Here is a 60,948-nt window from a genome sequence, read left to right as displayed (position 1 = left end):
TATTCCTGGTGATACCAAGGCAACATACTGTAGCTGTGGTATTAACTGAGAACAATCCCATGAGCTGGGGGAAAAGGGGAATATTGACTGTTGTCTTCTGATAATTGCTAATATTTCGCCCTTTTCATACCAATAACTTCAGATATTGCTATTGATACAATAATTTAAATTAATAAGCAATATTTCCCTTTTTCATGGTGTAATACAGGCCTTAGATTGATGAAGAATCTTATGTCTATATATGAAATCTATGCAAGCTTTCTCCATTGTAACATCATAGCATACAGAAGCTTGTGATGTTATGCAGATTTGTGTGGATTTCTAAGTCTTTGCAGTGACTGCAGCTTCTATGAATTGTCACTGGCTATATCCCCATTGCATGTGTCTGCAATTCTAAGAGTATTAGCTGACCTAAAAGTGGGAGGGTGAGATTGTAGAGACGTCTCATTGATCATTTTCTACGCCTGTTTTTGGCATAGAAAATGATCTAAATCTACACCAGCAAGGGTTCTGGAGTATATTTAAAGGTGTTGGGCGCATCAAGCGTCAGCACAAGGTTATTAATACCGGCGTCTAAAACGCCGGTCATAATAAATTACCCCATTTATTTCCTCTGACATCACAACCAGGCCTCCCATGATCCATCTGTCAGAATTTTAGCCTGAATGGTCGTGATGTCAGACCCATGGGATCTTGGAATGGGTTGGTCAATGTCCTCAATCCATAAGCAGGGTTGTCATTTTGAAGCTGTGTAGGAAGAAACATTAGAAGGACTCAGAAAGGGGATGATGGGGGGTGTAGTGGGTAACGCTTTTGACCCAGGGAAGGTGTAGTAGGTGTTTACATTTCTAGGTGCTTTGCAGCACACAGCACTATGAGAAGTGTTGTGGCTGCTGCTCATTTACGCTCACAACCTGGTAGTTCAGGTTGTGAACAATGTAGTGCGGCAGTAGCATGGAGATGGAAGTTGGAAGGTATACTATTATGTTCTGTAGGAGACAAGACAAGGTTTACATGAAATTAATTTTTTTAGGATCGAACAAAACCACTTTAAATTAAAAAAAAGCTAATTAACTGAAAATCTGGAATTTATTTAAAATTTCAGGTTCAACTCTTATTTCCATATTATGAAACGTTTACCTTTTAATTATGCATGTATATGTACTGTATATATTTCATATAAAACCCATTATATACTAACATAATGTTTTCTTTCTTATACTAAATGTATACTGTAGATGCATCAAAGTAATAACCAGTGAGAAAAGCTGGCACTGCAGTCAGCACAATGATTAACAAATCTAAATCTGAACATGCTGCAGCACGACATCGCCTTCAATTTGCAGGGTGTCTATTTGTTGGAGATGTGGCACACGGTGATTGAAGTTGCACACATGGATCCCGTTCACATTCACTCTGAAATGGTTGTGCTCACAAAATATTTCAATCTGTGGAAAAAAATAAAATAAATTCTGATATGCCTGTTGAAAGTATATTCACATTCTACAGAGACCATTTATACAGTATTTTAAAGGTTTTCACATAGCTGGACTATAGAGGGTGGAATTTATTAAAGGGCATCTGTCAGCAGATTTGTACCTATGAGACTGGCTGCCCTGTTGCATGTGCACTTGGCAGCTGACGGCATCGGTATTGCTCCAATGTTCACATTGCTGAGAAAATTAGGTTTTGCATGCCTCTTGATAAATCTGCCTGTCTGTGCATCAGAAAAAGCATATCTACACTGGCTATTACCTGGCCTAGATTTGTGCTATAATTTACACCGGTTTCTGGCCTATATTGCAGTAAATATGTCAGGCCACAGGAGGACAAGTCCCTCTTGATAAGCCTGCTCGCAAAATAAATAAATATAATAAGTAGTGAGAGCGAAATATTTGCACAAATTATATGGGTGCAAAGGCCATGATAAGTCCCCCCATAATAAAAATTCTACAAGATTTATACAAAATAAAGAGGCTCTCCCTTTCCTATTGATTGACAGAGCCAGACATTTCGCCTGGCCTTGTCAATCTTGTGCCTGCACCATTGCTCTCAGTAGTGGTGCAAGCACAGAGGATCTCCTGCTGCTAATCAAGTACTGCATATGACAAATGTGCATGTGCCGCTTATATCTCAGTACAAGTGGAGCGGCACATGTACAGTCGGCATCTGCGCAGATCGGGTAGCAGCAGTAGATCTTCTAGAATTCATGTCTATTGCGTATCTATCAGATCCAATTATTATCTCATAAAAACGTTACAATAACAGAATTTAAGTCAGCCACTGGAAGGGAGATGGGATTAGGCTACATTTACAAACTGCGGCTTTGAAGGACTAAAGTAAATGGTGTAGAAAAACACAATACTGATTTCAAAATTTAGAGGGGACAAGGAGATTATAAGATGTAGTTGTGGATTCATTCATAAATAATAAGGAAGAATAATAGAGGAATGCCCCAATGCAGAGTTCTAAGAAAAGATGCTCCAGAACTGTTATTTCATGGGGAATACAAAACAGATATATCTGACGGCAGTAAAATGTTCAAATCCAAACAAAATAACTCGCTGATCTTGCCAATAAATATTTTGCAGCCATTATGATTCAACATTAATGCTGAGGCAAATATCTCTACATGTTAAGCGATTTTCATACTTTATAGGTGGGAATTTACCATTTCCCCCACACTACATTTTTATTTTATTTTTTTAAGTTGCAAACCTCGTTTTTGCAAGCTTTTAAACACCATCACTCCCAAATCTAGGCACAAGTGGTGTTCCCACACCGCCCTCAACACTTTCTTGAAAAGCAGGTGCGGTGAGGGAACAGGTCAGCAGCCCCTGTGAATTTGTCTTTTACGCTAGTTCTATAGCATAAAAGAAGGAAATCTACGGCAGCTTTGAGCTGCTGTAGATTTCACTCTAGGTGCACAAACTGCCAAAGGATATGCCTAATTTATGACGAGGCGTGCGTCTCGTCATAAATTAGGGGCGCCCTCTGGCAGCGCAGGGTATATCATATCATATCATATATATATATATATATATATCATAGACCGGCATAACACACCTTTGATAAATTTCCCCCATGTCTTTTCTGGCTATACTTACCACAAAGCTTTGACCAGGTGCAAAACCCATGCCACAGCTTGGTATTTGTCGTTCTTCCTTTCCCCAGGAGCTATTCAGACAGCTGTTTCGGACTATAGTCTGTTCATCAAATCTTGGATTGAAATGAAAGGCAGTTCCCCCACTAAATTTCAGGTTGATATGAAATCTGTAGACAGATTTAGAAAAAAGTGGGTTAATACAAATATTTCATTATATTTCTTTGATTTCATGCATCTCCTTTGGGTCCTCCAACAACCACCCCCCTCCTACACCATAAATTGTAACATGTGTAACGTGGCTCAGCTCAATGTAACAATGCAGGTTCCATGCAGCCACTCTGAACAAAAATGTGGCCACACATGTACCCCACTTCATTCCTGTTTATGGTCCGTAAATAGCTGAGCAAGGTTAACCCCCTTTAACACATGGGGTGGTAGGTTCTAATCTGACCAATGGAATTTGTATGTTCTCAGCATGTTTGTGTAGGTTTTCTCTAAGTTTTACAGTTTGCTGCCACAATCCAAAAACATACTGATAAGTTAACTGGATTTCTATGACATTTGTCCAAGGACTGTTAGATTGTTAGTTCCAAAGGGACAGACTGATGTGAGTGAGGACAACGCTATAAGATATGTTGGTGCTATATATGGTGCAGGAAATAAATACCTTTTTGGGTGGTGTGCATTAACAGTTCCTCTGACGACAATCACCTTGGAAGGAAACAGGCCTCCATAGATGTTAGTTTGGTATGGGACTGCCTGCAGGAACAATAAAGTGTAGTGGTAAGCTCAGGACATCCTTCACAGCCCAGTACTGTATGACACCAGTTTACTGTAACAAACAGGCATACAGAATTTTTTAAAAACATGATGTATTATGACACTGTACATCATTTGCATGTAAGGGAAGTATGGAGTGGCCTCACGAGCCCAGTCTGCTCCATACGCAGCAGGTGTCGGCTGTCTAACACAGCTGACACACACTGGCAGTGACCATCCTGGTTATTTATCCCCTCAGATGCCATGGTTATAAGCAACAGTGGCATGTGAGGTGTTAGACAGAGTGATGGAACTCCCCCTGTCCTCCATAGAGAAATAACGGGCTTCCCGATTGGTTACTATGGCAGCCTGGGGCCTTGTGAATGCTCTGCGATAGTAAGCTACCTTTTAAGCCCTACCATAGGAGGCCCGTCAAAATCCTTTAGACTGCAGTAGTATTTTATTGCAGTCTATAGTACAAGTGATCAGAAGACTGCATACTCATTACCCCTAAGGGGACTAAAAATGACAATAAAAAAATGACAAAAAAAAAAACCATAATGATTCTATATATGATGTTATATATGTTTTTTTTTTTTCCTTAATTGTCATTTTTAGTCCCCTTAGGGGTAATGGACCATTTGCTGTTTTTTGGTCACAAAAAGTTGTATGAAATGTGATCAAAAACAAGCCCTCAAAACAGTTCTGTAGACAGAAATTAAAAATAAATTAGTTATGGGTGTCAGAATACGGTGATGCAAATACGTTTTTTGCTAAAGCTTTTTTTTTTTTAAGTGTTAAAAACAAACCCCCCAAAAACATTGTGCCAGTGTTTTTTTTTTTCAGTTTCAATATTTTTCCTGTATTTCAATGCAAGATCTGGTGAATTAAATGGTTCCATTAACAATACACCATGTATTGCAAAAAAAAAAAAAAAAAAAAAAAAAGGGAGCCATTCATTAAGACCGGCATTTTAGACCGCCGAAGTTATGATGAGGCTTCCTAGCTGGCTTACATTTAGATCATTTTCTACTCCCAAAACATGCGTATAAAATGACGAATGAGACGGGACTGCCGGTCCAGATCGTTGTGCCACAATCTGCGCCTGAAATACGTCTAATATAGGCGGACTAAGGATAATAAATGACCCCCTAAATTCTCATAAGTTATGGTTCTTAAAAGCATGAAGGAAAGAAGTCTTTAAGGGTTTAAAGACAAACCTATTCGGACCCTTAAAGTGAACTTGTCAGTTGATTCTGCTGTCCTATCAGAGAGTTGGATATGATAAAGAGAGAGAACCTGAGCTATGCGATATAAATATATTCCCACCAACATACAGTAATTGACAGCATTCACCTGTAAAACGATCTGTACACATGAGGCTGTCAATCACGTTGTCTGGCGGGATTAGGACTCTCACTATCTGTCCTAGGAGTCCTGTCAGGATTTACTCTACTTTTAGCTAGTAATCCTTCCCCAAATCACATAAATGTATACATATGGTATATATCACAGTTTTTTCCCTCTATTATATCCCACTATCAGAAAGGACGAAAGAAATCACCTGACAGATTTGCTTTAAAAAAGACTTACTTTTTTTAAATTACCGCATACAAAAAGCTATAACTGTATTTTTCCTATGGATGAGTCCATGTTTTTTGTGAGAGAACAGTTTGAGGTACAAATAATTTACAGTATTTTTCAGCATTCATAAGATGAGAGCGGTGTCTGTCAAATTTCTTGAGTGCTGCAGTGGCTATTGACCACAGCATCTAATTGGGTAAAAACCCAGGATCAGAGCTTTCTCAGATGCCTGCTGCTACCACTGAAGCATTTGGACATGCCAACATGGTAAAGAAATCAAGCAGACGGAGGTTTACAATGCTTTTCAAGTTATCCTCTGTCAATCTAAGGCGATAATGAATGGGAGATGACCAATTTTTTGTCAGAGTAAATAAGACCTAAAATAAAAAGTAGCTCACATAAACACCACAGGCCCCTTCATTGTTAAACAGGCACGGTGGCTATCCCTATTGTCATCTTTTTCAGGCAAGCACCTTGGCACCATCATGGTGCTAATTTGCAGGGGTCCCAGAGGCTAGACCCCACAGATCAAACAGTATTGACCCATCCTAAGACATGCTCGTCGATATTTAACACATTTAGTGGTGGCATAAATGTGACTTTACCGAATGGTTATACATAATAGAAAAATCAACTCCATACATCAAGGAATAGTATTTACAGCAATATGGGCTGACTATTGGGGCGATTATTAGGAAGAAGCGTTCCTAGGTCCGTGTGTTTCCAATAATTACCCTGTGTAAAGGTGCCACTGATCACCTGATGAACGGGCAAACGCTCATTTATTGGGTGAAAGCTTTGTTGATGTGGACAGGATTTCTCATAATTTCTCTGCAGCAGTTTGTCTTCTGTAAACAGGCATCTGCTGCCCAGAAGAAAAAAAAAAAAAAGAATCTGTATGGGAAGGAACACTCTCTCATCCCCATACAGAAATGATTGCCAGATGTAAATGCAGATTTCACCTCCTCTAATGAGCAGGCAATTATCAAGAATGGACAGTTTTGTTCCCAATAATTCAGCCCATGTATAGGGGACTTTAGATTATAGTTATCTGTCAAAGTTTTCAAAGAACGGGTTATGTTGTACTTTATAGGGACAATTACTAGAAACATTTACTTCTTAGAGACCATGACAAAAGATGAGCATATGGATAAAATAATGCTGTGCTTTAAAAAGGGACCTCTCACACCCCTGGCATGTTGGGTTTTATGAATACTTGAAGCAACGTGCAGCTAATCTTTTATTCCTTCAAAGAAAAGACAATTCCAATTTTTTTCATAGGGAGTAGTCTGGCCAGGAGAGATGACAGATGCCCTCTAGTTATAGGCATAATGCACAGAACAACTCTACATTGGGTACTTACATAATTTTCATGTGGATTAAATGGACCAGGCTGTGAAGAAAACAGAGGGGAATTTATCATGAGGGTAATATTCGAAGTCCACACTGGATTGTTTTGCACTAGATTTATGAAATGTCACACATTGTTTGAGAACTATGGCATACCTTCAAACCTAACACTTGTCTACAAAATGCTACTCCAGTTTTCCTACACCACCCCCTACCAGAGAAAGTTAGTGACTTTTTAAAAAAGTGACAGTGATAATTCTTGAGTGAAACTTAAAAGGGGTTCTCCAGGATTTACATATTGATGACCAATCCTTAAGATAGTTCATTAATATGAGACTGGCAGGGGTCCAAATCCTGGGACCTCCGCCAATCAGTTGTTTGAGAAAGCTACGGCACTTTCTGAAGCTACGGTGACCTGCAGCTTACCAAGCCCAGCGCCAGTCCATTTCATCCTCATTCACCTGAATAGAGATAAGCTGCACCTAGTCCATGTGACCAATGAATGTGTACAGCTGCTTGGTGGGGGTCCCTGGAGTCAGACCTCTGGCAATCTGATATTGGTGACTAGGGATGAGCGAGTGGTACCTTGGAACTGGACCTGAGTTTGGTAAAAGTTTTTTTTACAGTAGAAATTAAATTTCTGAAGTTATTACCCAAAGTCCCGCAAGACTTCACAAAGTAATAAACTTCAACTCACAGGAGCCAATACATTCTAACACCGTATGGAGCGCTTGCTCCGTACAGTATTCTAACGAAGTTTTATGCGAATCGACTTCAGATGTTTCAACCGCAGTCAATTCGCTCATCCCTATTGGTGACCTATCCTGAGAAGAGGTCATTAATATGTAAATACCAGAAAACTCCTTTTAACATAGCTAACACCCACTTCTCAAAACTGAAGTATTTGATTTAAAAATGCAAAAAAGTTACAAAAGTTTTGCTCAGCTGACCTCAAAAAGTCACAAAGCTCCTATTCTGCGACTTTTTGAAGCTATAATTTTGGAGTGCAGGGCTTAATACATTCCCCGAAATAAAAAAAATAAAAATAAAAAAGTCATAATCATGTTTTAGGTAAATGTGTAACTTCTATTGCTCTTTAATTAAAGGCAAGAGACTTTTTGTCTCTGAAAAACAAACTATTTTATCCTCAGTGGGATAATTGATAAAAGCTCTAAACAGGTTTGTATTCATCATAAAAAGTCATGGCATATTGCTAGGATGAGCCATAACTTTTTGTGATGACATTTTTTGGGATCTTCAGATCTTTATAGGTTGTACATTCAACATTATACAAGAAAAACAGATAAGGCCAGTAGTTAGTCTTAGGCCTCTTGCACACGACCGTATGTATTTTGCAGTCTGCAAAGAACGGATACAGCAGAAAAAATACAGATGACATCCGTGTGCATTCCCTATTTTGCGGAACGGAACAGCTGGCCCCTAATAGAACAGTACTATCCTTGTCCGTAATGCGGGCAAAAACAGGACATCTTCTATTTTTTTGCGGAATGGAAATACGGAAAAGGAATGCAGGACGGAGAACCTTCCGTTTTTCGCAAAAAAAAAAAAAAAAAACGGGACGACACCGAATGAAAATACGTTCGTGTGCAAGAGGCCTTATAAAAAGGTAAAAAAGTGTGCTGCATTCAAAGCTTACGTGGAATCCAGCACTCGTCGGAAATCCTAGTTGCGGTGGGAATACTGGCTGAAAAGAAAGATGGCAGAAATAAATATCTTGGCTTAATTAAAGTGGAATTCAAGTTTTGTAAGATTATCCCCCATCAGTGGGTGTCCGATTATGAAAAACAGGGACCCTGTACCCTGTGGAGGCCCAACGAAATGAACGGAGTGGCCAGTTGGGCATGTGCGTGGCCACTCCATTCATTTATAGGGGAGTTCCACCAGATTGCTGACCGCTGTACTCTGCAATCTCTGCAACTCCACTAGAAATAAATAGGGCAGCCGACACGCAAGCCTAACAGGCCACTTGTTTCATTTCTGGGGGCTCTACGGGGTAGGGGTCCTTGTTCTCATGACTGGCTGGGGTCCCAGTGGAAGGACTCCCACCGATAGTTATCCCTAGCCTGTGTATAGAGAATAACTTTACATAACTGGAAAACCCTTCTAATAAGCAACTCCTTAAGTTCATAATTAGGGATGAGCAAATCGACTTTGGATGGAACATTCGAAGTTGATTCGCATAAAACTTTGTTCCAATACTGTACGGAGCAGGAGCTCCGTATAGTATTAGAATGTATTGGCTCGGATTAGCCGAAGTTATTGCGAGACTTCGGGTAATAACTTCATAAATTCATTTGTACTGTAAAAAAACATTTCCCTGAACTCTGGCTCGGTTCTAAGATACCACTTGGAACTGAACCCGAGTTCGGGAAATGTTTTTTTACAGTAGAAATTAAATTTATGAAGTTAGTACTCGAAGTCTCGCGAGACTACGCAAAGCAATACATTTGGCTCATCGGAGCCAATACATTCTAATACTGTACGGAGCTCCTGCTCTGTACAGTATTGGAACAAGGTTTTATGCGAATCGACTTCGGATGTTTCATCCAAGGTTGATTCGCTCATCCCTAGTCATAACTGAGGGATGGGGTTTACACATGTGTATTATTGTTTGTTATACATAAATTTCTGTCAGATTTTAGGATGGATATTTCAATGTGTTCATTGTTATCATTTTGAGAGGTGTCACTGAATTAGGACTTTGCTACGTGGCATCTTTGTATGGAAATATGCTCTAATTATTTCACTAGATTTTTAACATATGCCTTTCTTTTGTCTTCCGCTCCAGCCTGCTAGGATTAGAATGTGTGACTGCTCTGCTGTTGTCTTGGGATCTAGTGATTTTTATAGGTACTTACATACAGGGATATCAGGACTTTTCTGAAGACAATTACATAGGTCATTTTATGATATATATTTAAAAAAAATGTTTTTTTCTCTTACTTTGATTTCACAATATCATATTTCAGTTATATATGTTACTATATACAGTCAGGTCCATAAATATTGGGACATCAACACAATTCTAACATTTTTGGCTCTATACACCACCACAATGGATTTGAAATGAAACAAACAAGATGTGCTTTAACTGCAGACTGTCAGCTTTAATTTGAGGGTATTTACATCCAAATCAGGTGAACGGTGTAGGAATCACAACAGTTTGCATATGTGCCTCCCACTTGTTAAGGGACCGAAAGTAATGGGACAGAATAATAGTCATAAATCAAATTTTCACTTTTTAATACTTGGTTGCAAATCCTTTGCAGTCAATTACAGCCTGAAGTCTGGAACGCATAGACATCACCAGATGCTGGGTTTCATCCCTGGTGATGCTCTGCCAGGCCTCTACTGCAACTGTCTTCAGTTCCTCCTTGTTCTTGGGGCATTTTCCTTTCAGTTTTGTCTTCAGCAAGTGAAATGCATGCTCAATCGGATTCAGGTCAGGTGATTGACTTGGCCATTGCATAACATTCCACTTCTTTCCTTTGGTTGTGTTTGCAGTATGCTTTGGGTCATTGTCTATCTGCACTATGAAGCGCCGTCCAATGAGTTCTGAAGCATTTGGCTGAATATGAGCAGATAATATTGCCCGAAACACTTCAGAATTCATCCTGCAGCTTTTGCCAGCAGTCATATCATCAATACATACAAGAGAACCAGTTCCATTGGCAGCCATACATGCCCACTCCATGACACTACTATCCACCATGCTTCACTGATGAGGTGGTATGCTTAGGATCATGAGCAGTTCCTTTCCTTCTCCATACTCTTCTCTTCCCATCACTCTGGTACAAGTTGATATTGGTCTCATCTGTCCATAGGATGTTGTTCCAGAACTGTGAAGGCTTTTTTAGATGTCATTTGGCAGACTCTAATCTGGCCTTCCTGCTTTTGAGGCTCACCAATGGTTTACATCTTGTGGTGAACCCTCTGTATTCACTCTGGTTTAGTCTTGTCTTGATTGTTGACTTTGACACACATACACCTACCTCCTGCAGAGTGTTCTTGATCTGGCTAACTGTTGTGAAGGGTGTTTTCTTCACCAGGGAAAGAATTCTTCAGTCATCCACCACAGTTGTTTTCCGTGGTCTTTTGGTGTTGCTCAGCTCACCGGTGTGCTCCTTCTTCTTAAGGATGTTACAAACAGTTGTTTTGGCCACGCCTAATGTTTTTGCCATCTCTCTGATGGGTTTTTATTTATTTTTTTCAGCCTAATGATGGCTTGCTTCACTGATAGTGACAGCTCTTTGGATCTCATCTTGAAAGTTGACAGCAACAGATTCGAAATGCAAATTGCACACTTGAAATGAACTCTGGACCTTTTATTTGCTCATTGTAATTGGGATAATGAGAGAATAACACAGACCTGGCCATGGAACAGCTGAGAAGCCAATTGTCCCATTACTTTCGGCCCCTTAACAAGTGGGGGGCACATATGCAAACTGATGTCATTCCTAACACTGTTCACCTGATTTGGATGTAAATACCCTCAAAATTAAATATATACACTCACCTAAAGAATTATTAGGAACACCATACTAATACGGTGTTGGACCCCTTTTTGCCTTCAGAACTGCCTTAATTCTACGTGGCATTGATTCAACAAGGTGCTGATAGCATTCTTTAGAAATGTTGGCCCATATTGATAGGATAGCATCTTGCAGTTGGAGATTTGAGGGATGCACATTCAGGGCACGAAGCTTCCGTTCCACCACATCCCAAAGATGCTCTATTGGGTTGAGATCTGGTGACTGTGGGGGCCATTTTAGTACAGTGAACTCATTGTCATGTTCAAAAAACCAATTTGAAATGATTCGAGCTTTGTGACATGGTGCATTATCCTGCTGGCAGTAGCCATCAGAGGATGGGTACATGGTGGTCATGAGGTCATGAAGGGATGGACATGGTCAGAAACAATGCTCAGGTAGCCCGTGGCATTTAAACGATGGCCAATTGGCACTACGGGGCCTAAAGTGTGCCCAGAAAACACCCCCCACACCATTACACCACCACCACCAGCCTGCACAGTGGTAACAAGGCATGATGGATTGGATACATGTTCTCATTCTGTTTATGCCAAATTCGGACTCTACCATTTGAATGTCTCAACAGAAATCGAGACTCATCAGACCAGGCAACATTTTTCCAGTCTTCAACAGTCCAATTTTGGCGAGCTCGTGCAAATTGTAGCCTCTTTTTCCTATTTGTAGTGGAGATAAGAGGTGCCCGGTAGGGTCTTCTGCTGTTGTAGCCCATCCGCATCAAGGTTGTGCATGTTGTGGCTTCACAAATGCTTTGCTGCATACCTCGGTTGTAACAAGTGGTTATTTCAGTCAACGTTGCTCTTCTATCAGCTTGAATCAGTCGGCCCATTCTCCTCTGACCTCTAGCATCAACAAGGCATTTTCGCCCACAGGACTGCCGCATACTGGATGTTTTTCCCTTTTCACACCATTCTTTGTAAACCCTAGAAATGGTTGTGCGTGAAAATCCCAGTAACTGAGCAGATTGTGAAATACTCAGACCGGCCCGTCTGGCACCAACAACCATGCCACGCTCAAAATTGCTTAAATCAACTTTCTTTCCCATTCTGACATGCAGTTTGGAGTTCAGGAGATTGTCTTGACCAGGACCACAACCAGTGTTCCCTCTAAGCCTTGGCAGCTGCTGAGCAGGGTCGGCTCAGAGCTGGGCACAGCGCCAACAAAGGCGGGCGATAGGAAAACATAAGATAATTGTCACTTCAAAGAGCATACAAACCTCTGCGCCATCACATACAATACAGTATAACCCCTGCACCATCTCATACAGTATAGTCCTCTCTGTGATCACTGGACATTGCTCTCCATATTAAAACCATACAGGGAAAAAAAATCTTTGATCCAGAGAACTTACATAGAAAAACTAATAACCAAGAGGCTAAACAAAACCCAGTTTCTGACCCTTATGTTTTCCCTTAAGGAAAAAAAATTAAAACCTACTGTTTCTCTAGATGACCTTATGTTGATAGTAGTGGTAATAGAGTCTCAAGGGTCTATAAAAGCAGCTACACTATTTTTTACAAACCATTGGGACTCTATTAACACTACTATCAACATAGGGTCATCTAGAGAAACAGTAGGGTTTTATTTTTTTTCCCTTTCTCTTTAGGTGTTAAAACATAACTTTAATTAGATTGCTCTAACACCTAAACAACTAAAGGGGAAAAAAAAGAATTTTAAAAACCTGCTTTTTCTCTAGATGACCTTATGTTAATAGTAGTGTTAATAGAGTCTCAAAGGTCTGTAAAAATAGTGTAGCTGCTTTTATAGACCCTTGAGACTCTATTACTACTACCATAAACATAAGGTCATCTAGAGAAACAGCAGGTTTTTAAAATTATTTTTTTCCTTTAGGTATTAAAGCAATCAAATGAAAGTTATGTTTTAACATAAGGGTCAGAACAGAACCGCACATAAAATGTCTCCTGCGGAGTGAAGAAAGACCTTGCTAAGTGCTAACCTGACACTGGCTAGGACGTCTAACTTATACATGTTCTTGTATACAGTGATATGGACCATGCTGGTATAACCTGTGCATCTCCTGTATATAATTATATATGTACAGATGGTGTAAGTTATACATCTCCTGTTGTATATAGTGATATGGACCATGCTGGTATAACCTGGGCATCTCCTGTATATAATTACATATATACAAAGCTGTTCCAGAGAGACTCACTTTAGCCTCCCTGGCTATATCTGCCCCCCCGCACATACCGGCAGAGGTGCACCCGACGTTTGCTCCTCAGGGTTTGTTGTTCTGAGGTCTGGGAAAGCTGGATGAAGGTCGGAATGGCAGCAATATTGGCTTTCACCCAGCTTTTCTAGAAGCGGATAGAACCCCAACATATACAGTAAGCACCTGCCCTGCTGCACCTAACATTACAAGATCAGCTCTGCAGAATCTAACAAGCTCGGCCCTGCTGCATCTAACAAGCTCAGCCCTGCTCTGCATTTAACAAGCTCGGGCCTGCTACTCTAAGAAGCTCAGCTCTGCTGCATGCATCCACATATAGGACCGGTATCCTGGTCTCCAAAACTCCACAAAGTGACTTTTCCTTGTGGGGAACAGACCTTACCGGCACCGCCCCAGAATGCCTCTTGTCAAGGTCGGAGTGTGTCCGGTTTAAGAAATATTAGCGGTCCCTCCTTATTACTGTGGCGGACTGGCGGTGTCAGACTCAGGGTGACTGCTTTGGGGCGGGAAATATCCGGGATGTGAGGATTGAGATGGAATACATTAGGATTTCATAAACACTGCTGCTCCTTCCTGCCACCTTCACAGCAGTAAGATTTATGGGGTCGGTGGACATTAGCACTGCAGCGGGGCCCTTCCCTTCTCTCCATCAGACCGCCACAATACCTCTGCCTGTGGCTGTGCTGTGCACTGCTGCGCTCAGTCCTCCTCTTCAGTTAGAAAAGGAGGAGGCAGCAGTAGCGCGGGAACATGTAGTAGGCGGCGCCCCGCTGAGCCGCTCACGGAAGGAGGAAGTGTTGAAGAAGTCACAAATAGTGTGGGCATTTTGCGAGCGGGTGCGCTGAGCGGACTTATTAAACTTGTGAGCGGGGGCACAATAATTGCTGTGCGGCCGCGCACCCACGCAGCTTAGAGGGAACACTGACCACAATCCTACATGCATTGAAGCAACTGCTATGTGATTGGTTGACTAGATAATCGCATTAATGAGAAATAGAACAGGTATTCCTAATAATTCTTTAGGTGAGTGTATATTTAAAAAAAAAAATATATATACCAAATATCCAGGGCAGCACACCTAGCAAACATATAAATAGAGGGGGTGCCAGCAGTACGTCACTTGACCAAAGTGTTCAATCAATAAAAACAAACACACCGCAGCACTTCCAATAGGTGAAAAATTGTGGGATCCTTTATTCACCCGTGCACCGGTGAATAAAGGATCCCACAATTTTTCACCTATTGGAAGTGCTGATGTGTGTTTGGTTTATATATATATATATATATATATATATATATATACACACACACACACATATACATATATATATATACACATATACATACATATACACACACACACACACACACACTCTACGGTGATGCCACTAATGGATTGTATTATGTTTACCAACACACGATATTGTGTTATGTATGTATTCTTGTATTTGTACTATTTTCTTACTTTATTGATGAATTAGATGTGTATAACTATCTACTGGACACTTGTAACACAGCTTGACAAAGGCCTCATTGCGTTTGAAATGTGGCAGGAAGCTTGAATAAAGGGAGTCCACTCTTTTTCCATTTACAGTACTTTTTACAGCTGCCTCATTTTTACCATTTCTATATTAAGGAGGATTTACACCTAACACTGGTTATTGTGCTGCTGATTTTTTGTATTTTACATGTCATGAAAGTTAGGCCTCATGCACACGACCGTTCAGTTTTTTGCGGTCCGCAAACTGCGGATCCACAAAACACTGAAGCCGTCCGTGTGCCTTCCGCATTTTGCGGAACGGAACAGGCGGCCCATTGTAGAAATGCCTATTCTTGTCCTGCAAAACGGACAATAGGACAGGTTATATTTTTTGGCGGGGCCACGGAACGAAGCAACGGATGCTAACAGCACACGGAGTGCTGTCTGCATCTTTTGCAGCCCCATTGAATTTAATAGGTCCGCACCCGAGCCACAAAAACTGCGGCTCGGGCACGGACCAGAACAGTCGTGTGCATGAGGCCTTATAATGATACAGTTATGTCATACTACAGTATATACCACGTTTTATTGTATATATGGGTTCTTGGTTGGAGAAACTGACTTAATTTTACATTCTTTTTATTACAATGTATTGGCATGCCTATGTATGCCAGTAAACTGTGCATAGGAATATGTGCAGGCACCTGTTAGGGCATGGTGGTATAGCCAGTGGTATCACCTGACAGTCCTGAGGATCTCTGATCTTCTGTCATACTAAACCTGGCCCAGTTTGTACTGAGTTACAAACAGGTTTGAGTACTACATTCAAACAGCCAGAACTTGAGCATTCTCCCTTCCGGAGGTGGGAGCGTAGCCATGTATTACAGCTGTCATCTTGCCAATGATTGCACAGGCATATTGGCAGTGCCTACACAATCCCCTAGAGTTAATAGATAAAGAGGACCTGCCACCTTTATAGACTTGTCTGTTTTAGTACCTACTTGCATTCCATATGTGATAAAAATTCTGGACTCAGGATTCTTATGAATCTATGTTGTGCCGTTCTTCTCTTATTCCTGCTAGAAGTTTATGGATAAAGGTACATGTCAGACTGGCCAGTGACATACCTCAACTGCTAATCCCACATCGGTTCCTATATTCATACATTTTTAGCCGGAATAAGAGAAGTCTGGCATAGCATGGAGTCAAAAGAATGTTCCAAAATTGTAATTTCATATATCAGGATTAGTGACTGGTCCTCTATAAATGCCTTAACTTCTTAAGGTGAATGACATATTATTATTAAGGAGGGATTAATTACAAGTAAAGAAGCAAGAATTCAGTCCCTAGATTGTCTGAGTACACATTATTATGTCCATGCACCGCCTGAACGGCCAATCAGAAGTTAAAGGCTATGTACACCTTCCGGGCCAATTCTCTTATGATTGATTATGATATTTTGGGCTAAAATCATTTTTCAATTGGTCTTTATTAAAAATAGTCAGCCGTTCTGGGGTTAAGCGTTTGTTTAGCTGGGTGAATGTACTTTCTCTTTGTGCCAGCATTTAATAAGCCTTATCTCTAAATTACTAAAAGGTCATAAACACTTATTTAATCCACATTCCTATCAGTAAGAAAAGATTTGAGCTCTAATGAGTGTTTAGGAGGTCAGAGATAAGGAGCCATTAGCTGAACTGCCTGATGGAAGAGTAAAATACAGAGCCCACTACTAAAGAATCTTAAGGCTGTACAAAGAAAGGGGCTCACAATTTTTAATAAAGACCAATCAAAAAAAGGATTTTTAGCTCAAAATGATTACAATGCAATAATTAAAAAAATGCCCCCAAAGGTTACATAGCCTTTAATTTGTATACTTCTCTCATCTGGTGCCGATCTGCATTTAGAGATCAGCAGAGACAGAAAGGCATCACACAATGCCAGAAATCCAGAACTGGACACCTGTTGGAGATAAGGTTGGTTAACCAGGAAGACATATGAGGCTTAAAAGGGTTTTCCAAGATTTTTTTTTTTTTTTTTTACTGATGGGTCAACAGTATCTGATCAGTGGGGGTCTTCTAATATCTGGGACCCCTGCCGATCAGCTGTTTTGAGAAGGCAGCGGCATTCCTATGAGCTTACCAAGAAAATCGCTGTACATTGTATAGTGGCTGTGCTTAGTATTATAACTCAGTCCCATTCACTTGAATCGGGCTGATCTGCTCCTAGGCCATGTGATCGATGTGTCGTCACTGGCCTAGGAAAAGCAGAGAGAAGGTAGCAGCTCTCACAGGAGCACCGCTGGCTTCTCAAACAGCTCATTGGTGGGGGGCCCGGGTGTCGGACTTGTCAGTAAAAATAAAATAAAAACTCAGAAAACCCCTTTAAGCCACAATGTAGCGACCCAGGATATATACATTTTGAGGAAAGAACAAAATAATATTTTAACTGGAATTGGCAATTACCACTTAGTTAAGAGGGAACCTTACATTTTGCATTTGTGCACCTGCGTGAATGTGTCCACCCTAGAAAAGAAATAAACAGTTATTGGTGAATAATCTATATACATTTATCATCCTTCAAGTGTTTTCTGATTCTGTTATACTGAAATCCTATCCTCAGGATAGGCCATCAACATCTGATCAGCGGGGGGTCACACCTGTGATCAGCTGTTCTGCAGTAGATACCCTCCAGCACTGGAACTACACAGCATGTAGTTGACAGGAGCTGGTTACTGCAGCATTGCTCCCACTGAAATGAATGGGATCAGCATTAAGGTAACCAGCTTTGTCCACTATACAAAGGTGTGCAGTTCCAACACAGACTTCCAGGGCCGGGGCCTATGCAGAACAGCAAGTGTGCGGGACGTTGGACCCTCGGCAATCAGATATTGATGGCCTACCTAGGAAAACTCATTTAGGTCTAAGGGTGTATAACATACAATTTTGGTTGCATTTTTTCAGATGTTATAATATAGTCTAGATGGGATTTCTGCCAACCCCTTGTTTCAAATGACTTGTTTGGATAAGCGGTGATGCATGTGTACATGATAATCTGACCATTATATGGCTTGCATTTTTTGCAGGTTTCCTCTTGCAAACTATTGCTTCCTTGAGCTAGTAGTACCTGCTATAATTTCTCCCACACACTGCACATAGAGAAACAGGGGCTTCTGCTCCTTACCCCTCTGTGGCACCCCAGCAAAGATGGAAATTAAACAGGAGTACTACAGTTTGGATGTGAAATCAGCAGTGAAATGAGACAGTAAAACACTTTCTAGCCAGAAGTAGTCTTTGTGCCAGTCTTCCTGCCTGTATCCAGCAGCCCCGCTCTTCTCCTCCATACCGTATATAGCAGCAGCATTAAATTTCAGTTTTAATTTGGACGTAATCAGCTTAGAAAATCACGCAGGAGAGGTGAGGGAGGCAGGAGAATGAGCCGTTAGATGACCACTCTGGTGGAATCATCACACAAACGGCATTCTGCAGCTGCTATATATTGTGAAACACAGGCACTGTAGGAGCTAAACGGTGCAATATTTTTTAAAACAAAACATTTTTAACCCAAAATAAGTCAATAATAAAAAATGGTTCTTAAAGAGTCCATAGCTTTAATGATGCAGCATTTTCTCAGTTTTTTCATCGCTTTTCCACTGACCGATTTTGTAAGGGGAAAAATATATCACTTCAATGGGAGCAGCACTGCAGTAACCAGCGGTCCACTACACAGTAGTAGAAGTAGAAGCTGTGCAGTTTCACAGCTGGAGCTATTTGGGAACTGCTGATCGGCTGGGGTGCAGAGTGTCGCACCGCCTCTGGATAAGCAATCAATATAAAAATCCTGGAAAACTCCTTAAAGGATTTCTTCATATAAAAATTTAGAGTTTAAAAAAACAAAAAATAAATAAAAAATAAAATCTTTATACATACATGGCATACATACTTTTCACTACATTTATTAAGTGTTTTACACACACTTGGCGACTTGCCTGACAAGAGATGTGGCTTAGTAGAAAGGAAGCATGACCCAAATGCAACAATGTGCACCAAAAACCTGGCACATTTTTGTTGTGTAAAGTTAGACTAGACAGGCAAAAGATGTGCTAGATTTATTATCCAGCATCAGACACTATAATACAAATTTACATGGTTTTACTTTTAGACAGTATTTAAAAAAAAATCTGCCCCAGGTTGTTTTATTACTTGTGTTGGTGGCTTTTTTTTTTTGCAAACCATGTGTTTTTAAGCAGAATGGCGGTCCACATGCTAGAAGAGGGGGTGGGGACTTATTGTGAAGTAAGGGGGCTTAAGATGTGCCATTTTGCGCCAAACTTTTGGTGCAACTCTGACTTAAAACCAATTAATAGTATAGCTGGTATAGAGTCAGAGAAAAGTGTCTATCCCTGCACCAGACTTCTCATCCATCCTGAGCCCCTGTGATAAATCTGCTGCAGGTCTAGACAACCTGTCTAAGCTTACGCCATCCCTATGATTAGCTCGTTGGGGCCACTATGTAAACCCTCTGATGTTAGATACTCATTTAAAAAAAAGTAAAAATAAATTTTACACACATCGAAGCATGCACATTCTCGGGTTACATGCAGAGATGGTCCTGCTGACCAGAGTATTTAAAAAATCTGATCAGCATTTACTAGTTTGTCGCCTGATTAAAGTCCTGTTTACACTAGGTAGTGCTTATTCGGCTGTTCATCTGACCATGAAACAGGGCCTTTACCCTAAAGACAATATTCTGATGTAAGAAAAATAATACAAATTATGTTCAGAGTTGTAAAATCTCACTTACCCCTTGTATGTCAACACATGTTAGAGTAACACAGCCCTTTACTGTTAAAGTGTTGACTCGGGGCAGAGGAATTCTGTGACAGTACTCCAAAAAGTGCTGTCTATTCACAGAAACCTGGAAGAGAGAGCCATATTAGATTGAGGAACAAAATTTGGTAGGCGTAAAATGGTCACCGTTTCTGTAACTCTAGCAAGGAAACAATAAGTGAGACTAAGGGCTCACTCAGACGAACGTAAGGGCTCCGTGCCGATGCTGTGGAACACAAACAGCGGTCCGCAATATACGAGCACTGGCTGGGTGCACTCTGTGCTGGGGATTGACTTGAATGGGTCCGCGATCCGCAAAATACGGCAAAAGATAGTACACGTCCCATCTATGGCCGTATTTTGTGGATCCATTCAAGTCAATTGAGATCCGCAATATGAGCACTGAGCCCTTAGGTTTGTCGTAAATGAGCCAAGTTGACCATACACTTTAGATCGCTATTCAGGTGACAGTTGTCTCTCGCAAGTTCTCCATATACATGGCTGGAAGCTTTAACATGACTCCGGATAAAGTGCGGGACTTCAGCAATTTGCTTTCGGTTACTGCTGTACTTACCTGCCTCTTAAAGGGTTTCTACCACTTAGGTGTCACATATTTGGCTGTCAGACACTAGCGATCCGCTAGTGTCTGCTCTGGCCAACCATCCTAATATAATTGCTTTTGGGGCGGTGGTTTGGCTAAAAAAACTACTTTTATTAATATGCTAATGAGCCTCTAGGTGCTATGGGGGCGTCATTAGCACCTAGAGGCTCCGTCTACCTTCAGAAACTGCCGCCGCCGAGCGCGTCCCTCCAGCCCGCCCATCTCCTCCTGAATGCGATCCTCGTATGTATTCTGCGCATGCGCAGTGAATGTCTGACCGCTTCCTTGCTCAGACATCTCCACTGCGCCTGCGCGATGACGCCATAGTGCTCCGAGGAACAGGCGCAGTGGAGATGTCTGAGCAGGGAAGCTGTCAGACATTTACTGCGCATGCGCAGAATACATACGAGGATCGCATTCAGGAGGAGATGGGCGGGCTGGAGGGACGCGCTGGGGGCGGCAGTTTCTAAAGGTAGACGGAGCCTCTAGGTGCTAATGACGCCCCCATAGCACCTAGAGGCTCATTAGCATATTAATAAAAGTAGTTTTTTTAGCCAAACCACCGCCCCAAAAGCAATTATATTAGGATGGTTGGCCAGAGCAGACACTAGCGGATCGCTAGTGTCTGACAGCCAAATATGTGACGCCTAAGTGGTAGAAACCCTTTAAGGAATCTGATTCCCTTTTTGTCGGAAAATGGACCGCAAATAGAGGATGTGAGCAGTATAAGAGAAATGAAAAATCCTACAGTGGTGCAAGCACACCCATTACGTTTTAAAGCCTATTCACACAAGCAATCCTGTCCATGACTCTAGATCTACTGCATTCATGATTGGAGCTGCAATATGCTTTTGTGTGCGAGTATTGGGAGCCAAGTTACTCACTGCATAAGGTTAAAAGGAACCTGCCACTGAAACACAAGATAATGACAGACACACTGATTTCAGCATCTTATGTGCTAATGTTAAGTAGTTCTGAACTTACTCTTTACCCTGGGTTCACACCTGAGCGTTCCTCAAACGCGCGTTTTACGCGCGTTTTTGTTGCGCGTTTTTTGTAATAGTAAACGCGCGTTTGTGTCATTGACTGTGTCATCGCGTCAAAACGCCCCAAAGAAGCTCAAGTACTTGTTTGAGCGTCGGGCGTTTTACAGCGCGTTCGTACGCGCTGTAAAACGCCCAGGTGTGAACCCTTCCCATAGGGAAGCATTGGTTTTCATGTCTTAAGCGTTTTACAGCGCGTTTGAACGCGCTGTAAAACGCTCAGGTGTGAACCCAGGGTAAGTCCCTGCAGCACCTGCCAAACAAGCGTCCCGTGCTGCCAGAAAAGAGTGACTTATTTATGAGCTGCTGCCCCCTGCTGATCTAACACTGACTGACAGATTTTTGACTACTTTAGTACTACTCAATGAAGGCAGAATAACGATGACATTGAATTCAGTATTAAAGAGGATCTGTCACCACAAAATGCAGTTCAATCGGCAGTAATAGAGCAGAAGAAGCTGAGCAGATAGATATGTATTTTTGTGGGAAAACATTCAGTAAAACTTGTCATTCATACATTTATATCTCTGCTTTTTCTGAATTTAAGACCACACCTTTGTACAGCTATTAGTGATTAAAAGTGATCTCTGTATACATTCTTAAGCAGCATTTAGACTTGTTGAACGAGCAGGCAATTATTGGGAAGGAACCATATCCAATCCTGATACCTGCCTGCTCGTCAGTGGAGATGAAGAATTATTATTAACATGCAGTGATCACCTCCACTGTATGGAAATCAGCGATGGCTACTGCCATTGCTTGTCCTCATACAGATTCATTGTTTCTGGGCAGCAGATCGCTGTTCACACAGCATGATCTGCTACCCAGAAACTAGGGTTCAGCGAATCGAGCTTCGGATCATAGATTCCGAAGTCGATTTGTTAAAGAACTTTGTTTGTAATGCTGTTCCCGTACAGCATTTACAATGTATTTGCTCCATGTAGGAGAACTTTGTCTCAGCCGAAGTTGCATGAGACTTCGGCACTCCTATCTGCGGATTTAAAAACATTTTAAAATAGGAATCCGAAGTCGGCATTGGCCCCGAGGTACGCAGCAATACCAGAGCCCACTTTCTTATTTTAAAATGTTTTTAATGTGCTGCATCAACGATTAATTCACCAGACGAACAAGCTTTTTCCTCGTTCATCTAGTGATCAGCACATTTACACAGGCCTATTGTTGGGAACGAGCGTTTGAAGGAACGCTCGTTCCCGATAATCAGTTCAACAACTGGGCTCTGTAAACCCGACATAATGCATACAGTCCTATTGATCACTGATGTACTGAAGTCAGAAAAAGCTGAGATTTAAATGTATAAATTACAAGCTTTACTGAAACTTTCCCCACAAAACTATAAGCTCCTTCATGCTGCAGACGGCACTGCATTTTGTGTCGAGGGTCCTCTTCAAGTAAGTTCCACACTTCACCTAGTGGTGTTTGCAGGTTGCCTGCAGAATAGCTTTTCAAGATGGCTTACACCAATGTGCCTAAAATGCATTAATGGAAATCATTTTATAATTTTCCTCGCAAAACATATAGGTCAGGGATCAGCAACCTTCGGCATTCCAGCTGTGGTGAAACTACGACTCCCAGCATGCACACCTCCTTGGCTGTACTCAGAACTCCCAAAGGAGTGAATGGAGCATGCTGGGAGTCGTAGTTTCACAACAGCTGGAGTGCCGAAGGTTGCTGATCCCTGATATAGGTTATAAGATGTCAATAGTAAATAATCAAAACGTGCACGGCTAGCCTAAGGACGCAGACATGCATTATTTCACAGTAACATGGAGAAATGAGAAGAAGAATAAGAGTCCATTCACACGTCCGTATGTGTTTTGCGGATCCGCAAAACACAGACACCGGCAATGTGCATTCCGCAATTTGCGGACCGCACATCGCCAGCACTATAATAGAAAATGCCTATTTTTGCAGAAACTGTAGCACGGATCCGCAAATGCTGATGCGGACAGCACATTCCGCAAAATTGCAGAACGGATGCGGACCCATTTTGTGGACGTGTGAATGGAGCCTTAAAGGGATTATCTACTTTTTTGATATAGAGGATCTATCCTGAGGATAGGTCAATATCTGGCCCGACTGCCGACTCCCCTCGCGATCAGCTGCTTGAAAAGAACGCTGCGCTCATACGACCCCTGCCTTCTCCTCACTGTTTATCTGCCCGCCATCGACATTACAGAGGTGAGCAGTGTATTTACTATTCCGCCCCCCCAACTCACTTCAATGGGACAGCTCCTTCCTATTCAAGTGAAAAGACAAAAAAAAAACCAGAACTCTGCTTTCCGAAAACCTACTTTGTAGTCATGGTGTGAAACTAGGATCCGGATTTCAAAAGGATGTCCCCTATGAAATGGCAGCTCGTTCTTACGTTCTTCTTTCCCCCAACTGTTACTTTGCTTTGTGTTGCAAACTAAAAGTCCTCCATCAAAACGTGGATTGAAGTGGAAGGCAATATCATCACTTTCACCAGCACCACACTGGAAGTTCACAGAAAACCTAAAAGAAACATATATAAGCTATTAGGACTGCAATTGCAGAGTGGATCAAAAACTGAGTAAAACGGTAATGGAAAGACGAGTACCTGCGCAGTGTTTTAGAGACACTTCTGAGGTTGGCTTCCCAATAGTGAAGTAAAATACTGACCTACTCTATTACTCATGATACAATAAATCTTTGAAGCATTGTTCATGGCTGGCCTGAAAACCACCACTTCATAGTGAATAATTTTCCCTCTTAACTTGGGCCTACTCTTGGCTACTACAGTCAACCCACTACCAACGATCGCAGTATAGCCATTGAACTTAATGTGGTCGTAGTGTGATTTGCATGTTGCTGGAACCCACAATCACAAAAAAAAAAACCAGCAAGCCCATTTAGTTTGATCTTGACGAGAGTTCCTGGTGACAGCGAACACATATGCTCACCACCAGCACGTCAGGTCAACATCACCTAGTATAACTAGATGGAGGTTTTATTTTTCTTTGGACTTGTGTGGCTATCTGCTGGGTTTGCTTTTAAACGACAATGTATCATCAATGCAATATATTAAAACAATTACAAACCTGTCACCTGAATGTGGTACAGTGCCACTGATAACAACCATGGTGCCATCGTTGAGGCCACCGTGAAAGTGGGTGCTGAATGGAACAGGCTGGAAAATAAAGAGAACAAGTCTAAAAAAAAGATATCCAAGTACATGAAGCCTGATGGACCAAATAGGTCTCAGAAAACGTAAGCCTCCAGACCTTCTGTTTAAAAGGGTATAGTAAATGTCTGCAAAACCATAAAAAATAAAAATAAAAAAAATATATAGAAATTCCCACTTAGGAACCACTCTGGGCACTGGATTAAAAAACTGCTTCAATCCCAGAGAACTACTGTAGCACAAATTGCCATACCTTCCGATTGTCCGGCAGGACAGTACCAGATTTTAGCGGCTGTCCCACAGTCGCAGGACGGCTGAGGTACAGTCATACATCTGAATAGCGTTGTTTCTACAGAAGGTACGTGTATTTTTTTCTAAACTCCATTTGGATATAGTCTAGTCTGTATCAGAACGTCCTGGAACAGACTTTACAAGGTCGTTTCAGCCGCCAGAAAGATACTTGATGTGGCGGCAGTAAGGTCTCAGGCACACAACTGGAGTTTTCATGCCTGTGTTATCTGCAGGTAGCACATTGACCCATTCATTTCTATGGGGCCATGCACCCATCTGTATTTTGCACGGATCCGTGTGGGCATTTCTATTCTTGTCTGCATTGTGGACAAGAACAGTCCTTTGTATTGATGGGTGAAAACTGTGCGGAGTGCACGTGGAAGGTATCTGCATTTTGTGGATCAGACATGGTCAGTGCATGAGGCCTAAGGAAAGAACTTCTTGAAAACCTGACATCAATTTGCATGTTTTTTTTTTTCCAATCATCACTTTTTGTTCTCAATAAGAAAATAAATCCTATACAAGCTTAGGCCTGCTTCACATCTCTGTTTAAGCAGGTCCAGCAGGCATTTCGGGATGGGAACAGCCTGCTGGATCTGTCACTGTGCTGCGGCTGGATCACCGCCGGTCAGCATTCTAGTGAATGGGTCCAGGCAGAATTACGGCAGTGACGGATCCGTCCGGAAATGCCTGATGGACCTGCCTAATTCATAAGGGAAACAAGCCTTAGGCTGGGCTCAAACTGTGTGCCCTCTGCAAGAGGTAAGCTTATGCTGGGTTCACAATAAAATTAGCTTCTTCTAGGGGTGAGCTTAGGCTGGGTTCACCAACGTTTAACCCTCTTCTGGGCGTAAGCTTAGGCTGGGTTCACCAACGTTTAACCCTCTTCTGGGCGTAAGCTTAGACTGGGTTCACCTACGTTTAACCCTCTTCTGGGCGTAAGCTTAGGCTGGGTTCAACTACGTTTAACCCTCTTCTGGGCGTAAGCTTAGGCTGGGTTAATTCACACTGTGTTTTGTCACATGTGAGGGGTAAGCTTAGGGAGGGTTCACACTGCGCTTAGCCCTCCCCTGGGGGTAAGCTTAGGCTGGGTTCCTTCTCCAAGCGTTTAGCCTTCTGCTGGGGTTAAGGTTAGGCTGGGTTCACATTGTGTTTAGCCCCCTGCAGGGGGTAGGCTTAGGCTGGGTTCCTTCTCCAAGCGTTTAGCCTTCTGCTGGGGTTAAGGTTAGGCTGGGTTCACATTGTGTTTAGCCCCCTGCAGGGGGTAAGCTTAGGCTGGGTTCACACGGTGTTTCATCACCGAACTGCTTTGACATTTCAGATCCACTAGAAATGAACAGGCTCATGATGGTCTACCATGCCATAAAAATCATCGGGACACGATCTGGAGTGTCACCTGTAGGAACATTTACATTGCCTCCACGGTATTTCTTGTAGAGTGTCATCAAACAATTGTCATACTTGACTTTTTTTTCAAGGAAAACATGAACAACTATTCTGGACATATGGCAAAAAAGCTCATAGAATATGTAAGAATTGAAAAAAAAAAAAAAAAAAAAGTTATGAAATATCAAATATTTGTAGATGCATGAACAGAAAGGCTGGTATAGTTTTCATGCCTGCGCCTCGTCACAAATCAGAATCAGGCCCTTCCTCCAGCAGCGCAGGGGGCTATCAAAAACCATCGTCTTGAAGGGTACTTTCACACAAGCGTAATTTTTTTCCGGCATAGGAGTTCCGTCCTAGGGGCTCAATACCGGAAAAGAACTGATCAGTTTTATCCTAATGCATTCTGAATGGAGAGTAATCTGTTCAGGATGCATCAAGGATGTCTTCAGTTTTGTCTTTTCAGGACGGAGATAATACCGCAGCATGCTGCCGGTTTTATCTCCGTCCAAAATTCCGGAACACTTGCCGGAATGCCGGATTTGGCATTTTTTCCCATTGAAATGCATTAATGCTGGATTCAGCCCCGAGTGTTCTGGCAAAACAGGATCTGTTTTTTGCGGTCTGCGCATGCTCAGACAGCAAAAAATGTGAAAAAATAAATAAATGCTGGATCCATTTTCCCGGATGACACAAATCTGGCATTTCAATGCATTTCCTGATCCGTCTGACAAATGCCATCAGTTTGCATGCGTTTGACGCATCCGTCAGGCAGTTCCGTCGCCGGAACTGCCTGGCGAAATCCTCTGCCACAAGTGTAAAAGTACCCTTAATAAATGATCCCCAAGGAGTACTGGCTTTTTCGGAAAGTCCGGCGGCCTCCTGACCTGTGCAGGTACGGGTGCACCCTGATGAGCATAATCGAAACGGACTGGTTTAGTTCCGGAGCAAGATCTTCTGCCGGATCTCAATACCAGAATAAATAACTAGTGTTGAGCGAACTTCTGTTTTAAGTTCGGCGTCCAAGGTTCGGGTTATCAAAGAATCACATTATGGATTCCGAATTCCGTTATGGTTCGTGGTAGCGGAATCCATAACGGGATTCTTCGATAACCCGCACCTTGGACGCCGAACCTAAAACAGGGGTTCGCTCAACACTATTAACAACGCAAGTGTAAAAAGTAGCCTAAGCCAGTCTTAGTAAATGTGGCCCAGTGCTTGTTTCTACAGAAATATAGTAAGTCTGTATACAGAGATGCCCCTTTTGTGGTGGGACAGCAGCCTATACACACAGTTTTCAGAAGATGGCACTGGGAAGGTTCAGTCAGCTACAAAAGAAAAAGTCCCAAGCTCACGTGACCTTAACTAGAACCAGATGCAAGTGTGTCCCATATACAATCACTACTACACAAGTTATATGTACCTCGGACTGAGCCCTAACATAGAAGTCCTACAGGATAAAGCGTATACATTTATATAGAGGCCTAAGTGCTGTCCCGTGTACCCTAAAGCCGCGGGCGAAGCCTGTACTCACGGGGTTGTAGACCGGTCCATGAGACATGGTGCTTGAGCGGCGGACGGATATCTGCTGGGATGCTCCGAGCAGAGCTAGAGGAGACCGCTACTTATTAACGAGCTCCAGAGCTCCGCCTAGTGGGCAGATCAGGGAGTTACTCATTGATAGAACTGGGGCGTTGGTACTTGTCACAAGACCCGTGTACAAGTCATTCAGAAGTCGCCTCGTGGGAAAAGAAACCACTTCCATCTTAGTGACCTCGTGGGGGACCGAGCTGTGGCAATGAGTTCGAGTCACGGGTCACAGAGGGTGGCAGACATAAGGATTGTAGGTCAGCTGTGTTGCCTGCATTGTTTTCTGGTGACCCTCGATCTGCATCTGTACAGATGTGCACACTTTATCAAGGGGGCGAGCCTCCTTCACACAGTAGTGTGCATAATATCAGGTACTCTCAGACATAGGCCTCATGCACACGACCGTGTCCGCTTTGCAAATTTTTGATCCGCAAAAAACGGATATCTGCCGTGTGTGTAACGGAACCTCCAGCCCTCATTAGAGCAGTCCTCTCCTCCAAGATTAGGACGTGTTCGATCTTTTTTGCGGAGCCGTAGAGAGACGCAGACGTGCGGATGCGGACAGCACACAGACTGCTGTCCGTAACTTTTGCGGCCCCATTGAAGTGAATAGGTCTGCATCCGACCCACAAAAAATGCGGGACCAAACCACATGGGGCCATAAGCTGCAGTCAGTGGCAGTGGACATTTAAATACCACCCTATTCTTAGTTTTAGGCTACATGCACACGACTGTGTGCCCCCCTTGGCCGTATTGCGGCCCGCATACAGCGGGTCCGCAATACACGGGCACTGGCCGTGGGCATTCCACATCATGGATGGCGGACCCATTCACTTGAATAGGTCCACAATCACGGAGATGCGTAACGGAACCACGGATCGGAACCCCACGGAAGCACTATGGAGTGCCTCCGCACTGCGAAAAAGTAGCGCATGCACGGACTGTCGGATGCGGATCGCGGACCCCATTCAAGTGACTGGGTCCGCGATCCACATACGGCTACCACAATTTGCAGTCCGCAGCACAGGCACGGAGCCCTAACGTTCGTGTATGCCTTACTATGGACTAATTTTTGCATTATTCCTGTGGTATAAATTTTTTTTTATTTCTACATGTGACATCATCATGTTTTTTTGCTGTGACGTCACAGTGTACATGGCAATCTTTTGTATGCTTTATTCCCCTACTATGATACGGTGTACATTATGCCTGGACTGTGACATCACTGTGGGCATTATCCTTGTCCTGTGATATCACTGTGGGCATTATCCTTGTACTGTGACATCACTGTGAGCATTATCCTTGTACTGTGACATCACTGTGGGCATTATCCTTGTACTGTGACATCACTGTGAGCATTATCCTTGTACTGTGACATCACTGTGGGCATTATTCTTGTACTGTGACATCACTGTGGGCATTATCCTTGTACTGTGACATCACTGTGGGCATTATCCTTGTACTGTGACATCACTGTGAGCATTATCCTTGTACTGTGACATCACTGTGGGCATTATTCTTGTACTGTGACATCACTGTGGGCATTATCCTTGTACTGTGATATCACTGTGGGCATTATCCTTGTACTGTGACATCACTGTGAGCATTATCCTTGTACTGTGACATCACTGTGGGCATTATCCTTGTACTGTGACATCACTGTCAGCATTATCCTTGTACTGTGACATCACTGTGGGCATTATCCTTGTACTGTGACATCACTGTGAGCATTATCCTTGTACTGTGACATCACTGTGGGCATTATCCTTGTACTGTGACATCACTGTGGGCATTATTCTTGTACTGTGACATCACTGTGGGCATTATCCTTGTACTGTGACATCACTGTGGGCATTAGGCTTCTTTTACATCTACGACACTGTGATCTGGCTTCCAGTTCTGGCAGAAAATGCCCGGGCATCAGCGAGACACAAACTGCACCGTGCAATGTTTTCTGTCCGGCCAATTCTCTGCATCTGCTCAGGGCGGGCGGGCAGTGCCGGATCTGTTGAACTCTGACAGAGAACAGCCTGCCAGAATCTATGCTGCAGATGTGAAATTAGTCTACTTGTACTGTGACAATACTGTGAGTTGTATCCTTCTGTTGTGATATCACTATGTACATTACCCCTGTGCTGTGACATCACTGTGAGCATTATTCTTGTACTGTGACAATGCTGTGAGCTGTATCCTTCTGCTGTGATATCCCTGTGAGCATTATTCTTGTACTGTGACAATATTGTGAACTTTGTTTCCTTCTGCTGTGACATCACTGTGTACATTATTCCTGTACTGTGACATCAGTGTGAGCTGTATCCTTCTGTTGTGACATCACTGTGTACATTATTCCTGTACTGTGACATCAGTGTGAGCTGTATCCTTCTGCTGTGACATCACTGTGTACATTATTCCTGTACTGTGACATCAGTGTGAGCTGTATCCTTCTGCTGTGACATCACTGTGTACATTATTCCTGTACTGTGACATCAGTGTGAGCTGTATCCTTCTGCTGTGACATCACTGTGTACATTATTCCTGTACTGTGACATCAGTGTGAGCTGTATCCTTCTGCTGTGATATTACTGTGAGCATTATTCTTGTAACAATACAGTGAGCTGTATCCTTCTGCTGTGACATCACTGTGTACATTATCCCTGTACTGTGACATCACTGTGAGCATTATCCTTGTGCTATGACATCACTGTGTACATTATCCCTGTACTGTGACATCACTGTGAGCATTATCCTTGTGCTATGACAATACTGCAGAAGTAAAAATAAAAAAGGGAAGTCACAGCACTGCTCTGGAATCAACTATTTATAAAAAAAAAAAATTAACTAGAAAAGAAAATATCATGTTTGTACATACACCCTCTGATTGTAAAGCGCTATGGAATATGTTGGCGCTATATACAGTCAGGTCCATAAATATTGGGACATCGACACACTTCTAACATTTTTGGCTCTATACACCACCACAATGGATTTGAAATGAAACTAACAAGATGTGCTTTAACTGCAGACTGTCAGCTTAAGGCCTCATGCACACGACAGTATTTTTTCACGGTCCGCAAAAACGAGGTCCGTAGGTCCGTGATCCGTGACCGGTTTTTCGTCCGTGGGTCTTCCTTGATTTTTGGAGGATCCACGGACATGAAAAAAAAGTCGTTTTGGTGTCCGCCTGGCCGTGCGGAGCCAAACGGATCCGTCCTGAATTACAATGCAAGTCAATGGGGACGGATCCGTTTGACGTTGACACAATATGGTGCCATTGCAAACGGATCCGTCCCCCATTGACTTTTAATGTAAAGTCAGGAGTCTTCTCCAATCCGATGGTATATTTTAACTTGAAGCGTCCCCATCACCATAGGAACGCCTCTATGTTAGAATATACTGTCGGATATGAGCTAGATCGTGAAACTCAGATCCAACAGTATATTCTAACACAGAGGCGTTCCCATGGTGATGGGGACGCTTCAGGTTAGAATATACTGAAAAACTGTGTACATGACTGCCCCCTGCTGCCTGGTAGGTGCTGCCAGGCAGCAGACCCCCCCCCCCCCCCTGTTTTTAACTCATTGGTGGCCAGTGCGGCCGCCCCCCCTCCCCCTGTAGTTAACTCATTGGTGGCCAGTGCGGCCGCCCCCCCCCCTGTAGTTAACTCATTGGTGGCCAGTGGGCCCCCCTCCCTCCCCTGTAGTTAACTCATTGGTGGCCAGTGGGCCCCCCTCCCTCCCCTGTAGTTAACTCATTGGTAGCCAGCCCCCCCTCCCTCCCCTGTAGTTAACTCATTGGTGGCCAGCCCCCCCTCCCTCCCCTCTAGTTAACTCATTGGTGTCCAGTGGGCCCCCCCTCCCTCCCCTGTAGTTAACTCATTGGTAGCCAGCCCCCCCTCCCTCCCCTGTAGTTAACTCATTGGTGGCCAGCCCCCCCTCCCTCCCCTCTAGTTAACTCATTGGTGTCCAGTGGGCCCCCCTCCCTCCGCTGTAGTTAACTCGTTGGTGGCCAGTGGGCCCCCCTCCCTCCCCTGTAGTTAACTCGTTGGTGGCCAGTGGGCCCTCTCCCCTCCCTCCCCCTCCTAATTAAAATCTCCCCCCCTATCATTGGTGGCAGTGAAGAGTACCGATCGGAGTCCCAGTTTAATCGATGGGGCTCCGATCGGTAACCATGGCAACCGGGACGCTACTGCAGTCCCGGTTGCCATGGTTACTTAGCAATTTGTAGAAGCTTCATACTTACCTGCGAGCTGCGATGTCTGTGTCCGGCCGGGAGCTCCTCCTACTGGTAAGTGACAGATCATTAGGCAATGCACCGCACAGACCCCCAGTTTAATCGCTGGGGCTTGATCGGTAACCATGGCAACCGGGACTGCAGTAGCGTCCCGGTTGCCATGGTTACCGATCAGGAGTCCCAGCGATTAAACTGGGACTCCGATCGGTACTCTCCACTGCCACCAATGATAGGGGGGGAGATTTTAATTAGGAGGGGGAGGGAGGGGAGAGGGCCCACTGGCCACCAACGAGTTAACTACAGCGGAGGGAGGGGGGCCCACTGGACACCAATGAGTTAACTACAGGAGAGGGAGGGGGGGGCTGGCCACCAACGAGTTAACTACAGGGGAGGGGGGGGGGGCCACTGGCTACCAACAAGTTAACTACAGGGGAGGGAGAGGGGCTGGCTACCAATGAGTTAACTACAGGGGAGGGAGGGGGGGGGCCGGCCGCACTGGCCACCAATGTGTTAACTACAGGGGGGGAGGGGGGGTCTGCCCCCTGCTGCCTGGCAGCACCTGCCAGGCAGCAGGGGGCAGTCATGTACACAGTTATTTTAGTATATTCTAACCTGAAGCGTCCCCATCACCATGGGAATGCCTCTGTGTTAGAATAGACTGTCGGATCTGAGTTTTCACGATCTTCGGATCCGTCTGTATGAAAGTAACCTACGGCCACGGATCACGGACACGGATGCCAATCTTGTGTGCATCCGTGTTCTTTCACGGACCCATTGACTTGAATGGGTCCATGAACCGTTGTCCGTCAAAAAAATAGGACAGATCTTATTTTTTTGATGGACAGGATACACGGATCACGGTCTCGGCTGCAAAACGGTGCGTTTTCCGATTTTTCCACGGACCCATTGAAAGTCAATGGGTCAGCGAAAAAAAACTGAAAACGGCACAACGGCCACGGATGCACACAACGGTCGTGTGCATGAGGCCTTATTTTGAGAGTATTTACATCCAAATCAGGTGAACGGTGGAGGAATTATAACAGTTTGCAAATGTCGATCTCACTTGTTAAGGGACCAAAAGTAATGGGACAGAATAATAATCAGAAATCAAACTTTCACTTTTTAATGCTTGGTTGCAAATCCTTTGCAGTCAATTACAGCCTGAAGTCTGGAACGCATAGACATCACCAGACGCTGGGTTTCATCCCTAGTGATGCTCTGCCAGGCCTCTACTGCAACTGTCTTCAGTTCCTCCTTGTTCTTGGGGCATTTTCCATTCAGTTTTGTCTTCAGCAAGTGAAATCCATGCTCAATCGGATTCAGGTCAGGTGATTGACTTGGCCATTGCATAACATTCCACTTATTTCCCTTAAAAAACTCTTTGGTTGCTTTTGCAGTATGCTTTAGGTCATTGTCCATCTGCACTGTGAAGTGCCGTCCAATGAGTTCTGAAGCATTTGGCTGAATATGAGCAGATAATATTGCCCGAAACACTTCAGAATTCATCCTGCTGCTTTTGTCAGCAGTCACATCATCAATAAATACAAGAGAACCAGTTCTATTGGCAGCCATACATGCCCACGCCATGACACTACCACCACCATGCTTCACTGATGAGGTGGTATGCTTAGGATCATGAGCAGTTCCTTTCCTTCTTCATACTCTTCTCTGCCCATCACTCTGGTACAAGTTGATATTGGTCTCATCTGTCCATAGGATGTTGTTCCAGAACTGTGAAGGCTTTTTTAGATGTCGCTTGGCAAACGCAAACGCTAATCTGGCCTTCCTGTTTTTGAGGCTCACCAATGGTTTAAAGGGATTCTGTCACCACATTTTACCCCCCTACAGTAAAACATAGCTACTTGTAGGTCTCCCTGAGCTGTATTAAATGATGCCCTTATTAACTAATAGTCTTGATTTATTTCTTTATAAAATCGATTTTAGTGATATACTAATACTTACATAAGGTGCCCTAAGTGGATGTCCTTTCCTAACTTGGTGCCCAGCCGCACCCCTCGGTCTGGTGCCGGCGCATGCGCACTTCGTTCAACGATGTCATTACCTGTAGTCCGCACGGGCGCAGACTACAGTGTGTAGTGCGCACGTGCGGGATTTCGAACAGGCTCAGGGATTATGTCAGCGCGCCAGCTCTTGAATATATTATATTAGAGGCGGCGCTGGACCGAGGGGTGCGGCTGGGCACCAAGTTAGGAAAGGACATCCCCTTGGGCACCTTATGTAAGTCATTAGCATATCACAAAAATCGATTTTTATAAAGAGATAAATCAAGACTATTAGTTAATAAGGGTATTTCTGCTTATTTTGGGTGGCTCACCTGGTTGTAACCACGTATCGGGTGCTCAAAATCTATCTGATTCACCCAATCAGCAAGTTAAAATCTGTGATATAATGTATAGACCAGCACTCCTCATCTGGTCTTTGTGTCCAATCTATTTGGTTGGCAAATTAATCCTGGTGCTGGTGGATTGGTTAGTGTTGATGTTCTTGATGAATGGTCCAAAAAAATTTAAAAAGAAGAGAAAAAATGGGTAAAAAATATGTGTAAAATATAGGAAAAATATATAGCTGTGATAGAGAGAGTCCAGTGTCTTCTATAATAATCTTGTAGTCTCCTTTCCTCTGTTGGATAATTGTGTCCTTCTATAGTGGTTACCTGTCTGATGTCTTTGCGGCTATCCTGCTTGTAGTCGCTCTTGTGAAATCGGCTCTCCTTCTCTAGTCTCGCGGTAGGATTTGTGACACTAATCCATTTTGACAAATCATGACGTCTGATTTTATTTGCTACAACTTTGAAGCAGTGACACAAATCGTGGCAGATTTACTTATTACTAGGGGTACAGCCACATGTGGCGGATTTTATGCACTGTGTATTTGTTGCTATTTCTGCTGCTGATTTGCTGCAGATTTACTCTAGGCATTACAAAGGGTTAATATCTACAATGTAAATTGACAAACTGTAGATGGGACTTTTTAACATCTCATCCACTTTGCTGGTACTGTAAAACAATGCTGAGGCTGGCTGGTAAATTTGAAGCACATTTAGGCTTGTTTCACACCTACGGTAAATGTATCTGGCAGGCTGTTTCGGGAGAGGGACAACCTGCTGGAGTTCACCGGATACGGGCTAGCATGCACCAGTTTTTGTCCAGCCGAAATCCGACACTCATGCCCGAAACTGGCCAGATCCCCACTGGATCCCATCATAGTCGATAGGTTACGGCAGTGCACGGTAGTAATCTGGCTAGGCTGAATCTGGTGAACTCTGGCAGGCTGTTCCTCTGCTGGATTTAAAAGTAGCTTTAGACTATCTAGTCTAAGTTTATACCACTTATTAGGTGCCTTACTGTGTGCCAGGATGTTGGTGCACCTAAAGCCAGACCCTCTTCAAAGCTTAGCCAGGCTCCCTTTCCAACCTCTTGTTGAGCGAGGCAGCAGAAAAAGTATCTGCGACACTTAAAGGGGTATTTCCGACAGTTATGGCATATTTTTAGGATATGTCATAAAATGTGCGTCAACTCTTAACTCAAAAACGGGGCCTCGCTGTGAATGGAGAGCATGCCATGCACAGCTCTCTCCATTCACTGATATGGAACCTCCAAAAGCCAGTTGCAGGCTAGGCTATTCTCGAAGTCCCATTGCAGTAAATGGAAAGGTGACTGTGCATGTGTGGCGTCCTTTCCATTCACTGCTGTGCAACTTCAGGAAATAGCCAAGCATACTGGAGAGGATGCCACACATTACCAACACTGCACTGGATATTCTATACCCAAGATACAGTAGCAAACTAGTAGATTAGGTTCTGTTATTAGATTTATAATAGATCTTGAGTAGATCACACTGTGGTGTTACATAGGACTGCATAAATCACTGCGAAAGGTGCACCACAATGATATGCAACTGACAACACTGGCCAATCCCTCAAGCTGATGTTAACCACTTCCCATCTGGGCCATTTGCCCCCTTCCTGACCAGGCCTAATTTTGCAAAACTGACATATCTCACTTTATGTGGTAATAACTTTGGAACGCCTTTATTTATCCAAGTCATTCAGAGATTGTTTTCTCGTGACACATTGTACTTCATGATAGTCATAAATTTGATTCAAAATATTTCACCTTTATTTATGAAAAAATCCCAAATTTACCCAAAAATTTGAAAGATTCGCAATTTTCTAAATTTTAATTTCTCTGCTTTTAAAACAGAAAGTGATACCTCATAAAATATTTATTACTTAACATTCCCCATATGTCTACTTTATGTTGGCATCATTTTGGAAATGTCATTTTATTTTTTTAGGACGTTAGAAGGCTTAGAAGTTTAGAAGCAATTCTTCAAATTTTTAAGAAAATTGCCAAAACCCACTTTATAAGGACCAGTTCAGGTCTGAAGTCACTTTGTGGGGCCTACATAGTGGATACCCCCATAAATGACCCCATTGTAGAAACTACACCCCTCAAGGTATTCAAAACCGATTTTACAAACTTTGTTAACCCTTTATGCGTTCCACAAGAATTAAAGGAAAATGGAGATCAAATTTATAAATTTCACTTTGTTGGCAGATTTTCCATTTTAATCCAATTTTTTCTTTAACACATCGATGGTTAACAGCCAAACAAAACTCAATATTTATTAGCCAGATTCTGCGGTTTACAGAAACACCCCACATGTGGTCATAAACTGCTGTATGGGCACACGGCAGGGCGCAGAAGAAAAGGAACTCCACATGGTTTTTAGATGCCATGTCCCATTTGAAGCCCCCTGATGCACCCTTACAGTAGAAACTCCCAAGAAGTGACCCCATTTTGGAAACTAGGGGATAAGGTGCCAGTTTTATAGTACTATTTTTGGGTACATATGATTTTTTGATCATTCATTATAACACTTTATGGGGCAAGGTGACCAAAAAATTGGTTGTTTTAGCACAGTTTCTATTTATTTATTTTTACAGCGTTCACCTGAGGGGTTCAGTCAAGTGACATTTTTATAGAGCAGATTGTTACGGATGTGGCGATACCTAATATGTATACTTTTTCTCATTTATTAAAGTTTTACACAATAATAGCATTTTTGAAACAAAAAATTATGTTTTGATGTGTCCATGTTCTGAGAGCTATAGTTTTTTGATTTTTTGAGGGGCTCATTTTTTGCAGGATGAGGTGACGGTTTTATTGGTACCATTTTGTGGGACATACGCATTTTTGATCACTTGGTGTTGCACCTTTTGTGATGCAAGGTGACAAAAATTGCTTGTTTTGACCCATTTTTTTTTTTTTTTTTACGGTGTTCATCTGAGGGGTTAGCTCATGTGATATTTTTATAGAGCTGGTTTTTACGGACGCGGCAATACCTAATATGTATACCTTTTTTATTTGTTTCACTTTAACACAATAATAGCATTTTTGAAACCAAAAAAATGATGTTTTAGTGTCTCCATGTTCTAAGAGCTATAGTTTTTTTTATTTTTTGAGAGATTTTCTCATGAAGGGGCTTATGTTTTGCGGGATGAGGTGACGGTTTTATTGGTACCATTTTGTGGGACATACGCGTTTTTGATCACTTGGTGTTGCACCTTTTGTGATGCAAGGTGACAAAAATTGCTTGTTTTGACACAGTTTTTTTATTTATTTTTTTACGGTGTTCACCCGAGGGGTTAGGTCATGTGATATTTTTATAGAGCTGGTTTTAATGGACGCGGCAATACCAAATATGTCTATTTTATTTTATTTTATTTTTCTATTTTTGAAATTTTTTTTTTTACATGTGAAACTTTTTTTTATTTTCTTTTTTCAACCCTTTATTTTATTTTATTTTTTTTTTACACTTTTCGTCCCCCATAAGGTCATACAAGACCTCTGGGGGACATTTGCTTCACTTTTTCTTTTTTTTTTCCATTGTTGATTTCTCCTGTAACTGGGGCTGACATAGTAGCCCCAGTTACAGAAGAAATGCACCCTCCAGAGAGGCTGTACAGCATGATTCTGCGCTGTACAGCCTCAGAGCAGGGCTGATCGAGGTCTCTGAAAGACCTCACACAGCTCCTGCACTCTCCGGTCCCGGCGGTCACATGACCGCCGGGCCGGAACAGGAAGCGCACAGCGCTTCCTGCTCTACATACACAACGCTCGGTGAGCGCTGTGTCTGCAGCGATCTGGAAGGCAGGGACACCTGGGAACTGTCCCTGCCTTATCTCTGGGTTGCCCTGCTGTCACTGACAGCGGGCAACCCAATCAGCAGCTGCACGATTAGCGTGCAGCTGCTGTTTCTGAAAGGACGTTTTAAAACGTGCTTTCAGAAATAGAGGTCCACCCATAGGACGTTTATATCGTATGGGCGGACGGAAAGTGGTTAAGAAGTGTGGCATGGGTTCCTACCATTTGACTGCCTATGGTGTGTGAACACGGTCTGAGAGGTGCTAAGATCTAACTCACAGCCAAGCTCCCACACACCTCCATAGTGAGATCACTCAGGCAGTGGGAGAGATGATAAGGCTGTAAGCCCCACCTATAACAGGTCATGTGACACAGGCTACCAGGTGCAACAGAATGCTAACAGCAGTACGCAATGGCACATACCATACATATAAAGGAAAATCACTAAAATAAAGTGGCCTCAATGGGAGGAAATGCTCAAAAACCCCATACACTGTAGCGTGTTTATAACCGGGGGAGCAATTCCTCCGCATGTGATCCGTTGCTAACAGCAATCCCCAGCAGAAATGCATACAATGGAGGATGTCGGCAGCAGACCACATGCACCACAAGAGCATCCTACATAGGACTGCAAGTGACATATACTACAGACTACATTATCTGCACCCAGAGAGTTATCTGTGGTGTTATATAGGACTATACTGCAGACTCTGGAGCCTGAGTTCCGGAAGACGGCCCTTTGAAGGCAACTATAATGATGATGTAGCCCTCGGAGAAAATAAGCTTGACACCCCTGCATTAAAGTGTTTTCCAGGCTCTTAATATTAATGAATTATCCTAAGGAAAGGTCATCAATACCCTATCGGCGGGGGTCCAACACCTGGCAACACCACCAATAAGAGATTCCCTGCAGAATCAGGGAACAACTAGCATTTTGATCAGAACCACAACTCCATTCAAAGTGTACAGGTGAAACTCCAAAAATTTGAATATCGTGCAAAGTTCACTTATTTTAGTAATCCAACTTAAAAGGTGAAACTAACATATGAGAGAGACTCATTACATGCAAAGCGAGATATTTCAAGCCTTTATTTGTTATAATTTGGATGATTATGGCTTACAGCTTATGAAACCCCAAAGTCACAATCTCAGGTTCCCTTTGCTCAGGGGGTATGGATTAATTAGCTGACTAGAGTGTGACACTTTGAGCCTAGAATATTGAACCTTTTCACAATATTCAAACTTTAAGTTGCATTAATGCAATTCCTTTTAATTTGCATTACTGAAATAAATGAACTTTTGCACGATATTCTAATCTTTCGACTTTCACCTGTAGTGGCCATGCCTGGGTTACTGCAGCTCAGCTCCCATTTAAATGAATGGTAACCAGGCACAGACACCACACTTTGACAGAAGCTGTGCTTCTGGTTCCTTAAAAGTGCTAGTTCCGATCCCAGAGGCAGGAATGCCAGGTTTTGGACCCCCACCGGTTGGATACTCATGACCTATCCTGAGGATAGATCATTAATATCAAGAGCCCAGACAACGCTAAGCAGACCATAGACTAGAGAAGTTTGTTTTCTCATTGACTTATCTTTCACGGTTGTGATCTTGGATGACAGCATCATAATAAAACTAAGATTCCCAAAAAAGTTGGGACTGTGTGTAAAATGTAAATAAATGTAGATAAAAACAGAATACAATGATTTGTAAATCTCATAGACCCATATTTTATTCCCAGTAGATCATGGAACACATATCAGATGTTGAAAAGGAGACATTTTCCCATTTCATGCAGCAATGCATCTAAAAAAACAGGCTGTAAACATCTGGAAAGTGAGGAAACAAATTGCTCGACTTTTGGAGGAGGAATGTTGCCCTATATGTGTCTGATGTAGGAATGTCTCACTTTTAACATCTGATGTGTTTTATTGTGAATAAAATATGGGTCTATGAGATTTGCAAATCACTGCATTGTTATAATTAACCTTTTTTTTTTTATTCTTTATTTAAATGTATACGGATAACAAACCGTGCATCAGCACAGTAAATACAATACATCAAGTATTTCAATGATAAAGCACTACATCGAGATATCTTCATATTACAGTCATCTTAACAAAGTCTGCTGGCAACTGTAGTATAGTGAGAGGAACCTCGTTAGAGCAGGATCCATTTTGACTAATCAAGGGCCTTGCCGGGAGAAATTAGTGAGAACATACTCCTGGTCTCAAAACCAAAAGTACCAGGAAGAATGAAGTAGCATAATTGTAAAAATATTGAAAGGTGTATCCACCAGACAAATAACAGAAGGAGAAGAGCAATACTAACAGACAATGAACACAAGAGGGGGCAATAGAGGGGGGTAACACAACAGAGTACAGGGTTAAGTTCAGCATCTTAGGACAGAAGGTTCCGAAACTCCTGAGATTCCTGAAAAGAAAACCAGGGGGCCCAAGAATCAAGGAAAGCTTTATGCTTGGCTCACAACTGCAAGGTAAGTTCCTCCATTCTCCGGATCTCCCCCCACCTTTTGGATCCAACAACTAATTGTCGTAGGCAAAGAGAGCTTCCACCTCGCAGGGATGCATGACCTAGCCGCTATCACCAGGGAACACAAACAGAACTTACGAAGCACACTCATTGGAAGATCCGATAGGAATAATAAAAAGAAACCAGAAGTATTTGGTATCGTAAACCGGAAAATTGAGGACAAAGTTTTATGGACCAAGTGCCAAAAAGGACAAATTTTTGGACAATCCCCAAAAATGTGTAACATGGAACCCATGGCAGAGTCACAGCGCCAGCAAACAGGGGACGCGGATGGGAACATTTTCTGTAATCTAGTTGGAACATAATACCATCTGGACATAATCTTATAACCAGCCTCCTGGAACCTACTCGCCATGGATGACCTGTAGAGCAGGCAGAAAAGTTTTGACCAGTGATCAGGAGGGATGTCTACTCCCAGGTCTTGAGACCATTTCGCCACATATGGTGGAAGATAGTCCTGCCGAGGGGCCACCAAAGACTGGTAACATTCAGATAGGGAATGTCTGTAGGCACCCAACCCAACACAAATTTTCTCAAAAGAGGTAAGAGCCCTGTCAAACCCTGTGGAGGCCGTAATCGAGGATAAAAAATGTGTCAGTTGTCTGCATCTCCAGAATCCCAAAGGGCAGGGATCTGTTATTTTCAAAATCTCGTCATAAGTAAACCATCTGCCTGAGATTCTGAAAAAGGGAGTACGCGACCTACCATTTGCCCGCCATTGCAAAAACAGTCCTCCCCTAGCCAATGCTTTTTTCCTAGCCTAACCGCTGGTGAGGCTCCAGCGTATGCGCAGTGTTGGCCAGTGTCCAGCTGAGAACATCCATCCGATCACCGTGCCTGCGCACTGGCCCATAATTTTTCCCTACCCTAACTGTCGGTGAGGCTCCCGGCGTATGTGCACTCTGCTGTGAAATTTCTGAAATTTCCCTAACCCGTCGTTGTGCGCCTGCGCGGCGCTGCATACCTCCTCACGTCATGTCCGGTGCGACAGGAAGTGACGAGGGTAGGGAAATCTCACGAAGTAGGGAAGTATAACGTTACACCAGAATAAAACTACAACATGCTGCGTTTTTTAACATACTGTTAACATACTGCAAATATTTCATGCCCTTGCTCCTTTTTGAAATATATAGTGCTGTAAAAAAGCATTTGAATCTTATTCTTTTTTTCTATTTTTGCATATTTGTCACATTTGAATGTTTCAGAACATCATTCTTCTTTGGAATTTTCTCATAGAGAACGGAATCCTTCAGTTATGAGTCTTATGACAAGTCATCCAGGTCCTACAAAAGCAAAACAACTGCAGACCATCACACCATCTTTGACTGTTGGTGTCATGTTCTCATGGTGCAATATGTCTAAGGCTACTTTCACACTGGCATTTTGCTTTCAGTTTGTGAGATCCGTTCAGGGCTCTCACAAGCAGTCCAAAACGGATCAGTTTTGCCCTAATGCATTCTGAACGGATAAGAACCCGCTCAGACTGCATCAGTTTGCCTCCGTTCCGTCTCCATTGCGCTCTGGAGATAGACACCAAAACACTTCTTGCAGTGTTTTGGTGTCCGTCTGACAAAACTGAGCCAAACAGATCCGTTCTGACACACAATGTAAGTCAATGGGGACGGAACCGTTTTCTATGACACAATCTGGCACAATAGAAAACGGATCCGTCCCCCATTGACTTTCAATGGTGTTCAAGATGGATCCGTCTTGGCTATGTTACCGTTAATACAAACGGATCCGTTCTGAACGGATGCAGGCGGTTGTATTATCTGAACTGATGCGTTTGTGCAGATCCATGACGGATCCACACCAAATGCAAGTGTGAAAGTAGCCTTAGCTTTACTTCAGACCCATTTCTTCTATAAAGTTCCCCCTATGACTGATCATTTTACAGAATATTATCCTATAAGTCTTTGGCGTCATCTAGATGCTTTTTTTGTCAAATGCAAGACTTTTTGTTCTTTTTGGTCAGCAGTGGTCTGCACCTTGCAACTCTCCCTTGGATGCCATTTTTGCCCAGTGGCTTTCCTATTGTGCAGTAGGGTATATCGACCTTAAAGTGGTTGTCCAGTTTTTTTATTTGCCCTCAGCCAGCAGTACCTGTAAAGAAGTACATACTCGCCTGCTCCCAGCTGCTCTATTCCAGCTTCTTGACTGTCTTCCGGTCCTGTCTGTCAACTTCCCAGCAGTGAAAAAAAAAAACTAAAAACCTTGATAGACGTGGAACAAACTGATAGATGTAAGGGGTGAACCGATGGTTCTGAAGTTTATGGCACTTGAATCTGTTAGTGAAAATTGGAGGGGGGCGATTTTATTTCTCAGATGTCTAGATGTGAATCAAAGAAGATATATGAATTTGGATCCTTGATACTGAAGGGAATTAATGCAGAACTGGAGATCTTCGGGTTCTCATAAATGGGTTGAGGGGACTGATCGCACGAGGAGTCGATGGCAGGCTGTATACCTGATCCGTTTTGGGCCGCTTGTGAGAGCCCTGAACGGATCTCATAAACGGAAAGCCAAAACGTGAGCGTGAAAGTAGCCTAACTGATGTGTGAACAAGGCCTTATGTGTATTAACATCTAGGAACCTGGCAAAGTTAATATTATAAAAGATAGGAAAACATCTATTAACATTATTGTTATAACCCATCGTGGTAATCGAATGTATTATGTGTAATAACACAAATATATAATGTGATAGTTAAATGTATAATAGGTATTGACATCTATGAACCAGATGCGGTCCGGAAATTGAAATTGACCAAGAACGGTTAAAAAGTTGGCTTTCAGGTTCCAGCAGCCATTCATTGTTTTTTCACCACAGAGGAAGGAACTATAACTTCCAAAATGCGTCAGGTGGCGGTTCCTGTATGGACAGTGTGGATTATCATTCATAAGAATTTTGGCATAGCGGAACTCCAGTCAGCTGTTGGCGTCTTGACAACTTCAACACTCATGCGAGAGAAGCGAGGCGACAAGGAGCTACACAATCAAGCCATCGCGATCCAAGGCTGATTCAAGGCTGGTTGGAGGAAAAGCAGCACCGACTGCAACACGATCGTGAGTAAGGCCTCATTCACACATCAGTGTTTTGGTCAGTGATTTCCATCAGTGATTTTGAGCCAAAACCAGGTGCGGCTCTAAATACAGAACAGGTGCAGATCTTTCCCTTATACCTTATGTCTGTGGAGGCTGCACTCCTGGTTTCGGCTCAAAATCACTGACCAAACACTGACGTGTGAATGAGGCATAATACATACAGCAAACGCTGTGGAAAATCAATTGTGGACTAACAATAATGTCCCACTAATACATGTGCATATGAAATGAGCTCATTTAGAGAGGGTATTGCACATTAAAACAGTATAGCAGATTGTGAGGAGCCTTTACAAGTTTATAACTAATCAAGAGAACTGTGTAATTGAGTGAATATAATCACACAACTAACATTATCAACCACACGCCTAGAGTGAAGAAATAAATAAGGAAACAGTGTTTTTTTACATTTTTATATTGCATTTTATATATGCTTGAGCTCCACATTTAAAGGGACTTTGTTCATGAAATGGACATTATGCATTAGGCTTTGTAGACATTTATGTATATGAAATGTAGGGACAGTCTTTTAATGTACTGTGTTATATACGGTATATTAAATAACAGAAGTGTGTGCAAATCACGGTGAGCCAGCCTTTTTCATTATTATTATCTTAAGAATAGAACATGTTCTATCTTTTTTGCAGGACTCTGGAACGGATATACAGATGCGAACAGCACACGGTGTGCTGTCTACTTTTTGCAGTCCCATTGAAATGAATAGGTCCACTTCGGATCCGCAAAAACTGCGGATCAGATGCGGGCCCTATATATGATCATTTGAATGGGGCCTTAAGCAGTATTGTATATTAAATAAAACAGTTTTTTTTATATATTTCAGTTACAGGTGATTGCATTTACAGTGGTGAACCCTTTAGAATTTTCTACATTTATGCGTAAACTTGATCTAAAACTACACCAGATTTTCTTACAATTTCTAAAAGTAGATAAAGATAACTAAAAATTATCTAATATCAAATGTCTCTAAGTGGTAGAACTATGTGAACATTTAGGATTAGCAGAGTCATGTATTTTCAGTAGGTGTGAGTGGGCGAACATGAATCTATTAAAGTCTGATCTTCACAACTTCTTTCTGGAGGTATGTCATGTCATGAGCAAAGAAGATTTCTGAGGACCTCAGAAGAGCAGTTGTTAATGCTCATCAAGCTGGAAAAGGTTTCAAAACCAGAATTTGCATCATGGTAACCACTAAGCAATAAAAGACCTTTCTTACAATAGCTAATGTTAGTTCATGAGTTCACCATTAGGAGGAACAATTTTGTGCAAGACAGGACTGCAAAGAGAAAGCTACTACTTTCCAAAAGAACTGTCTGCAGTTTGCTAAAGATCACCAAAAGGCTATTGGAACAATATTATATGGATGGATGAGACCAAAATACAAGTTTTTGGTTTAATTGAGAAGCTTTATGTTTGGAGATATCACTGCATTTCAGCATACAAACCTCATCCTATGTGTAGAACAAGGTTGTGGTGGTATCAGGCTTTGGTGTTGGGTTTGTTTTATTGCTGCATCTGGGCCAGGGCGGCTTGCTATTATTGATAGAATAAATTCTGAATTATACAAGAAAATTGTAAAGCAAAATGTCAGGTCATCGGTCCCTGAGCTGAATTTCAAGAGAATGTGGGTCAGTCAAAGACCCTAAGCACACAAGCTGTTATACCAAAAAAATGGTTACAGAGGAATAAAGTTTAAGTATTCCAGTTTTTAATTTCTTTATATATTAGGAAATCATAAAATGTTCTAATATTCATTTATTCAAAATTCTGCTTCCATACATTTATTATCAGACAGTTGATCCCTATATGCGGTAGAATGGTATAGCCCATGTATCAGTCCTATGTAATGAATCCATGTAGCTTTAGGTCAATTTTATGTACAGTCGTGGCCAAAAGTTTTGAGAATGACACAAATATTAGTTTTCACAAAGTTTGCTGCTAAACTGCTTTTAGATCTTTGTTTCAGTTGTTTCTGTGATGTTAGATCTTTGTTTCAGTTGTTTCTGTGATGTAGTGAAATATAATTACACGCACTTCATACGTTTCAAAGGCTTTTATCGACAATTACATGACATTTATGCAAAGAGTCTTTATTTGCAGTGTTGGCCCTTCTTTTTCAGGACCTCTGCAATTCGACTGGGCATGCTCTCAATCAACTTCTGGGCCAATTCCTGACTGATAGCAACCCATTCTTTCATAATCACTTCTTGGAGTTTGTCAGAATTAGTGGGTTTTTGTTTGTCCATCCGCCTCTTGAGGATTAACCACAAGTTCTCAATGGGATTAAGATCTGGGGAGTTTCCAGGCCATGGACCCAAAATGTCAACGTTTTGGTCCCCGAGCCACTTAGTTATCACTTTTGCCTTATGGCACGGTGCTCCATCGTGCTGGAAAATGCATTGTTCTTCACCAAACTGTTGTTGGATATTTGGAAGAAGTTGCTGTTGGAGGGTGTTTTGGTACCATTCTTTATTCATGGCTGTGTTTTTGGGCAAAATTGTGAGTGAGCCCACTCCCTTGGATGAGAAGCAAACCCCCACATGAATGGTCTCAGGATGCTTTACTGTTGGCATGACACAGGACTGATGGTAGCGCTCACCTTTTCTTCTCCGGACAAGCCTTTTTCCTGATGCCCCAAACAATCAGAAAGAGGCTTCATCGGAGAATATGACTTTGCCCCAGTCCTCAGCAGTCCATTCAGCATATTTTCTGCAGAAGATCAATCTGTCCCTGATGTTTTTTTTGGAGAGAAGTGGCTTCTTTGCTGCCCTTCTTGACACCAAGCCATCTTCCAAAAGTCTTCCCCTCACTGTGCGTGCAGATGCGCTCACGCCTGCCTGCTGCCAATCCTGAGCAAGCTCTGCACTGGTGGCACTCCGATCCCGCAGCTGAATGTTCTTTAGGAGACGATCCTGGCGCTTGCTGGACTTTCTTGGACGCCCTGAAGCCTTCTTAACAAGAATTGAACCTCTTTCCTTGAAGTTCTTGATGATCCTATAAATTGTTGATTGAGGTGCAATGTTAGTAGCCACAATATCCTTGCCTGTGAAGCCATTTTTTTGCAACGCAATGATGGCTGCACGCGTTTCTTTGCAGGTCACCATGGTTAACAATGGAAGAACAATGATTTCAAGCATCACCCTCCTTTTAACAGGTAAAGTCTGCCATTTTAACCCAATCAGCCTGACATAATAATCTCCAGCCTTGTGCTTGTCAACATTCTCACCTGAGTTAACAAGACGATTACTGAAATGATCTCAGCAGGTCCTTTAATGACAGCAATGAAATGCAGTGGAAAGGTTTTTGGGGGATTAAGTTAATTTTCATGGCAAAGGAGTATGCAATTCATCTGACTCTTCATAACATTCTGGAGTATATGCAAATTGCTATTATAAAAACTTAAGCAGCAACTTTTCCAATTTCCAATATTTATGTAATTCTCAAAACTTTTGGCCACGACTGTATGTTGGTATAGATTTTCTTTCTTGCCGTACGTGTATGACAGAGTGGGAAGTGACTGGACCTGTGATTGCCCGATCAGAATTACTGACAGCTTGGCCCCTGTTGTATCCACCAGCATTGCGGAAAACTCCATTAACCCCTTAGATGTCCTAGTCAATACATTGTGGGAGCCAAAGGTTTGAGAGAGGCTGCCCGCTCCCTCTGTAAACCCTTTAGATGTGGAAGTTGTATGTACCCTAAAACGGTACCAATGATAACATCACCTCAAAAAAACTTCAATTTATTACTTCACCTCAGAGCTTTGGCAGTTGTCAGCCATTGCTGTATAACTCACCAAACTAGGACTCAGATGCACATGGCTCTTTCTGTTCTGAACCCTGCAGCATGCTCAAACAGCAATTTACAACCACATAGCCGGTATTGTCATTATCAGGAAAAATTGGTGTGCACATTCTCCTATTACCACTTGTGAAAATTACATTTAAGGCCTCATGCACAGGACTGTATTTTTTATCCATGTCCAATCCGCATTTTTTGTGAATCATACACAGACCCATTCATTTCTTTGAATGTTCTAATTTTAAATAAATCTATGATGCACCTGTGGGGTCAAGCCATTCACTATACTCCAAGGTGAATTCCTTGAGGGTTTAGTATCCAAAATGGGGTAACCTTTTGAGGGTTTTACACTTTAGGCCCCTTTCACAGGAGCGAGTTTTCCCACGCGGGTGCAATGCGTGACGTGAACGCATCGCACCCGCACTGAATCCGGACCCATTCATTTCTATGGGGCTGTGCACATGAGCTGTGATTTTCACGCATCACTTGTGTGTTGCATGAAAATTGCAGCATGTTCTATATTCTGCGTTTTTCACGCAACGCAGGCCCCATAGAAGTTAATGGGGCTGCGTGAAAGTCGCAAGCATCCGCAAGCAAGTGCGGATGCGGTGCGATTTATTTTTTCTATTTTTTTTACGCACGGTTGCTAGGAGACGATCGGGATGGGGACCCGATCATTATTATTTTCCCTTATAACATGGCTATAAGGGAAAATAATAGCATTCTAAATACAGAATGCATAGTACAATAGGGCTGGAGGGGTTAAAAAAAATAAAAAATATAACTCACCTTAATCCACTTGATCGCGCAGCCCTGCTTCTCTTTTGTCTTCTTTTTTGCTGTGCACAGGAAAAGGACCTTTGATGACGTCACTGCGCTCATCACATGGACCGTCACATGATCCATCACCATGGTAAAAGATCATGTGATGGACCATGTGATGAGTGCAGTGACGTCATCAAAGGTCCTAGTCCTCAAATAAGAAGACAGAAGAGAACAAGTGGATTAAGGCGAGTTAAATTATTTAGAATTTTTTTTTTAACCCCTCCAGCCCTATTTTACTATGCATTCTGTATTCAGAATGCTATTATTTTCCCTTATAACCATGTTATAAGGAAAAATAATACAATCTACACAACCCCGATCCCAAACCCGAACTTCTGGTTACCACATTCAGTTTTTTTATCACGCGCGTGCAAAACACATTGCACCAGCACAATAAAAACTGAACAACGGAACGCAATTGCAGTCGAAAACTGACTGCAATTGGGTACCTACTCGCGCGGGTTTGCAGCAACTTATCCGGACACGCTCGTCTGCAAGGGGCCTTACTGATACCTCAGGGCTCTGAAAATGTGACATAGCACCCAAGAGCCATTCCAGTGACATCTAAAGCCAAATGACTTCTGAGCCCTGCCTTATTTAAGAGAAAATGGGTAATCAGTTATAGGGTGCTTTTTCCTGTTACCCCTTGCAAAAATGAAATATGTGGGGCTAAAGCATCATTTTATTGGAAAAAAATTAAAGTTTTCATTTTCATAACCAAGTGTCTCTATAGGCTATGAAACGGCAGTGGGGTCAAAACAAACACTTCGCTCCTTGATAAATTTCTTGAGGGGTGTAGTTTACAAAATGGGGTCAATTTTGGGTATTTCTACTCTAGGAGTACCTAAGAGACTCTTCAAATGTGACATGGAACCCAAAAAAACATTCCAGCAAAATCTGCCCTACAAAAACCATACTGTGCTCCTTCCCTTCTGAACACTGAGGTGTATTCATGCAGCGTTTTATGACCACATATGGAATATTTCTGTGAACTGCAGAATCAGGGTTATAAATAGTGAGGTTTCCTGCGGAATACCTAAAGGGTTTGAATAATTCAATGAATTCAGTTTTTCTTAATATGCAAATTGGGGCGTTGGTGCAATGAGGTCATCACCACTGCTTTTGTTGTAGCCAAGCTCCACTCATTTCTGTGGCCAGCCTCTCCTTCGCTACTTTGATCGACAAGGCCACGCAGTGGCAAAGCAATGAGCGAGTGGCTGGCCACAGAGAGCAGAGCTTGGGTGCAACAAAAGCAATAGTGACAGCCTCATTGCAATCAAGGCCTAATTTATATGTTAAGAAAAAGTATGTTAACTTAGGAACAGAGCCATGGATCAACAAAAGAAAACCACTTTTTAATCAGGTGAACCACAGTTATGTGTCTGTGCAAACAGTTAGATAGGGAAGTTGCTGGTGACAGATTCCCTTTAATAGACTTTCCACAACAAATAATTCATAATAAACAACATAAAGAAAAATAATAAAAAGACACAACATAATTCATTTTTAAGAGCATGAATTTATTCACTTGATAGAATCCTAAGTATCCAGAATTTCAATAGCATAAGGAGTGCACTTTTTGCTGGTTGCATAACTAATACAGAACCTTTGTTAATACTAACTGTTTAATTAAATTAATAGCAATTCTGGAAGACAAACTCAGTTGATAGAAAATATAAAAATTTTACTGTACAAAATTTTACATCACATTCAAAAAGATACGTGTCCATTACACCATAGTACAGACTCCATTTACATAGCACTGAAGTCTCAGCCAGTAGAGCAGTATTGTACAGCCAAAATAAACATTGTCCACATTTACAGGTCTAAAAGGGTACAGATTTTACAGTGCTAGTCACTCCCTTACAACACCACAAGAAGGAATATTACTAAACAGTCACATTTAACTTAGTGGTCCTTTTGAAAACACTTCTAAGAAAGAAAAAAAAGTTGTAAAAATATTTTAAAAAAACTGGATAAAATCAAGACACTAGTGCATCAAGCCAAACGCAAATATAAAACTGAATCATAAGAACAGAAGCCATTTGTACATTATACTGTCAGTCATGGGCACTCTGCTGTCAAGTGTTTTTTTGTTTTTAGAAGAGATAAAATATTTTCTTTGCTCCCCTGTCTACAGACACTTGCTGGCCATGGCACCAAACTTTTAACCCATTAGCTTTTACCAATTACTAATCTGATAACTCATCAATAAAGGGAAAGTTCCTCAATAGGCACTCGTCACCTATGTCCAACAGCCCCACAGGCAGTGAATGGAGTGAGAGGTGGCATGCTTGTCCTCTGCTCCATTTAATTTAATATGATGGCCTCAGCCCCCCATTCCAGTGGTTAGTAGGACTCCCAGCAGTGAGTGGAGCCCCCAGCAATCAGACATTTATCAACTATCCTGTGGATAAAATATTCATTTTCAATATTTTATTCTATTCAGTATTTTATTACATTCTTTTATCCTCTCACAAGATATAACATTTTATATACATAGGGCCTAGGGACTCTAAACACTACTACTATAGGGAAACCTCCAATTCTTTTTTACTTCCCCCATTTCCATTCCTAACTGAAAGTAGCTTGGTGAAGAGTGAGGTCAAGTATTTTAGAAATCTTGCCTAGATTAGAATTATATTCTGGTTGAGACTTTTGGACGACTTTACTAACCATATTTGAGGAAGATGAAATCAGCCATTGCTATAGTGAAAGTGACACATCTTACTGCTGCTGTGTTGTTGGGAGCCTCTGACCAGGTCCTAGTAAAGCCCGGTTGGGAAGCACTGGTCTGTTATATTCCTGCATTTAGCTAACCAGCCCTACAAATCAGAAGTGGAATTACAGGTTTAAGCAGTATTGTACATTAAATACAATACAATTCTTTTTTTTTTTACAAATTTCACGCAATAGATTATAACAAAAGTCATGAAAAGAAAATATATGAGACCTCCGCCTTTGCTGGTAAACACACACCTTAAAGGGAACCTGTCACCAGGATTTTGGGTATAGAGCTGAGGACATGGGTTGCTAGATGGCCACTAGCACATCCGCAATACCCAGTCCCCATAGCTCTGTGTGCTTTTATTGTGTAAAAAAACATATTTGATACATATGCAAATTAACATAAAAGAGTCATATCTTACTTGTGTGACCAGAGAAGAGTCATATTTTTAAGCTATGACTCATCTCAGGTTAATTTGCATATGTAACAAATCGGTTTTTATACACAATAAAAGCACACAAAGCTATGGGGACTGGGTATTTTGGACGTGCTAGCGGCCATCTAGGAACCCATGACCTCAGCTCTATACCCAAAATCCAGGTGACAGGTTCCCTTTAAAGGGGTTGATCCATGAAAAATATTCTATAGTTTTCAAACCAGCACCTGGATCTGAATTATTTTGTAATTCCTTGTAATTAAAAATTTAGGATAGCCACTGAGTTATTCAATAAAATGTATCTGTATATCGCCACCTGCTGTTTTTTTTTCTTCTTTCTTTGTCCGTCTCACTGAGATGGCCGCACATGCTCAGTTTCATCCTTCAACTGCCTCCTGAGCTGTGATAGGAAGAGCATGGACACGCCCCCTTAGCTGCAGCAGAAAAGACCCTCCCCTTGAGCTTTCAGCTTGATATAAATCTAGCAGAGCAATGAATGTGGAGATCTCTGGATCCATGTGAGGTACAGGGCTGGTTCTAGTTTTGTTAGAAAGGGATTATGACGTTCTATATGATTTTAATTTTTTACATTAGTCACGGGATTACCCCTTTAACTGTGCATGTAGTGAAAAGAATCAACTATTAACTATTAAACCTATATTCAAGTCAGCATACAAATTGATGAACGTGGAATCCACATGTTGAAAACCAGTAAGGGCTTGTCCGCATCACTGTTATGTATTCCGTTATGGCTTTCCGTTATAACATGGTTATAACACGGAAATCAAAACGGAAACCTTTAGAGGCATTCCATTTTTATCCGTCACAATAGAAGTCTATGGACAAGCATAACGGATCCGTCTGGTTTCCGTTATGCAGGACGGAAAACAAAGTTGCCTCTAGAGGTTTCCGTTTTGATTCCGTGTTATAACCATGTTATAACGGAAAGCCATAACGGAATACATAACAGTGATGTGGACAAGCCCTAAGGCATTTACCGGAAGGGTGTACACTTATCTTGTTTGATTGAAAAAGTGATAGGAACTCTAAGTCCAAGGCTATGGATAAGCTAAACTAAGTGAATGTACACCTTTAGCAAACCCATATCCGTTTTTTATAGACTTGTGAAGTGTAACCTGTAATGAAACACCCATGACTATATTTATATTTGTCAGGAGAATTTCACAAAAGTTTTGTTTCGATATGTGTTAAATGTGACTTTGTATAAACATCGTGCTCAGGGGCATGTGAGCTGGAGCCCTCGGAGAAGGAAGAATGTGACTTCTAAACCTGGGCCTGGCTTGTGAGAGCAACAAAGAAGGGACAAATGGACATCCCAGCTAATATTCTGGTCACTTGCCCTCCCCATTAATCTGCAGACAGTTACAGACAAAGGATAGAAACAATGATTCTAAAGGGCGGCTCTAAAACCTGAACCAGGAGCTGAAAATATAAAACATAGTGTTGAACATATGAACAGGGTTACACATGGGGGGGGGGGGATCAGCCAAGATCTGAGCATGTTCTCATATTTCCTCCTACTCCCAAGGTATCAGAAGGACTATAGCTTGTAAGTTGGGTTTTTAGGTCTTTTTCCCCATTTATTTTATAACAGTTTTGCTTGTTTTATCTCATTTGATTTTGTCTTTTTTTTCATATTTTTTGTAAGTACTAAACCATTTTTGGTATTAATGTCTTAAAATTAACGTCAGTCCCTGTATGCTCTACTGATCCATTGCCTTGTAAAGTGTGTCTTGCCATCTGATTGCTGGAGAGCAGTGAATATACATTGGGGTAGCTATTGGCCTGGAACACTGGTGTGATTTATGCTCACTTTGCAGCCTGTATGATAGGTAAGCGGAAGAGTGAGTGAAGTAAGTCAGTCCTGCATCACATGCTAGGGCGGTAAGTACGTGACACCCTTTAAGGTTCTGAAAACAATAAATACATTTTTCTATTGAAGTAGGCGTACGAGGGCTTGTTTATTCTGGGAACATTTTGGGGTATATATAATGCATTGCATAAATTAGATTATTGTTTTGAGGGTAGGGATATAAAAAAACTGAAAAACAATTCTACTATTGTTTTTGAGTTCATCATGTAGGATATAATATACCTTAACTTTATTCAGTGGGGTAGTAAGGTTATGGCAATATTAGCACCATCTTGGGCTACATAAAACTTTTTGATCTTTTATTTTTATTTTTTTATTGCGGGAAACACGATTTTTTTAATTTTTTTTTGAGAATAAATAATATTACAGGAAAAATGTATTTCTGCAATTCGTTATACAAATATGGTGGCACTGCACTATAACTTCAGTATCTCAAAAGAAGTTTTATAATTTTGGCTCTACAAAGAAAGATCTGCTACTCACACTACTCGTTTTAGGATATCACCTTTATGATATATACGTTCTTGCAGAGTTCACTAATAAAACTTTTGATATGGTTTAAACAACAGATGCCCAACTAGACTTTTCAAGAAAATCCCATTTAAAAGAAGGCACAGAGTGCTATTTAAGAGGAGGTTGAAGAACCAATAAAAAGATCTATAAAATGTTTGTTTGGTGCACTATTTTATGACTTGTTGGTAGATTAACAATAGCCTTTCACACACTTTATACATAAAACAGAGTAGCAAGACTAGCCACACACATAGAAGTAGGTTAATGATTGAATAACCATTAAAAGGGCATCTATCAACAGAGTTGTAGCGATGAAACTGGCTGACCTGTTGCATGTGTGCTTGGCAGCTGAAGGCATCTGTGTTGCTTCAATGTTCTTATGTGCCTGCATTGCTGAGAAATATTAAGTTTTAATATATGAAAATTATCCTCTAGGAGAAATAGGGGTGTTGTTGTTACACCTAGAGGCTCAGCTCTCTGCAATTGCTGCAACCTCTACACTTTGATTGACAGGGATCAAGTTTACACTGCTTGGCCCTGTCAATCAATTCGCAGAGGGTGCGGCAGTTGCAGAGAGAGCGGAGCCTCTAGGTGTAATGGCAATGCTCCAGTTGCTCCTAGAGGCTCATTTGCATATATAAAACGTAATTTTGGTCAGAAATGTGGGCACATATGAACATGGGACCAACACAGATGCCTTTAGCTGCCAAGTACCCATGCAACAGGTCAGCCAGTTTTTAATAGGTACAAATCTGCTGATAGATGCACTTTAAATGAATGATTGATTGTCTGCTGAACGACTCTTACATCAAGTCACCCATATTGGGAATTACTGGTGGCCATAAATATTTAATGATATTGGGCAAAGGACAAACAATTTTTCTGAAAACATTCTTTCACGGACATTTAAATCATGGACTAGTGACTAACAGCCATAAATGAAAAAAATGGCTGACTTCTTTCCAGATGATAAATGTTATGGTTCAAACAATCATTTTGGTTGAGACTTGAAATCATCCATTTTGATCAATTTTAGATTAATGTGTATTGCCACCATAACATGGGATACAAAGTTCTGAAAATGGCAAGCAAAAGTATCTTCTTCCTAATATAGCAATGGACAGGAATCAAAACTATAATACTAAACCTAAGAAAGTGTTCTCAGGTTGCCTAGGAGTACAGTGCCTTCTTAACTGTAGACTCTACCCTGGATCGGGCATTGCCACAGAATATATTTCTAACTACAGTGTATACCTTGAAAACCCTGACTTTTGAGAAATATCTTCTGTGTTAAAGGTATGAGGAAAAACGGTAAAAAGAGCTAATCATTCACAAAACTACAAAAGTAGTCAAACAAGGGAACACCCTTCTTAGAGGTTTCCATGCTGTTTATTTAACGACTAGTACTTCAGCCACATACCATACATGGGTGTAACTATAGCTTCAGCAGCTACTATGGGGTCCACTCAGGTCCAAGAACACTGTACCTTTTTGTGTAACATATATGGCTGTAGAAACCCTTCAAATGCAAAAGGGTTTTATGAACTCTAGCGAGGCGCTCACCCACATATTATAGTTACAACTTTCCATTATGTGAAAGTGGGACTCCAGGTCAATTGTTGAACCATATAGACTGGCTTTTTCTGAGGTCACCTACATATTGGGGGTACGATTCTTATCTAATTATCCCTATTTTTCTTATATGTTAGCATTATATGACCGGCTTATGGCATTGTGAAACAGGCTTACAACATAACAGTATGGCCGATACAGTACAGTTTGGTAATACATTATGTAAGAAGGCGAGTGTGATATACAGTATAGATGACTGAAATGTATCATCATTTAAAAAAGGTAAAAATCTATGAGAATCTGAAATAAATGAAGGATGGTTCAGAGTAAGAGCCTTTTTGTGAGAAGTTAGGTTAAAGATATGTACAAACCAAAAGAAAAAAAAGATAGCTAACATGTATGCTTCTAGAATAAAAGTTTAGCAAGTATTAATAACTGCACTGGCAGATGACAAAAATAAGCAATTGATTGGCTATAAAGCCTATCATGTACTATTCTTGTCCACCTCGATATATCCATAGAAACTGATGAGAAATGGTTTATAAGAATTTGAATTTCTACAGCTATCCCTATAGGGTGACCTTGATGCAGTGCCTGCAACCGTGCTGACCTAAAGTGGCCAATGGAAGCACAAATCTGAAGATAATACCTTTGTTGAGCTCCAAAGTCATGTGGCCATTGGCTGCCATGGGTGGGTGAGGTTGCAGCTATTGCATCGTGGTTGCCCAATGGAGACTCAGGCTACAAGTCTATTAGAAATGAAGAGGTAGAGTGTATCATCATGAAAGAACATGTACCATCACTATTAGAGCGACAAAGGACAATTTTTTCAGTTGAAACATATTAAATGTGTCGTTCGAGATAAGGGGGATGTAGAACATGGAGCTCCAGCACTGCCAAACTGTCACATATCTTTTTTTTTATTTATCTTGAGCCTTGTATTTCATTCTCAGACTGATTCTTAAGAGCTCCTGAAGTGGTACGTTGAATTCTGAATAGCAACTACAAGCACCCCTCTTTCTTTTTGTTGTACATTGACACATAGCTCAAGTGCTTATCTCTACACTCAGATATCTCTACTTAGAGGTCCACTTAGAACCTGTGCCATTCCAGGTCCACTTATGACTTCAATTGATCCAATATAAACATAGTTAAAAAGTTGTGAATAAAGGGGGAATGTTTCATTTGCTGTGTTTTTGGTGTCCGTTTTAAGTCTCTCTTTGGTTTGTGTTGCTGCGCCAAATTTATGAAGTGGTGCTCTGTTTTTTTTAAATTTGGCGCAAGTGCAATGTGGTTTCACCACTGTCAGTGAAAGTATGCCAGGGGGTTGCCTGGCATGGAGATGTGACTTTTTTGCACATGATAAATGAGACTTCAAGGCTATAGGGGCATTTTTTATGTTTGCATTTTACTTATTTTGGGCTAAAAAAATGTTTTGTATTGGTCTTTATTAAAAAACAATATCTGCCATTATGTCACAAAGGGTTAGCTGTTTTTCTAGCAGTGTAAATCCTACTTTCACTTTGTGCTGTCATCTAAAAACCCTTATTTCTAAATTACTAAAAGGTCATAAATGCCTATTTAAGCCACATTCTTATCAGTAAGATAAGAATTGAGCTATAATGAGTTTTTATAAGGTCAGAGATAAGGAGCCGTTTAGCTGGCTGCCGGAACAGAGAGAAAATTCAGATCCTGCTACTAGAGCATCTCAGCTCTGTACAGATGAAAGGGCTCCAAATTTTTAATAAAGACCGTATGAAAAAATGATTTTAGCTTAAAATAAGTACAACTCAATAATTTAAAAAAATGCCCCCAAAGGTGTACATAGGCTTTAAAGGTGTATGAATCTCTATTCCAACCAACCTTTCACCCCACCTCTGAAAGTGAAGAAGCTCACCAAATGTTGCAAAAAATATTGCACTCCACATCTCTTGTGACATTTTTAAACCACAAAACTGGTGTAGATTTGATAAATGTTCCCCACATTTCTTACATATTCCTATCATTAAAGCTTAGTGGCTTTGAATATTAGCCCAGAGAGGATATCTTTTATATTTGTCAACAGATATGTAATGTACAATAGTTATTAGATAATTATAATCCAAAGGCCAATTAATTAGAATTCTTATGGAATTTTGCTTCTGTTCACCCTGTGCAAGAGCCTTTCATTAGCATATTAACGTCTACTAAGCTATTCTATACTGCAAAACAAAAAGGTACAGTATGGATATCATCCAGGTGTACACTAAACAACCTACACCAGGTGATGGGGACCATACAGATGTGATTAGGAGATTTCCTTAAACCATATGCCACAGTTCACAAATTGTATGTGAACAGAGCGTTAGTTGGATTTAGTTGGCTTTCTAAATCATTTAGAACGCTATATATTATATTTCTGAGCATGTTAAGGCTTATTTACAGTGTCCAATTATAGCCATGATTTATTCTATTGTAACATTAACTTGCCATTTTAAGTTAAGGAAAAGATTGGAGATAAGATTATTACCATATTTTTCGCTCTATAAAACCCTTTTTTTTCCTCCAAAAGTGGGGGAAAATAGCAGTATGTCTTATAACACAGATACTAATAAACAGTTCCATTATGGAAACGCTGTAGTATTACTCACCGTTCCCTGGTCTTCAGCCGGATGCCCACTATATCCTGACAGTCAGCATAAGGACGTAATGTGTGTAAGCACGCACTATTATCTGTTGCTGTGCACCATCAAGTCACAGTGCATTGCAGCAAGAAAAGTGAGCTGGACCTCCTGAGTGGTGGCACCATCCACAGTAGAACAGGTAAGTTTTATTTATTTTGTTGTCTGATCTGAGGACTGATGAAGGTTATAAGGGTCCACATGAGACTATGGTCTGATTAACATTGGGGGGCTTATTTTTGGTCTGAATAACATTAGGAATGTGATCTGAGGTCTGATTAACATTGGGGTCTGATTTGGGGGTTTGATGAAGATTGGGGGGTCTGATCTCAGGTCTGATGAAAGTCTGGGAAAGTTGAGTGATAGATAGTAAATGTCATATTGGTGGTCATCCAGCTTTCCCAAGTAGAGATTGTCAATATTATATTTACAGGTGATTTAGGTCTGATGAAGACTGAGGGTCTGATGAAGATTAGGGGACTGATGAAAAATATTTTTTATCATTTATGTCCTCAAAAACCTAATTGTGTCTTATGGAGCGAGAAATACGGTATTTATCTTTGATCTTCATTGATCATGCCACTGTAATAATCATCATTACTGGCAGAACAACAGGTAAATGTGCTGATGATAGTGACATTAACATAAGGCACTGTAACAATGATGCTACTGGACCTGTAAATATCATATATAGATGAAAATGTGTTTCAAATCCCCAGTAATAACTTTTCGAACCAGCAATTGTTTGTTGATGGTTTGGAAAATCATGGTGAATTAACCCACTTTTAGGCCCTGATTTATGACAGACCGGGGACGTATGCCGTTCTATGATAACTACATGCGCTGCTGGAGGCTGAGCCTAATTATTACGAGACATACGCAGCCTTCGCCAGTTCGTGCCCCTGAACTGAAATCTACTTCAGCCCTAAATGTAGTAGGTTTCAATCTTCTTCTTCTATGCCAGAAAACTGTCATCAAAGAACATAAATCCAGCAGAGCACCCTCCCTCATGACGCCCCCCTTTTCGGGAAAGTGGCAACGGCAGTGGAGAAATGCCACTTGCGCAAAAATGTTTGTGCAAGTGGTGTTGAATAGGTTGAAATGTGCAGTTTGCAACTTTTTCATGCCAGAAAATGGCAAAAATATATCATACGTTAGGCCCTTAGTCCCCATAGCTAAAACATGGAAGATGTTTTAAAGGGAACCTGTCAGCATCTCTGACCATGGTAAAGTGCTGACCCCACTAGGTAGGTGTTGGGGAGAGAAGTACAAACATACCGTTTATGACGTTTTTACTATGTGGAGTAGTACAATTATGAACTTGTTCTTCAGCCAGATTCACTCCTGCAAGTGCATTGGAGACGGAGCTTCACTGTGAAGCTTTCTGCATTATATTGCTTCTTAGCCCCTCCCTTCTGTTCTGAGTGATGGTTGTAGTGGTCTCCTAGTCAGATGCTACAGCTTGTCAATCAAATGAAGCTCTGTCTCCAGCACACTTGCAGGAGCAGAACCTGGCAGAATAAGAAGTCATATTCACACTACTCCTGCTGATACTAACTTCATAAAGGTGTATATATAATATAGAGTGGGTACCTGAACAGCAAGTGCCATGGTTTGTCGAAAACGTAAAAAAAAGTCTTTACTTATTATGCAGTGAACCTAACTCCCCTCGCTTCCAACTAAACCTATGAGTACTGTATTTAAAAGTGCCTCCCATAGTGGACGCAGATTAACTTGACAGCAGAGGTGTGTGATTTTATGTTGCCTCTTGAGCACATTATGGCTTAGGAATGAACTATTTTATCTTATTTGGAGTGACATGAAAAATTCCCTAGAACCACTTCAATGTAATTCTGTAGCTTATAAAGGAGAAAAGGGAGGAAGTCAGTCACATTTATTCAATTTCATTGACACAACTCACATGCCTAAATTCATATGTAAACACAAAATCAGCAGGTAGCTTAAGCCATTCAGCACTGGTAGGGGTAAGCAAGGCACCTGCTCTGCTCCTGTACAGTACGGAATGGATTAATTTAAAAATTCATCAAAAAAAGGGGAAAAAAGCAAATCCATTACAGGGAGTCATCACTGGCTGCTATTCCAATCTCTGCCGGCTGCTGTAGTACTAAGCGTGAATATCACTTTCAGACATCTCACAGCATATTAGATTTTTTGGTTACCCTGCTCCAGGACTCCCAGGCCAAACCTTTCAAAACGGGGGATACTTTTGCTACTGTTAATGCTAGAAGAAGGGGAATAAAACAAACATGTCTAAGTTAGACCAGTTAAAACATTTCAGTTTGCACTTCATCCACTATACATACCTAATATAATTGATTATGAGATTGTCCAACAAGAGAACAGCAATCAGCCCCAACGGACCCGGATAAGGTTATTTCCCAATGATAAACTGGTTATTTATAAGGGTTTAAAAACAAGGAACCATATGTAGGTGAGCTATGATATTTTGACACTTGATTGAAACATTTGATGCTTGCTCAACTGC

General features: G+C 41.7%; 2 protein-coding genes across 9 annotated transcripts in view; both read right to left on the bottom strand.

Moving 5' to 3' along the window:
- Positions 1 to 1,070: 1,070 nt before the first annotated feature.
- Positions 1,071 to 27,956, bottom strand: LGALS9 (galectin 9). Its single transcript, XM_044285122.1, has 10 exons — positions 27,886 to 27,956; positions 24,592 to 24,680; positions 23,824 to 24,025; positions 19,842 to 19,955; positions 17,528 to 17,563; positions 8,457 to 8,504; positions 6,813 to 6,842; positions 3,774 to 3,865; positions 3,108 to 3,273; positions 1,071 to 1,448 (listed from the first exon to the last, which is right to left on the bottom strand). The coding sequence occupies exons 1-10, from the start codon at positions 27,910 to 27,912 to the stop codon at positions 1,302 to 1,304; spliced, it is 951 nt and encodes a 316-aa protein (XP_044141057.1). The 5' UTR covers positions 27,913 to 27,956; the 3' UTR covers positions 1,071 to 1,301.
- A 32,365-nt stretch (positions 27,957 to 60,321) lies between these two features.
- KSR1 (kinase suppressor of ras 1) overlaps positions 60,322 to 60,948 on the bottom strand; it is a 145,303-nt gene continuing 144,676 nt past the window's right edge. For 6 of the 8 annotated variants that reach the window (XM_044285112.1, XM_044285114.1, XM_044285115.1 and 3 more), the window contains one exon: positions 60,322 to 60,948. This exon is cut by the window's right edge. Coding sequence is in view for 1 of the 8 variants with exons in the window: in XM_044285113.1 (XP_044141048.1) it covers positions 60,606 to 60,684 (79 nt within the window). In the remaining 7 variants the exon portion in view is untranslated. The other 2 variants (XR_006388213.1, XM_044285113.1) reach the window with 1 other exon arrangement.

The sequence above is a fragment of the Bufo gargarizans genome, chromosome 3 (genome assembly GCF_014858855.1).
Source record: "Bufo gargarizans isolate SCDJY-AF-19 chromosome 3, ASM1485885v1, whole genome shotgun sequence".
Taxonomy (NCBI): domain Eukaryota; kingdom Metazoa; phylum Chordata; class Amphibia; order Anura; family Bufonidae; genus Bufo; species Bufo gargarizans.
This window is presented reverse-complemented; position numbering and strand designations above follow the sequence as displayed.

What these genes read in the sequence shown, in the direction of transcription:
- LGALS9 (XM_044285122.1), bottom strand. Translation starts at nt 27,912, where the DNA reads ATGTCTCATGGACCGGTCTACAACCCC. An exon ending in CAGGTGCACAAATGCAAAAT is followed by an intron (nt 8,505 to 17,527) that starts GTAAGGTTCCCT and finishes CTTTCTTTTCAG; the next exon opens with CCAGTATTCCCACCGCAACT. An exon ending in CGACGAGTGCTGGATTCCAC is followed by an intron (nt 6,843 to 8,456) that starts GTAAGCTTTGAA and finishes TTTTCTTCACAG; the next exon opens with CCTGGTCCATTTAATCCACA.